Raw genomic sequence first — 70537 nt, forward strand, 5'->3', positions numbered from 1 at the left:
CAAACCAACAACATCATCGGATAGGGGCAACTATCACCTTTCCGAAAGTGGTATTGGTTTGCGTGGGCGTAATTTGGTTCACGTGTAGAGGGCCTTAGAAAGTTTGTTTACAAATGCTTTTGTGCCGTTATCAAATGTTATGCCTGATATAATACTATAGAAACCCAAGTAACCAAAAGTTCTGATAAATGGCTATTTGTGGCTTAAGTAGCTTGAGACCACCTTCAACGGTCTATAGAATTCTAAGCAGCCTCATTTTTAAGTCGTTATAAGAACCTGAAAGTTCCGGTACCATAAATGAAGAGCATTCTAAGTGATTCATCATGTTTACAAGCATCAGAAGATTTGGCGCTATCTGCGTTGTTTGATTTTTTCTCCCGGACCAGAAATTTGTAGCATCGCGAGTGATAATTTTAATTTCAGTTCATGATGTTGGTTCGTTCGCAACTATTTTTGAAGTGTTTTTGACCGAAAGTATCCAAAAGTGCCTTTGAACGTGTTTCGCAGTTGGGTGTGGTGAAATTCGTCCATTCCCGGTTTATTTTCAGTGGAAATTCCGTATCACAAAATTGCCCACCGATTCCTTTTTTTGCCGCTCGACGATGACGGGTGTGCTTACGCGAGAGTGACGTTTATTGGATCCGTTTCATTGAACGGCTGGATTTTTTTCGTAACCAGTGGTTGTAACTGTGCCTGCGAATTGCATTGCCTCCTTGGAGGCCGGTTCACCGTGTTCGGATGTCACGCTGTCATCATAGAGGTAACTCTAAGACTAGTAGGTCCCAAAGAAACGTGCTCAACTTTTTGGCTCAGCTCTGGTACTATCTTTGGTCCCAAGCTAATCGATGCACCCCTCGAACCATAGGAAAATCCACTAACCCCTCATTTTATCTGTCAAACTTCCATAGCGAATCAAAACAAACATTGTGTAGTACTAGAATTTTGAATAGAATGGGGTACGTTAATCGATTTGCTTGGGACCAATAGGCTAGTCAAGTAGTGAGCCAATTTCAAATCAATAGTTTCGTATTGATTGTTGCTTCCATCGTGTAGTTCTATCGAGAGTCTTTCAAAGACGATAGTTTTTGTTTAACTGCAGAAGGATATAAATCGTCCTCTAATCTAAGCTCTTCAAAATCACCGTGAATTCATGGATTCCTTTGTAACATATCGGGTGAGATCTTAACATTCATTCCATTATTATATGACACATTATATGCTGGGTATGGGACGGTCCAACCAGGGCACCCGATTGAAGCGATTTGGATGGGGAGAGTGAAATTGCCAAAGGCGGGCTCTTCTTCCCCACTCATTGGGACATCCCCTAGTGCGATGGCTTGTACATTACCGGGTTGTAGGATTTTATTGTTGGAAGGAGATTTTCTTTGATCCCGCGGACTAAGCGTAAGTGTCTCTACAGGTTCGCCCTCCGTTTTTGGTCCTTCATACAATGGTAAATTGAATACAATCAGGTGTTGTACTTGATCAAGTCGTACGAGGTGCACCGTTTGAAAAATTCATGTAAATTTCTGCGAGATATAGCGCACATAAAATTAACGCTAGATTTGGCATAAATTTACGCGATATCTTGAGTAAATTTAAGCGCAATATGGCATAAATTAGCAATATTGTATGCAAGCTTGTAAAGCATTTCACTGTTTATGCCAAGTATAGCTCAAAATTAAACGCGATAGTTAATATTCAGAATTTTTTTTGTGTGCACAGTCCACTGTCTAATGGTTGTGCCTGCAACAATGAGTGGTTACCTCTAGATACATACGTACATACATACATAAATGAAGAGCATTCTAAGCAGCTTCTGGCGGAACTTGAACGGAACTTTTAGAAAATAAGTTAAAAAAGGTGATCGTGCACGTTGTGTTGATACGGATAGAAATTTAAATAAAAGCACACAAATTGTTCGGCCGTCCTGCCTTGGCGGAGGCATGCGAGATACTATTTATTGGTTTTGTAGACTGTAGTATCGATACAGTGGGTAAGGTAAATGTACACATAATGTTGATAGAGCTGGAATTAGGGCGTAACAGCTTTTGTAAACAATGACTTCTTTCGATGATTTCTAGAAAGTCAAGGCTATAGCCAACGCAAATCTACATCACCAACGGGTAGAGGAAGACTTCCCCTATCCGATGGTTATGTCGGTTTTCATGGTTGTGCCTTGAATTCCTATAAATCATCGAGAGAAGTCATTGTTTACAAAAGCTGTTACGCCCTAATTCCAGCTCTATCTAGATATATGACGTTGTACAAACAAAAGGTTTTTGTCCTCTACACCAATTTTATATTTAGTTCGCACTTTTATGAAAGTTAATTCTAAAGTCAGGTCTTTATGCAAGTTATTTCTAAAGGCAGGTATGAACGTGTATTGACTTAACAGCATTAGTAGTCGTATTGGAGCTATTTGAAGAATCAAACCCAGGCCTTCTGCTGGAGAGCCTCAGCACGAAACGCTACGTCATATGAGATTTATTAAAATGAGATGTTGTACCGCCTGCTGTTGAAGTTTTCAGTGCCAGCTGACTAACTTTAATACGAACACAACACCTTGATCAATTTTAAGTTTGCCCGCATGGTATTCCAATACACTTGTGACGCAGAGGTTAGCGTTCATAGATCGCATGCCCGAATACACGGGTTTGAATCCAGGAAATTGCTCTTTATTTTTTTATGTTTGGATGAAATATTGATGCACTGCATAACTATAAGAATTATGATTTATTTGAACCAATGATCATTTCAAATTAACGAACATAAATTTGCGGATTGCTTCAAGCAGCAAACTTTTAAGATACTTTATAGTTGAAGTTCCTAAGAAGTGTTAAGGTGATACTCTAAGGAAGCCTTAGCGTGAAACTTTAAAGGCACAAATCTCAGCTTCCATAAAACATACAAATTTGAAATTGCTACTCCTTGTTTGCTGTGCTACTACAAACAGAGAGTAGCAAATTTGTATGTTTTGTGAAGCTGACATTTGTGCCTTTGAAGTTTCACGCTAAGGCTTCCTTAGAGTATCCTTAAGGGATGCTTTTTGGAACTTTTTTGAACTTCAAGTTACTAGGAGTACGTATTGGAACTTTTTGGAGCCTGAAGTTCATCGTGTGCTTTCTATAACTTTTAAAGTAGCCATTATATCATAGGGGAATTTACGTATTCTCGGCAACCTAAGCAGCAACCTTCTTTCTATAGCCTTTTTCTCTATGGAACGCACACATATGCAGTATTGGTTTGTTTATAATCTTTTGCTGCCAGCTGCTCTAACAATTTCAGTCGAAAGAATTGTCAAAAACTGTTTTGAAACGCTTTTACAAAGCTCCAATCTTCTCTAGTGAGAGCGAGTATTGTCGGCAACCAGTTTTTCTTCGGCAACCGTTCCATTTGAACTGCATGTAAATCTGCTGTTCTATTATCGGCAACTCGAAATCAGCTACAATTTGTAGTGCGTGTGTTTCATTTCAAGAAAACCCTGCTAGATTGCTTTTTCTCAGTGGTAAAAATATAGTCAAATTGAAGCTGAAAGCATAAAGAATCGTTTGCATGCATTCAGCGAAGTGTTATCGTAAGAAAATCCAGTTGAAATAGCGTTTCCATTTGGGTTGCCGAAAATAGTCTGTCATGCCGAAGCCGTCATTTCCCCTACATCAGCTTGAATTACATTGATCGATATTACATTTTTTTTTTGCTGTGTACGAGACTCGGCTCATCGGATGCCACAAGTATGGTTTAAAACCCTCAGAACTTCCGATTCAGCTTCCATCAGCTTAATTGTCGGCAGTTAAATTATCACACGATCAACATCCTAGTGAACGAGAACTGGTCGAAAGGTTTCATTGTCCATCAGCCAGAATAAAGCCAGTGAAAGGAAGGAAACCCGTGGGAAACATAGTGGCCATGCTGCATTTTACACGGCGTTTAATACGGTACAGTCGACCAAGGACGATGTTGACTGGATTTTTGATTCCGGAGCTACAACACATCTGTGCCGGACCAATCTAAAAGCTGCAGAGGATGTGTCAGCAAGCATCAACGTTCCGAATGGCACCGCAGCTGCTGTTGTTGCCAAGGGCGCCGTCAATTTGGAAGCAGACATTGGAGGTACGTCTTGTGAAATCACCATTAGTAATCTTCTGTGCGTTCCAGATTTGGTGTTAAATTTGTTATCCGTGAGCCAGATGTACCAGAACGGGTATCAGGTCATGTTCGACAAAGACTCTTCTAAAGTTGTCAGCACTATGAACGAAGTTGTGGCGATCGGACAGCATATTGATGGACTCTACAAGTTGGCGTTGGCTAAAAGTTCATCAGTTAACTTGGCTCGAGGGCAGAACAGCTTCCAATTATGGCATCAGCGGATGGGGCACCTACCGGCTGGCTGCATGACGAGACTCAGAAGTTTGAGGATACAAATTCCTTTCAATGTGTGCCTTCTATCCAAGGCTAGCACCAACGACAGCCGTTTAAGGCAAAGGGTCACAGGACTGAACGTTTGCTTAAGCTGATCCATTCTGATCTCTGTGGGCCGATGGAGACAACGTCGATAGGAGGACGTCGATATTTCCTAACGTTTATCGACGATGCTAGCACGAAGGCGTTCGTCTATTTCCTGAAATCAAAAGCAGATGTGTAAGAAGCGTTCGAAGATCAAGCGTATCAGAACGGACAATGGCAAGAAGTACGTCAATCGGGATATGCGCCGTTACCTTCGGCGAGCTGGCATTCACCACGAAACCACGGTTCCGTACAATCCGGAGCAGAGCGGATGAACCACACGTTAGTGGAGCGAGCAAGAAGCATGTTATGCGATGCTGAACTAGAGAAGCGATTCTGGGCGGAAGAAGCAGTAGCCACTGCTTCTTACGTGGTCAACCGATCATCGACAAAAGGCCTGTCGGTCACTCCAGAGGAAAGGTTTGCACCGTCGTGTGTTTGGAAGCGAGGTAATGGTGCACGTTCCCAAAGAGAAGCGACGGAAGTGGGATGCGATGTCTTAGCGGTGTATATTCATGGGGTACAGCGAGAACTCGAAAGCGTACAGGGTATACAGTTTTAAAGCACAGAACTGTAACCGTTCTGTTACAAAGGTTCAATACAATATTTTAAATATGCACCATGTGATCGAGCATTCAAATAAACTTGTGTAACACTTGCGGTGAAACCCACTGGGCAGACGACACGGCCATGCTTAACGGCCGACTGCTGAATAAGGCGCGCATGGCCGCGGCAAAATGGTGACACGGAGTCACGGGTGATGAGCTGAAGGGTTCTGCGATGCTTAGAGAACGGCCATCGTTCACTTTATCTCAGGCGAGCGTGTAGACCAGAAGTGTCTGTGGAATACATGTTAACAGAAAACAATGCGAGTAGTGAATCAAGGTGCAGTGGAAATCACCAATTCAGCTGATTCAGGACCTTTCTTTTCAACCAATCAAATGGTTTTCTGGTTGGCGAGTCAAGGACCGCCATTGCACGCTACGGTCTAGGTGACATTGAGTTACCTTGACCTAACCGTAAAGGACATCGTTCTCGGGCTGAAGGCCCTAAACGCCAAGGAGAATTTCCCTTCCCGGTTCGACAGAGGGCGGCCTTGCCGTCGTCGACCGGCTTCGTCAGAAGGAAGCGCCTGTGCATCGGAACCATCTCCACAAACCGCTATACCAGCCCGGTAAAACGGGTAAAACCAACCCGCCATCGCACTACGGCCGACGTTCGGTCAGCCTCGCTTCGTCCGCCATTGTCGGAATTGTACCGCAATTTCACCGAACGGTGGTACCGCCATCTTGCCGACAAGATCGGCCTTTAAGGATCTTTCCGGAACCACAGCGAGCGCTCGCTGGTCTGCAGTCGTCGTAGTCGCCATCGTCATCAAGGGTATGTGCCAATAAAATCGAACATAACACCACACAATCCACACTATCGGTAATTGGAGAAATACAGTGATTAAATTGATCCGCGTTGTGTTTCAGTTTAGTTGAAAGCTTGAGTGCCTTTTCATCCGCGTAGCCCCTCCAGTTTGCCCAGTAGTGCGCCGACTCTGAGACACAGTTCAAGGAGTCTCGTGCCGCTGAGTTGTTGTCGGGCAGAACATTAGTTTCAGAACGTAGTAGTTATTGATCCTTTCGCACAGGCAACTCTTATCGAAATAGTTGTGCGGAACGAACAAGAGGATGCTGAGGAACAGGGCGTTGACGAAGGTGATCACGAATCACTAACGGATGAGGACGAGCTCAGTGACAGCAAAAAATCCGAGAATGGCGACAACGATGATACTTTGATTGATGCGGATCAACAACCTGCTGCGCTCCCTCCACAAACAGAGGACCCACAACAGTTGGTGCAGTGCGAGGGAGCGCTTCCTGTGCTTCCATTTATTAACGTCCTTTTAAACGAACCACCTTGAAGAGGTGGAAAAAGTTCATTCAGGACGGCCAAGTCGTAACCAGACCCAGCCGGTTAGCATCCCCAGGTAGCGATAATCACAGGCTACTTAGAGTTGGCTATAACCTTTTTGCTCTGTCATCGTCATCACGGGCACTACCGATTTATTGACAATAGTGCATTAGTGACAACGATGATCCCCCGTTCTTGTTCGCATTACTGACGGCAAATATCACCGCCAGCAACCCCACCGGGCACCGCGTGGAGGTAAGAATCGGAGTTCAGGTCCACAGAGGTCGCAAATCGCCGGTCAGGGCAAAACCCAACAACCATTGATAGGCGTTCTTATGCACCTGCTTTACCCGGCGCGAGGGAGCGCGTAACTCCAGGAAAGTACCAAGATTTTCATTTTGGTTTCGGTATTCTTCCTCAAGAAACTTCCCAAATTTCCCAGTTACCCGAGGTCCCGGACAATTTGAATGTCGAGCCACAGACGTTCCAAGAAGCGATTACGAGCGTTGAAAGCAACCGTTGGAAGAACGCAATGGTTGAGGAGTATCGAGCGTTGCTGAAAAATCAAACCTGGAAGCTCACCGATTTGCCAGAGGGAAGAAAGGCACTCCGCTGCAAATGGGTGTTCAAGATCAAGGCGAACCCCGACGGATCCACAGATACAAAGATCACTTGGTAACTGTGAGGTAGGATCGTAAATACACAGACGTACTTGACTCGATAATCACCGATTCTATATATTTCCACTTCTCCGCATCCTCACTCTCTAACATCAATGGTCACAGATATTGAACAGACCCATTACCACAGTAATCAAGGGCTATTCTCAAGTCAAGGGCATCGATTACGAAGAGACTTACTCACCCGTGGTCCGGTATGCTACCATCCGGTACTTGATGTCGTTAGCTGCCAGAATGGATCTCAAGATACATCAGATGGATACAGTCACAGCATTTCTGCAAGGTGAGCTGGAAGAGGAAGACATATCAGGCATAGGTGATAGTTGCCCCTATCCGATGATGTTGTTGGTTTGCGTGGGCGTACTTTGGTTCACGTGTAAAGAGCCTTAGAATGTTTGTTTACAAATGCTTTTGTGCCGTTATCAAATGTTATGCCTGATATATATGGAGCAGCCGGAAGGATTTACCACCAACGGAAGTCCGAAGAAGGTTTGCAAGCTGAAGAAAGCGCTGTACGGACTGAAACAAGCCAGTAGAGTATGGAACCAGAAGCTGGATGGTGAACTCAAGCGCTTTGGGCTCACGCGGTCAAAGTTTGACACTTGATTCTCATTGTGGCGGTATACGTCGACGACCTACTGGTGTTTTCCAACAATCAGCGGTGGGCGAATGCTTTGAAGAAGCAGCTCACAACGAAGTTTTTGATGAAGGATCTCGGACTGGCCAACAAAGTCCTTGGAATCCGAGTCGGGCGAGAAGACGGAACTGTGTGTTTGGACCAGGAGCAGTACATTCAACAGCTGCTGGAACGATTCGGCATGAGTGACCGTGATACAGTAGCAACATAGAGGTAACTCTAAGACTAGAAGGTTCCGAAGAAATGTGCTCAACTTTTTGGTTCAGCTCTGGTACTCTCTTCAGTCCCAAGCTAATCGATGCACCCCTCGAAACAGAGGAAATTCCACGAACCCCTCATTTTATCTGTCAAACTTTCATAGCGAATCAAAACAAACATAGTGTAGTACTAGAATGTTGACTGGAATGGGGTACGTTAATCGATTTGCTTGGGACCAATAGGCTAGGCAAGTAGTGAGCCAATTTAAATTCGTTAGTTTCCACCGGCAGATCACAATCAAAAACTATCGAAGCAGATGGGCCCTAGAACTGAAGAAGAACGGAAGCAGATGCAGAAAGTTCCATTCCGGGAGCTAGTAGGAGGTCTCCAGTTCCTAGCGCAATGTACCCGACCGGACATCAGCTTCGCCGTTAACGCAGTCAGTCATTTCTGCAGCAACCCCGGTATAAGCCACACTGGATAGCAGCAAAACGTATTATGCGGTATCTGAAAGGGACGAAGGATATGAAGCTTACCTACCGCAAGCAAGCAGATAACGGTTTCGTTGGATTCAGCGACTCAGATTGGGGAAACGACATCGCGACGCGACGCTCTATCATCGGGTACGTCTTCATGCAGTCAGGTGGACCGATTTCGTGGAACTGTCGTAAGCAATCAACCGTGGCCTTATCAACAACGAAGGCTGAATACATGGCGGTATCAGCGGCAGCACAAGCAGCCATCTACGGCAGGAACTATCAGGGCAAGACGGAACGATAACCATCTTTTGCGACAACCGACAAGTGCGATTCACCTTGCTGAAAGAGGAGTCGGATATTCACCACGTTCGTGAGACACTGGAAGAGAAGATTATCAAGTTGGAGCACGTTGGCAGTCATCTTCAAACAGCAGATCTTCTAACAAAGGCGGTGCCGGTCCCTAAACTTGAAGCTGGACGACGAACAATAGGGATTGGTAGAATTCTCGGTTAAGAGGGGATGATGGAGAAGTAACCGATGAATTAGCTACAAGCTGTAGCATGCCATGATAATATGTAATAACCAGTGGCGTCGCCCTAACCTCAATCTACCTGTTCAACAACTCTCCAAACATAAACTAACAAAACAATATTGGTTCAAATGGATACAAATCAGTCAAACTAGAAGACCCTGAAACCCTTTGAAACTGATTGGAATGTAGACATGACCCTAAATAACGTTTTCAAACTTGTTGAACAGGTCAAAAGTGAGGTTACGCGACGCCACTGGTAGTAACGAATAAATTTAGTTTCAATTCAGCAGACCCATTCACTCAATTCTAGATAAACATTTCAAAAAGTCCTATCTGCATTGAACGATTCTCTTCATCGACTTTCTCTTCCATTAATAACTCAACTTCAAAAGCGTTCTAAGCACAAGATAGGAACTTCTGTTATCAAACTGTGTGGCTAAATAGCACCAAATGCATTTGCGTAGGCATGGTTATCAAAAGAGAAAGTCGATGAAGAGAATCGATCAAAGCAGATAGGAGCATTTGAAATGTTCATCGAGAATTGTCCCATTACTTTTGAACCACTGCACAGTGGGCAAAAATTGACAAAATCGCGACTAAATTGAATATCTCGACTGCCAAACGGTTTCAGTCAACATGTTATACATATTCTCAAAAGAAAAACTCTGCTGATTCGATTGGTGGTGGTCTCATTGGCCGGAGACTTTCGCGTACCGAGATAGAGGGCCGGGTTCAACCCGACTTCCAGGTAAAGTAGGAAATGCCACTATCTATCGACATAATTTTACACTTTACTTAACGTATATTACTGGAAATTGATGGTACTAACTAAATATGGTGTAAAGACATCATATACGCCCTCAAGGAAACTCTGCTGGCCTAAAGGAGGATCCGGAACGACCGATAAAGTAGCCACATTATAGAAATGTCCTAGAATCTTGTGAATTTTTCTATGTTGTTCAGAATCAAGAGATCAAAGTGTATTTAATATGTAAACTATATTTTGAAGTATAGTGGCTCTCCGGATAATCTGGATTGACCGATAAAGCGGCCACATTATAAAAATTGTCCTAGAACCTTGCGATTTTTTCTATGTTTGTTCAGAATGATGAGTTCACAGCGAACTTAATAAAAAAAATTGGGGTAAAATGGCCATATCCTGGTTCTCCGGATAATCTGATAAAGTTGCCAACGGTATTAGCATGGTCCGATCCGAAGCTATCGTATCTAACATACCACAATGAAGGTTCGAAAGTAGCATTTGGTAGTAAGGATGTGAAATACATGGAGGAAGTGGCACAATATTATATGGATAGCGGTGTAGAAGATGAAGGGGAAATGAATGACGAGCAAGATTGCGACGACATGGAATACGACAGCACGAGTTTGTGTGATTCTGATATTTACAGTGACGAAGAAGGCAAGGTATAAATACCGTTTTATTAGAGGCCCAGATGAGCCTAGATAAGTCTTTTAATTTTAACACATTTAATATTTCTCTCCACAAAACATAGTCACTAAAACACTACCGCCATCTGTCGAGTATCACGTGATGGATAGTACGCTTAACAGATGGTGCTAGTGTGCAGACGTCAAACGCAAGGGAACCGACCGTACGCGCCACAGGTGGCAGCACCGCCAACCAAAAACACTCCAATTGACCGTCAAATGCGTATTCGATGAACAACCTGCGAGTGTTATGTCTGTTTATCTGTGATAGATGGGTTATTAGGAAAGTACAACCAACAATCAATACGAAACTAACGATTTTAAATTGGCTCACCACTTTAGTAGCCTATTGGTCCCAAGCAAACGATTAACGTACCCTATTCTAGTTGAAATTATATTACTACACTATGTTTGTTTTGATTCGCTATGAAAGTTTGACAGATAACATCAGGGGTGTGTGGATTCATGCAGAACATGCAGGGGTGAGTGAAATAGCTTGGGACTGCTTGGGACCGTTGTTCTGGTACTGAGTGAGCCAAAAATAATTATGATTTTCTTCGGGACCCAGTGGTCTTAGAGTTACCTCTATGGTACAACTACATTATAACTATTAGTGCAATGGATGAACGTTAGTTTCGGGGTCATGTTAGTGTTAAGAGTTTTGTTAGTATTGACCCTTATTCAGCCCTGTCGGCCCCTCGAACACTAGTCGCAGGCAGTTGTTGTTAGGACATGCGACACTGTCACTGCTACTATGTTAGAGGTATGACCCGTCAAGTTTCGAAGTCCAAAAAAACTGTTAGAACTTTCTTATAAATTAACTTTACACTCAAAGCAAACTATTTACCTTAGCATTACAAAAGCGAATTAAAAATTACTATTTTATTTTATGCTAATATTAAAATTATTATAAAACTACAATTTACGGCTCCGTGAAATTAACTCGCTTGAACCGTTCAAATCAATGAACTTTAAGTTTATTAAAAAAAATCATAGCGACACTTGACAAATCATCATCAAGCCCCTCATCCTTGGACAGGGATATCACAATACCTAAATTGAAATTTTTTCTCAACTTGTGCGGTAAAAAAATGCTGAACAGTTTATATTTTTTGACCTACTTTATCGGTCATTTAATCCCAAACTATAAATTCCATATTAAATAATTAATTAATTAATTTATCTTTATTAGGGAGGCTTTCAGCCTGAGGCTGGTTCGCCTCCATATTAAATACGCTTTCATCTCGTGATTCTGATCAAACAACAGTTCCAGAACAAATTTTATAATGTGGCTACCTTATCGGTCAATCCATATTATCCGGAGAACCAGGATACGGCCACTTTACCCCAAAATTTAAATTATTAATTAAATTCGCTTTGATCTCATAATTCTGAACAAACATAGAAAAAATCGCAAGGTTCTAGGATCATTTTTATAATGTGGCCACTTTATCGGTCGTTCCGGATCCTCCTTTAGGCCAGTAGAGTTTTTCTGAGGGCGTATATGATGTCTTTACACCATATATACTTAGTACTTTCAATTTCCAGTAATATACGTTAAGTAAGTGTTAAATTATGGTTGCATTTCCTACTTTACCTGGAGCTCGGGTTGAACCCGGCCCTCCATCTCAGTACGCAAAAGTTCCGGCCAATGAAACTACCACCAATCGATTCAGCAGAGTTTTTCGTTTGAGAATATGTACAACATGTTGACTGAAACCGTTTGGCAGCCGAGATTTTCAATTTAGTCGCGGTTTTGTCAATTTTGCCCACTGTGCACTGTGCCAATTTCAAAGATCAAAGATTGAAAAACATTGATTGTATTGGTTTTGTTTTTTATTGTGGTTTTCGTGGTTTGTAGACAGAGGGCGCAATGTTTTTATATTTTTCCTTGAAAATGTAGGCTTGTTAAAAAATTCAGCGGTTTTTTGTCGCTATAAATCAGTTGTCAGGTTGTCAGGTGGATTAATCAAGGTTTTTAATAAATTTATTAACGATTATTTTTGTGACATTTACTTTTACAATATGATCAATTTGCCGGTACTTCCGATGTGCTAATACCACTGCAGTTTCGCACACATTGCTTATGTTTCGATCAACATAGTTAGCTAGTCAATTGAAGGTACCCCTCGCTCTAAGACAAGCCAAGACAAATTACCCGAATCGCCCGACAATGTGCGTTCAATGAATTCAATAGAATTTCGCGTTTATTTATAAAAAGTCAAAAGGAATATGTACCATCCGCTTGTCGTCGTCGTCGTCATCGTGGAGGGTATCGAACGACACAACGTCGACTAAGGCAGCGAAAAATAGACTGAATTGTCAAACGGCAGCTGCGGCCATTCATGATGATGATGAGACTTGCAGCACAGCAGCGCACACATGTGCGTAAACAAGCCCTAATAATGATGACGACGACGACGGCGATTCCCGAAAATTCACACCGCGTGAGATCGGTGATGTCTTTTCGGTAAAGGTAGCAGCTATATGAACTTCACTCCTCAGGGGATATTGCCACCGCGTGGCGCTCCAATGTGGCATCATCACAGGAGCAACGTGATATACTTCCCAAAAATAGAAAGGTGCATCGCGGCATTGGACTGCAACGGCAGACGCCACATGCTCGATAGATCTCCTCGTCCTACTCGAAGGTACGGCGTACGGATGCTTGCTGTGCAATGAGAATGTCTTTCTTCTTGCTATTAATAATCCTGAAAATGTCTCCAGTAGCAATCGCAGCGAAGACCGAGGAGATCCGAGTTCTCGCGCTTTTGGTGAACACGTGCAGCATCTCTTGCGGCTTGCCACAAATAGCGCTGTGCTTGAACCATGCTTCTTCCATACCCGTATATCGAGATCTATTGGCACCGGGTTCATATTGGCTCAATGAATGACATAACTCACGCGAGGTGAACTGATTTAGGCCTCACCCTGAGACGAATGTGTGTTTTTTTTTAAAGGTTGGATGCTGCTGCGTGAGAGGCACATTTTTTTTTTATTTGTTCTATTGAGGTGAGACCTTTGAACGAATTCCAATTGGCTGCTTGCGCTCGCGCCACACCTTTACCACGGTTACCTCGTGAGATGGTCTTTAGAACGCGCCAAATCCAAATCTAATGACTTTCAATCCTTTCCGAACAGCTGCAAACAGTTCAAAAAGAACAAGAAGGAAACGAAATCCCAATATTTACAGACACCCGGTCTGAAATCCACAATGAAGTGATTTAACCCGCGTTTGATTGCGACGACCACGACACGACGGCGCGCAAACGGCGTGAACAACACCAGAAGGGCAGCTTCTCACACTCGATTTACTTCCGTCCAGCTGGACACAGCCAAACGAGCCACCCGTTGGCGTCTGATCATCTGCAGCAGCATCGAACAATCAAAATGTTTGACATAACTCTCGTACTTATGCCTATGCCTGGCAATTCCTATACTAGCTGTTATTGGATGATGATGATGATGACGACGACGACGACGACGGTGAGTGGTTATATGGTTGCTGGTCGGTTGAGTCATTCAAATATATGTATACGAGCACTTATTGGGCCTGATGGCGCTGTTGACCGGCAGCAGCTGAAACAGCAAATGTAACGCAACGCAAATCATACCTGGCCCTCTCACAAGAGGAGATCGTACGTGCTCGGGAGCCGGCAAACACAGCATAATCCGATTGAACACGTGCGTCAATTGGTATCAGCCGAAAATTAAAATCGATCCTTTCATTCCTTGACGTTGGTGGGTAATTTCATCCTCAGTACAAAGTCGAATAATAATTATTATGCATGCACTGATAATAAGGGAGCAAGGGGATTTTCCTTTTCTTGTGAAGAAGGTTTTAAGTACGATTTACCTAGGGGAGCAGCTATATTGGACATGCTCCTGTTTTGACCACGTTTTGGCGTCGTTCACTGAAGTTTTTTAGATGTGCTTAAAGATGTGTATAAAGAGAGAACGAAAGAGAGAGAAAAGGATTAGTAATTTTCATTTAATTCCACTACCTTACTTGCTTATTCTTAACAGATACGCGTATTTCGTCTACAATGTGTAGACTTCTTCAGTATCTTGTACTAATAGGTACTCGATGTATTATATACAATTACATTTTAAGTTTGAGGTTTTGAGTTCTGTTGAGATTGTTGTTTCAAATCATATTTATCGGGGTACACATACATATCACCGACAAACCGCACGAAGATTGTGATTCAATCGTTTTTTTTCTGAAATGTGTGTATTGCGAATATTTTCTAAAAATTTTCTTTCATCGGATTAGTTGTGCGCCTGGCAGTTACGCGCAGCCCTGTTCAGGTTGTGCGCAGCCAATAAGAAAAGAATTCCAACGTCAAAATAATCATCAGCTGATCGTACTGGTTGTTTATTTTGGAAGCAGCAAAAATAAATTCTCCTCAAATTTTTCATCTTTTTATTTGATTAGCGGTAAGTTCCATGTTGTTTTGCTTAATAATCAAAGTGAGTTAAACATTCACTGATTTTAGATGCACCAGATTCAGCAAGCTGTGTTTAAGCGGCATGCTTCTGCCAACACGAAATATCACGCCCTGTACGGATTCTTTTTTCTGCGTTTATCCAAACCTCAACTAGCGGAAATTTATGGGAAGACTCCAGTTATCATTGGCAACTGGATCCGGCAGTCTCAGGACAGCGACTTAATGACTCGGAAGGAGAGAACAAAAGTCTACCTGCAGTTTAATGACGAGAAACGCCACAGTGGCTTGGTTTTTCGGCATCCAGAAGTTAACTCGCTGTGGATACTAGACGGTGCACGAATCCATTGCGACCGTCGCATAACCGAATATCTACGATCACTTGGCATTTACATCGTATTCCTCCCCCCGTACACACCATTCTTTAACCCTATAGAGTTTATTTGCGTTTATTGTAAAAAGAAATTGCAGAGAAATTACGTAGAAAACAGTCGTCAAACCTTAACCACAATTTCCGCGACATTGAATTCCTTCGGTCATTTTGATTGTTTTGGGTTTTTCGTAAATGTGGATATTTACCTGGGAGGAAATTTAATCCCGCCATTGGTTTGAATCAAAGTTTCCAGTCCATGGGGTTTGATCATCCGAATAATATGTAAAACAAATTTATAAAACAAGAGTTAATACCGTTTTAATTGATCCAGCACATATACTCACTCGTTAAAAGAAGATTTGCAGTTACGGTTACAGTTAAAAGAACGAAGGCTTCCTATAGGTGGTCCACGTCCAAACAATCAGTTACTTGATTGGCCAGTTCCTCTCCGAAGACATCCTCGCTTGTTTCCATGCTTACAGAGACATCGAATAGAATGGAATCATTTGTAGCTTGCATCGTGCGCAGTGTAGTTAAGCGAAGTTTCATTGCATTAACAAGAACGCAAACCTGATCCAACTTTTTCCACAACGTATCTAATTCCTCCTTAAATCCAGTATTCACGTGTTGAGCGATCCTAATGTCATTTCGCGTGCTTGACAAAACTTGCTGACTAGCAGAAGGTACCGTTTTGAACAGATGGATCAAGTGATGAGGAGGGCCTTGAAGTTTCAATCCATCCCGTTCCAGTGCATCCTTGGTAAAAAGGAACGAAGCCCACACTGCCCAGTTCACGTCTTGAGAGACATAGGGTCCCTTGTGCAAGTTTTTCAGCTCTGCAACCAGCACAGACACTGCTTGATTTGAAGCAGCGCCAGCTCTGTCCCTTTCCTCTGGCTTCAAGAGTTGAATCTTGAGGGTGTCGTACATGTTTGCCGAAGTAACTGACTCAGAGAAAACATAAACAAACGCGTTTATCTCCTTGTCCAAAAACTTTTGCATCTTTTCCGGCTTTTCGATAAACTGTGACGGCTTATATGTCCTCTTTGAAATTTTGTCCTGAAATGTGACGAATTTGTCGATTTCTTCGATAGATGGAGCCGTTGTCTCGGCCCAACGTGCGATCCTGGTCATCACCAACCCCAGCAGCTGCATCAAAGATCACTTCCCTTCTTATGTGATCTTCGCAAGAGTTCCATAGAAGTTCCATAACGTCTTGCACTGACTCACAGTTAATGTTTATTCAGCCTACCGATGGACCTTTCTTGTGCCCTTTGAAGTTCTTCGTTAAAATTTGAACGGTGAAACGGAACAGTTTTTTATCTTCCTTTTCCTCATCCTCGGAAACATCGAGAAATTCCCCCTCCTCATCGGCGAAATCGTGGTTCTCAAGTTCATCTATATCATAATCGATGGCCAACGGAACAAGCTTCGGTGATCCTGACGGTTCCACGTCGTCCATCGTAGGGAGCTGAATATTTTGATACGTGATGTTATCGTGCTATAAATCGCAATATGAAAAGTTAATTTAAATACCTGATCAGTAAAACAGCAGAAAAATAGAACAGAACACTTCAAAAAGGCAAACCAAACACAATTCTTTTACGCTTTTCTTCACACTAAACGAAAACAAGAATCAATCTTTACGTTTTTCCGTTGAAAGCGCTGACCCCAATGTCATATAAAACAGGTCCGGCAATGCAAATCAGTCATCTCTTCCATTGTTCCATTGATTTATGTAACAACAAGTGTGACGTTACACTAGTCGTTGTCGTTGCATTACCGGACCTGTTCTCTATTCGCGTTGACGGCACCGTCGAAAAATTTTCTCTTCCAGCAAATATAGACAGTTTCTTATGAGAATTTTCGGTGGAGTGAATGGATAGTACAAAGTTCGCCATGTTTCACGCACAGTCTGACGTTTGCTTATGGATTTTCTCATAGGAGTAAAGAGTTACAGAGTCGCCGTCAACGCCAATGGCACTAAAGTTGACATTTGCGCACAAGTGAATGACAGATTCGTGAAAAAGGGACAGATTTCTCGGGAAGCACAATATATTTACAATCTAACTCCCACTGACTGGCAGTGGCATTATGGATAGAATCCTCCTACAACCATCTTAGTTAGAAGGCGACAGCTCTATCGCAACTCCAAAAGCCCATTTCAAGAACGCAAGTATTCCGAAGCTATTTTCGTATACGATAAGCCCCGCTCCAATACATTTCAATGTGGGAATCATTAATAATGTACTGGAACTTTCAATCAAGCTGTATTGCTTGATTGACACGTATTTAATGAGTTGGAAATGTTTGTAGTATCACTAGTAAGTATGAAAATATTATAAAGGACAAAATGGAACGAACTCACCAAATCTGGCCTGATGTGTTAAAGTTCTGTCCAGTTAGAATCCGGAATCACTTATTGTGTTGCATCGACCCGGAAAGTGACCGCTGCAAGAATTATTTTACAGCGGTTTGTTTACCTAGGCGCCCATTTTCTGTGGTATAAATTTCACGGTGTTTCGTGCAGTGAGTCAAAAATTATTAAAGATGGAAGAGAGAAAAAATTCTGCACACCCACGTTGATAATCCAACGTGGTCCGCAATAAAAATCACAAAAACGTTGAAAATCGCCAAATCAACCGTGTATGATGTGCTGAACCGTTTCAGGGAGCGAAAGAGCGTGGATCGAGTGCCTCAAGGTAAGCGTCGTTGTGGAACATATGACCGCAAGCTGAACCAGAAGGTGTTGAGAACCGGCAGAGCAAACCCTGGACTATCAGATAATGAAATCGCACAAAAATACGCTGCTGCTCGCAGTACCGTTCGAAGAATTCGTTTGCGAACAGGATATCGTTCTTATCAAGCCAGCAAGCAACCAAACAGAACGTTGAAGCAAAGTTTCGTCACCAAAACTCGAGCTCGGAAATTTTACCAGCAGGTTTTGACGAAGTACCAAGCTCATCGACGATGAAACCTACGTCAAAATGGATTTCGGACAGCTTCCTGGCCAAAAATTCTACATGGCGACGGCACGAGGAGATGGACAAATTTGCAAAAAACTGATGATTTGGCAAGGGATATGCAGCTGCGGAGCAAAGACCATTAAAGTGTTCGTGACGAATAAGACGATGGACTCGAAGCTGTACAAGGAATAATGCCTCAAAAACCGCGTTCTACCTTTCACTAAAGCCCATAAAGGTCCCGTGAAGTTTTGGCCAGATTTGGCGAGTTGCCACTACAGCCGGGAAGTCATCCAGTGGTACCGCGATAATAACGTAGACTTCATCGATAAAAACATAAATCCACCCAACTGCCCGCAGTTCCGGCCCATCGAGAGATTTTGGGCAATAATGAAGCGGAAGCTTAAGAAAAGTGGAAAAACGGCTCGGGACGCGATTCAGATGACCAAAATGTGGAACAAATGTGCCGGAAGTTGACTCCGGAGGTGTGCAGCGTTTGATGGGAGGAATAAAGAATTTTCATTAGAAACGAAGAGAAATGATTTGTATCAATGTTTTTTCCTAAAAGTACAGTGAATTACCTTTGTTTTGATGTATTAACCTTATTTGTACGTCAACCCGTTACCGAGATACAGATGATTTTATTATTCCGGATGCTAAATGGACATAGCTTTAGAGGGGTAGTCGCAATTGTAGGCGGTTCGCTTCACGGGGTAATCCGGTTTATGGTAGAGCTTGCACGGAATGAACCGAATGTAGTCTTGAAACACCTCTTGGCCGTCCGACACAATCCGCACACTGTGGAACTTGAATCAGGAAGTTCAAGTATCCGTCCGTCACCTTTACAGATAAGAAAAAATCCGGAACTACTCAAAACCCAAAAATTTGACGGAAGGGATATTTTTTCGCTTCCATCTACAAGCACGACAAGCACAGCACTCTTCGATCTCTCATTCAATCGTTTTTCTGAGGTATGGCCAACATAAGAAACTATGGCCAATACTGGTGCACTTACCCTATAATACATAAATCAAACTTAACTTAAAAACTTCTTCATGACTTCATGAAAAAAAAACTCCGGCTACTCCCGGACTACTACTTCCACCGGATGATTTTTGCCAACTTCTCCTGGAAGTTTATTTCGACTTTCCACAGAAGTGCATCTTTTTTCCTTGATTTGTTCTTGATCGACCCATCATCTCATGGACCGGGGACCAACAGCTTTGCTTCCCTTCCGAAGGAGGGCGTGATCAGAGATTCTATGCCTCAGAAAATCCCGACGGCGCGCCGACTGGGATTGAACCTGCTGCATGGCAAAGGTTTTCGAGCGGATGGTCAACCGACGACTGAAGCAGTTTCTCGAGTCTGGCGGCTTTCTAGACCATCGCCAACACGCATTCCGGCAAGGCCACGGTACATGCGTGTTAGGAGAGCTCCTCAAGGATGCTAAGGCTAATGGTCTCCATACGGAGTTGGTTTCCCTGGACATTGCGAAAGCCTTCAACCATACATGGACGCCCGCGGTACTGACGCAACTCGTCAGCTGGGACCTTAGCGGCCATATCATCAATTTCGTCCAATATTTCCTGACTGGCAGATCCTTCCGAGTCTCGGTAGGTAATACCAAATCCCGCACTTTCTGCGAGGAAACCGGCGTTCCCCAAGGTTCTGTGATCGCTGTCACTTTGTTCCTGGTAGCCATGAACGGTTATCAGCGAACATCTACATTTTCGTGTACGCAGACGACGTGCTAATCGTAGCCACAGGTCAAACCCAAGCAGGGGTTTCCGCCGTAGCCAGATGGGCCGCTTCGAAAGGTTTTCAGCTGTCTGCTGGAAAGAGCGCTAGGTGCCACGTTTGCCAGTATCGACATCGGGTCTGCGGACCTCCCATAAAGATCGGTAATCAAGCTATCCCATTGAAGAAAACGGTGAAACTGCTGGAGGTTGTCATTGACCGGTCGCTGAGTTTTGACCAGCATCTTCAAGGGGTCTAGGCCAGCTGTCGCAGCAGGATCAACCTCATCCGCACGATCTCTCGTCTCCACCGGTCCAACAACAGAGAAGTACATTTCCGTGTTGCCCGGGCCATCGTAGACAGCCGGCTGATGTATGGACTGGAGCTGACCTGCATCGCTGCCGAAAAAGCAATACAAATACTCGCTCCGGTGTACAATAGCTACACGCGCATCATCTCCGGTCTCCTACCCTCGACGCCAGCCGATGCCAGCTGTGTCGAAGCCGGAACTCACCCTTTCCGGTACCGCATCTACGCAGCCATTGCCAACAAAGCCGCTGCATTTTCAGCAAGGGGGACAGAGTTCTCCGTACAATCGCCAACGCAGAGCTCCCCCCAGTGGCCAAGATTCACTGATACGGAGATAAGAGTTGGCAATCAGAAGTTCAGAGCCGGGGACAATTCCGTAGCCCTTAGGAGATCGGCAGCAGAGCTGACCGGTTTGTACCCAAACTACATGCATCGTTACACGGACGGGTCAAGATCTAGAGCTGGAGTCGGAATGGGAATCGCTGGTGACATTTCCCCAACGAGTAGAAGTCTGCCAAAACAATGTTCGATGTTCTCGGCAGAAGCAGCGGCTATTCTTCATGCCGTCACGGTTCATGCGGATCGCCCAATCCTGATCCTGTCGGACTCCCACAGTGCTATTCAGGCCCTTTCGTCGGAGGACCCGGTCCACCCCTGGATCCAGGGCATCTTGAAGATTGCGCCACCAAACACTACATACGCATGGATTCCCGGACACTGCGGGATCCCAGGGAACATCGAGGCGGACAACCTATCCGGGTCAGGCCCATCGGGTTCTCGATACTCGCACAAGGTACCGTTGCAGGACGTAAAGAGATGGATCACTTGCACAGAGCGGACAGCGTGGGCAACGGAATGGTTCAGTGCCAGACTTCCGTTTATTAGAAAAATTAAAGGTGACATCGGAAAGTGGACGGACCTTGCAAACCTGCGAGATCAGAGGATTTTTACAGACTCCGGACAGGGAACTCCCTAATCTCACAAGATTTCAGCGGAGGACCTTTCAGGAAGACCTGTGAGTTCTGCCATACAACTCAAGAAGCTGTACTGCGTTTTTTGAAGGCGGCGAAGCTATACTCAGGGCTGGTAGCGATCACTGCTGTCAAAAATAGTGATTTTAGTGACCAGTTGACCAGTTGATTTTAGTGACTTATAGTTGTAAAAATAGTGACTAAAAAGTGACCTAAGAGAAAATAAATGTTCGTTGTTTATGACTTATGCAATAAGTATCTCATAAACACTTATGTACGATATGAACCTTGAAAGCGAAATATTCAATAGACTGCAAAAACCTGGAAAACCGGGAATTTTATTTTTCTTAAACTATTGGCTTACTAAGTATATTTTAAAGAAAAAAAAAATGAATTTTAAAATACAAGCATTTAATTTTACTCGTTATTTTCTTTCACACTTTGAACTTTATATTTCCACTGTGGACTAATCTTTAGTAACAAATAAATTCAAAAAAACAAAGGCTTGAAATGTTTTTTTTTAACATGGATATTTCCTAGAAATTTCAAATTTGAACTCGGTCTGGACTTAAAAGCTATAATACATCAAGAAATTTTCAAGAACCTGGTTTGAAAATCCATGCACAGTTTTAAAAGCTCGTGGAATTTGAATATAATTTCTAAATACCTCATTTCAAGAAAGTTCTGGGGAAAAAAATCTTTCAGAAAAAACATCAAATGCAATCTGCTTTTAAGGTAGTTCTGAGGAATTTTAGATTTCTTGTGAAGCCTGATAGTTTTGAGTAGAATTCCAAGAAACCCTGACTTGAATTAACAGCAAAGTTTAATGTAAACTCTGAAAATTTCTGAGGAGCATAACTCCTTCAGAGCAAAATTCCAAGGGCCTTCTGAGGATAATTTTGTGTTTGTTGGATAAAACGAATCTAGAGTATAAGTCCTTGGAATCTTTTTTGAAAATACTAAAATGAGGATTGCAATTAAATCTGAGAATAACTCCAGAACATCTTCAAAGGAATTCGGAAAATAAATTCAGAAGAGTTCGCCAAACAAATTATGAGAAGAAATCGAGGGAATTTGTGAGGAGAAATGCCAATGAATTCTTAGGAGATTTACAATGTGAGTAGAATTCCAACGGAAGGAGTGAGATTCAAAAGGAAATCTGAAATGAATTCAAGGAAAACTAAAAGAAAATTGAATTTGGAGGATAGCTTTATTGAAATGTTGCGGAATATTTCAATGGAAATCAGAATGGACTTTTCGGAGGTCGTCTGAACTACTTGAAAGTGCCCATTTTTTTCCTGAAGTTAATGAAACTGCCTTGGAGTTCTTTTGTAGTTTGCTCCTTTAAACGTTCAACAATTAGCTGAGGTTATCTAAACTTCTTTAAAATTTATGTGACTTCTCTAATGTTAACGGAACTGCTCTGAGGTTCTTTGTTCTTTTCTGAAATTCTCAAAACTTCTCTAAAGTTTTTGCAGTTCTTATGAACCTTGTTGTACTGCGCTGAATTTAATTGAACCACCCTAACAAATTTAAGCTTCAGTGAACTTCTGGACGTATGCGAAGACCTCAATTAATTTTTAAACGTCTCTGAAGTTATCTGAAAATCTGGGATTTGCTATAAATTTCCCACTAATTTCTGAAACTAATGGAACTGGCCTCCCCAATTTTTGAAGCTTACTAAACTTCTTTAAAATACTGCCGCATTTTACTAATGTTCAAAAAAATTCCTGAAGTTCGCGGATCTCTCCTTAAGCTCCATAGATTTCTCCACTGTCCTTCTGTGAAGTTTTCGAAATTTTTCGAAATTTCTGGAATTTTTGTGCTCCCGCAATGTTTATGGAATTAGAACGAAATAATTAATATAATTCTATGATTTTCACTGAAGTTCTCAAGATTTTTTTTGAAGTTCATGAAACTTACCTTAAATTATCGATACTAATTTAAAACTTTTCAAAAGTCTAGACGTCTAGACTGTTCTGCCTAAACGATTATTAAATTTCCGTAAAGTTCTCTAAACTGCCCTGAATTTTTAGTATTTTTTAAGAATCCGCAATTTTACTGAAATTAAATGATTTGCCTTGAAGATTCGACCATTTCACTCAAGTATTTTTTTTTTTTTTTTTTTTTTTTATTGGTATCAAGCTGGAGCTGCGTGACAGCTTAATTTTCAAGACTTGACCCATTTGAATAAATTTTGCTTCTATCTTTGACAATACAGCAGAAGGACTAGCCTATGTTGGCCGCTTGAACACTGGATTCCGTATGTATTGTTTCAAGATAGTTATAGAAAAAATGCTGTGACGTGTGCGCGTAGATACATCCGCGTAGTAAACCGATTGAATAAGTAAATCCGTTTCGAACGAAATATCTAAATTATGTAAGTTACGAAAACCGCGCGAATTCCGAAAGCCGTGCGAGACAACCGAAGCGAGAAAAAAAAGGCTTATTATCATTTAAAGAGTGCCACCAAAATAAATGTGATAGCCTATGTTGGCAAGTTGATTAATTTTGGTTTCCTCCTTAGATATTCTACTTATTTACTACTGAGCTTTGTATCAAATTAGTTAATTTAAAGAACGTATCAATCATTTCAAGATTTCGCGACCGCACCGAACAAATTCTATAAGCTCAAAAGCGTTTGACAAGCTCTACCGAATTGCGTATCACTTCTGCGTAAGCTCCGTAGACGTAGGCGCGTTGAATCCGACAGTCGGCAAAGGTTTAACCTGTACCAACACCGCTTAAGGAACGACCTCGAGTCAGTGAAACCGTTTATAGTTAAACATCTAAATTACGTAAGATACGAAAATCGCGCAAATTGTGAACGCCACGCGAAACAACCGTAGAGAAAAAAAACAACTTATTATCACTTAAAGAGTGCCACCAAAATAAATGTGATAGCCTATGTTGGCAAGTTGATAAATTTTGGTTTCCTCCCTAAATATTCTACTTATTTTACTGTTGAGCTTTGTTTCAATTTAGTTATTTTACCGCACGTATCAATCATTTCAAGATTTCGCGACCGTACCGAACAAATTCTATACTACAGAAGCTCAAAAAAAAAAAAAAAAAACTTTTGGTGAGCTCTACCGCATTGCAAATCACTTCTGCGTAAGCTCCGTAGACGTAGGCGCGTTGATTCCGAAAGCCGCGAAAAGTTAAACATGCATCAGTACCACATAAGATCGATTTTACGTATGGTTTAGTTCATAGATTAACATTGATTGCTGTTTACAAATGTAAGTACTTGAACACTAAGAAATAAGTTAACTCAAATGCTTTAATCGCATATATAAGAGATTTCGCGTATTGAGAGAATTATATAGTAATCGAGTACAACAAACTCAGGGGAATACAATACCTCCAAAAGTTTAAAAGCTAATAACTGTCACATAACTCTACTTTTACTTTTTTCCTAAACTATTCCTTTCCTTGTTAATCTGCTAAATGCTATTGGTCTGCCTGCGTTTTCTTTTTTTTTAATTCAATACTAAATAAGAAGATTTATTCTACAACTATAAAGGTTAGTTGCCTCCCTAAGCGGACCCCCCGCATCCTAATTCTTTTGTTAATCTACTTAATGTCATTAGACTTTCTGAAGTTTCTTATTTAAGTTCATTTGATGATTATGATATCTCATTAGTCTAATTTAATAAATTATTAAAAGCTCTAATTCACCTAATCAAGCATAACCCATGCTTTATTAAGTACCTGCACTTGTGCTTGTAATCTAAAATTAAACGTGTTTCAAGTACTTTTGATTTTGACCTATACCTATTTATTATATCTTAGTTCGACCCAGGTGACACCCTCAAGTGACTAAAATGCTTCATTTTGAAGTTAGTTTCCTAGCTGATTTTAAATTATATAGGGTATATGCTCCAACTACGCTCACACGTTTCCACTATGTCGTCCCACAAAATTACGTATGGATATATCACAATAGAAGCACGCAACAGTGGAAATCCCGAGCCATAGTTCAAACATTTATCCCAAATCAAAATGAAGCACATATAAGATTAGTTACAACACCATGTACAAAAATGATGTTTAAAATTGTTCCCTGAGTAATACTTCAATGAAAACAACAATGAAAGCTTGTCACGCAAGTAGAAGGAGTACCGTTGGGCACTTTCTGAAATATTTCAATAGTATAATTCCCTTGCAAACCCAAATAAATCTATCTGCGTAAAAATAAATAAAATAAGAGTGATTTGCGGCAAAACCCGCCAGTATCACACCCAACGTCAGTGCCTATACGTAAGCGTACCACGACGCGGCTCTCAATAAAAGGAGTAACAAGTGTGATACTATCACTGCTGGACTAGATCTTTTGTTCTCTCATGCAGTGGTTTATCAGAGAGGGGAAGCTCAGTAATCCTCATTGCCTGCCCATGGCGCCATTCTATCGCGGCATGAGCCAGCAACGTCGGCCACAAACCCACCGTCTCCAACACTCCACTAGCATGAAATTAAGCCCGCCCACCAACAGCAAGGTGCAAAAACTAGCCAAGGGGAGGGGACCATTTCACTCAAGTATTATAACCAATATAAATGCTCACTAATTTTCCCTGAATTTATCTATGGTTACCTGAAGTTCCCTAAATTTGTTTAATAATCCGGCAATTTTCTTATACATATTCGTAATTCCCTGACGCTTCTGACGTTTTTGGATCAATCATAGAATTCATGGAATACTTCATCTTTCCACGGAACTTCTTGTAAGTCTCTGCAAATTTGCTTAAATTAATGGGATTATTCTGAAGCTATCTGATCGTCCTTGAAGTACACTGGAGTCGCTTTTTACGCGGGTGATACGTCCCGCGTAAATTCCGGAATCCGCGTAAATTCCGAAATCCGCGTAAAAAAACCGCGTTAAAAAAGACCGTGTAAAAAAAAACCGCGTAAAAAGCGACTCTAGTGTATAACGATATACCGCGTTAATTCTGAAATCCGCGTAAAAAAACCGTGTAAATTCCGAAATCCGCGTAAAAAAAAACCGCGTAAAAAAACCGTGTAAAAAAACACCGCGTAAAAAGCGACTCCAGTGTACTCAGAACTTCGCTAAATATCATGAAACTATCTAAAAGTATCTAAATCTACAAGATGTTCCTTGGAATTTCTTGAAGATATCACTGCTTGCTAAAAGTTGTCGGATTTTTTTTTTAATTAATGGAATTTCGTTGATTTTCTTTAATAAATTTAGCTAAATTTTCGCAATTATTTACGTTCTTGAAATCTCCATGATATAACACGCTTAAAATACTCTCACGATTTCACGTTTTATCACGTTCCAGAAATTCTCTCACAGCTATGCTGAAGATCCCGCTGAGTTTCTCGCAACTTCTTTAAGGTTTTTACAATTACCCTGAAATTATTTCAACTGCCCTTTGATTCTCTATTCTGTCTTGATGTTCTCGAATTTTCCCTAAAGCTCTCAATTCTATTGAAGATCTAGGATCTGCAGCTAGGAAATATATGGAATTCCCGTAAACACCTTAAAATTTCCCTGAAATTCTCTGGACGTCTGTAAAGTTTCTGAAATATTTCTGAAGTTTTCATAAATTTTCTGAAGAGCTCTGTACTTCCTTGAAATTATCGGATCATCTTAGGGGTTCTCGATTTTTTTTCAGCACATCATAGAACTATCTCGAGTTTTTTTTTTCAAATTTAACGATTATAGATCTTTAAACTGCTCCAAAAGTCTGGACTAAAGCTACGGAAACTGCTCTTAAGATCTGAAATTGCCCAAAAATCTCTAGATCTAGCTTTTCTGAGGAAATTAGAACTTCTTAAAAATTTGCACAATACCCCTCATGTTTTCTATATTTCTCAAGTTCGGGAACTTTTATGAAGTTCCTAGAACTTCACAGTTGTCAAGTTCTCTGAAATTCTAGGAACTTCATAAAAGTTCCCGAAAATTTTCAGATGCTAAAAGAACCGATTTGAGGTTATTAAAGCGTCCAATAAGTTCCCCGTATTTTCAGCTTGGCCTTATTCTAACTCAGTATTTTTTTTTTCAACTTTATGAAGTGAGAAATTAAGTAAGTGTTAAACTGCAACATTCAATGGATTTGATTGTAAAGCTGTTTCTTTAAAACTGATTCCTATGTCTTAAAAACGTTTGGGTAAATTGCTGTTGTTTTTGATCTGAAAAAAGCATATTATTAACGCATTTTAAAAATAGCTTTTTTTATAATAAACCTGGAAGTTATCCGTTGAAGAACTTTAAAAACCTGGAAAACTCAGGTAATTTTATTTAGAACAATGAGTAGACACCCTGTAGATAGAGAAATATGATTAAACGCCACAAAGCAAATAATGATCAATCTTGAAATAAATTCACGCTAAAAAAGTTGAAAATAGTGACTATTTGCAAGAAAAAGTAACTTTGGTGACTTGGCCTTAAAAAAAGAGACTTTTTTGTGACTGGCTTGAAAAAAGTGACCAAGTCACTAAAAAGTGACTCGCTACCTGAGTGCTGCGGACTCACTCAAGGTGCTTGTCACTTGGGAGCCAGTGTGAACTGTCAAGCGGGAGCCAAACATTCAGAAGCAGCAAATGCAGTTACTGTTCTTATCTACTGTCAAGCATTGTTATATCATAAAAATGATCTATACTTTTTCATAAAATATTCTTAATTTTAAGCTGAAAGATAAAAACCAACAGGCTTAGTGATGAAAGTATAAAAACCAGCATAGTTTCTATGAGGCAGCTAAGTTTTCAATTACAGTCCCCCTTATTCTGCGAGTCACGTGACTCTCTCTTACCGGTGAGGTGACAATTGTCACCTCACCGGTGAGAGAGAGTCACGTGACTCGCAGAATAGGGGGGAGTAAAACATACCTTGGCGAAACATGTATGTAAACAAACTTTGATAGAATCATGGGGGCTCGAGCACTCCTGGCTCGTCAGAGCTTTTGGCGAGAATCAACTGAAAAAGAGCAAACCAGTTTCAAACTTGAGAAAATTTTCAAGCAGTTTTTCATTGGTTTGCAAAATAAAATTGATCGACTCCACAGTACCCAGCTCGCTACCAGCCCTGTATACTGCAGGATTTAGCACCATCGATTCTTTCGGCCGTCCGGACATCCCTCCACTGGATGGGGCCCCCAAGGACCTCCTACAGTGGACCTCCCCCTTATTCTGCGAGTCACGTGACTCTCTGTCACCGGTGAGGTGACAATTGTCACCTCACCGGTGAGAGAGAGTCACGTGACTCGCAGAATAGGGGGGACTGACTTCATTTGTGACGTCACGCTGCAGAACCTCCCCCTTATTCTGCGAGTCACGTGACTCTCTCTCACCGGTGAGGTGACTCTCCATTTGATTTGCATGGAGAGTCACCTCACACGAGGTGACAATTGTCACCTCACCGGTGAGAGAGAGTCACGTGACTCGCAGAATAAGGGGGCCTATGTTTTGTTATTGGTTTCGTTTTGTTCATTTTATATTTTGTTCTTCTTTTTTTTTGTATCCTTTTAGTCTGTCTTTTTCGTATGCTGTTTACTGTGTTATTGTACTAGCTGTTTAAATGTTTTAGCTAAGTAGATTATCAAAGGTTAAAGTAGCATGATACTCCCCCTTATTCTGCGAGTCACGGGACTCTCTCTCACCGGTGAGGTGACTCTCCATGCAAATCAAATGGAGAGTCACCTCACCGGTGAGAGAGAGTCACGTGACTCGCAGAATAGGGGGGACTCAAGCAATGTGGCTGGGGGACCTCTTTCTAACGCTTCCCAGCCTTTACGGAGATGGAACTAGCCTACGGCTAAAAATCTCCTAAATAAAGGAAGAAAAAAAAATGTAGGTAAATTTGGTTCATCATGTTGCAAATTTTAAGTTGTTTGAAAATTTTAGCTTGAACGTAAGTTAAAGTTTTAAAAACCAAGTCGACGATAAACGATAACATCCGTTTTGATAAAATTTAATGCTATTATTAGTTTCCTGGTAGATTCGAATATCAAATTCCCGGGGTTTTGACGAAATTCGGGGTGGGAGGCCACCCTGCAGTTATGTGAAATTATTGAAAGATAAAAGTCTGATGCGCGAGGGGTTGACAAAATCGGATCATTACTGTAATCTGTAATACCATTAATTCTAACCAAACCGACCAAACCGCACGGAGGAACAGCAGATCTGACGATGAGATTTTGCTAATACTTTACACTATTTCTTAACCCCTCTTCTCATTTTCCCTATGCTGCTGAACAACAATCGGTGGGTTGTATTCAGAAAATGCGAGAATCTCAACCTATTTCCCTTTCCCCATCTCCATCGTCGCCGATCCACATCCAGAAGTTCCGCAACAAATGATCGTATTTATTGAGAGGAGCACCGAAAAGCGGCAGAAAACTTAACTGCGAAAAGGGGAAATACTTGTAAACACACACTGGTGCTACTTACCTAGGGAAACTAACGGCTTCGATACTGCTTTACCTATCATCGTCAGGGGGTTCCAGAGCATCGTTTTGCAAAAAATATCAACACTTTGTAAGACTTCATTTACCCTTCTGACGATGATAGGTAAAGCAGAACCGAAGTTTTTTTAGTGCGGCCGACACCTGGGCCCGGTGACGAAGAAACGACCTTTTTGGGAAAGATCAAAAACGCACGAGAAAGTGAAAAAGGGGGCCGAAACCGGCGCTTGTAAGTACCGGTGTGTACGAGCGAGCGAGCGGACCAAGGCTGTCATCTTCTTGAGATTTTTTGAGATTCGCGTGAGAAATTTTTTCGCTACCATTTTCAAGGGTTGTTTTGTTGTTTATTGACTTTTTGTTTTCCTTTTAGGTACGGATGTTGCGTGTGTCCGTTTCACTGTTATTATTGAAGACAGTCACTGCCGTGCAAGTTAAACTGGGAATATGATTATAATCCAGTGTTGATGATTACATGGGTTTAAAATGTAAGCTTCACTACAACGTGAAAGAAAGTATGTACTTAACTAGTAACACTACCGGGAAAGAAATAAATAAGTATTAATACCACTCCGCTGTTGCGGCAAGTGTCCTGCTGTTTGTGTGTTGACGATGATTTATGGGTTCTGGAAGAGGAAAGGGAGAAATATTGCCATTAAAATAAATGCAATGCGACGCTAACGATGGAAACGATTGGATGGGAATTGCGCGATTGTCAGTGAAACAAAACGAATCATTATGAAAATTCATAAGTCCGAACTTATATATTTTTTTGTTCATCATTAAGAAGATGCTTTTGGTCATGCTTTATGATTTAACTCATATTTTGAAATTTGTACAGGTAACTTACCATGGGATTTGGATGGTTGCAAGATTCATCAAACGAGTTTCAATCTAAAAAAATGGGAATAAACAAAAAGTTAAGATGAGTCCATGAAATCACACTGTCTGAAGTACATTAGTTGAAGAGGTGAAGAAGTCAGAAATAATAGATAATCATTCTTCTGCCCAGAGCATTAGGGCCGTAATAGCGTATATTAAGAGTAACATCATTTTAGGAATGGATTAGGACGAACTGGAGAATTGAAATAGACAAACTTACCTATTGATAACTGCTAAACTAGGAATCTCGTAAGAACTTCTGAAAAGGAAAAGAGAAACATTTTTTCGTTAAAACCTGCCTCGTTTAGGTTTAAAAGCACTTACAAGACGAACATAATCAGTTATTGAAGTTTTAATCAATGAAGTTCTTTAGTCTATCTTGCGTGATGAGTATTTCATCATTGTAGTTGTTAAAGTAGGAAGGAAAATAACGTCAACTAAAAGATACATTCTTACCTGCAAATGAGGGCAGCATGTTTCCACACAGATTCAACACCGATTTTGATAGAATTCTGAAAGTAAAGAAGAAATACGTTTCGATTAGATGACAGATGGTAAAATGATTTTACTATTCTGGAACAGCTCATGGATCAGGTAACAGTGTTTTAATCAATGTTGTTCTTTAGTCTATCTTGCGTTAAATGGTATTTCATCATGTTGTATGAGGATGGGTTGAATTGGGGACTTAGCATATCTCAAATAATTAAAGATAATTCAGAGCCAACATTTCAAAGGGGCGTAATTGCTTTTGTAAACAATGGTTTTAGACGTAGATTTCTCACAAATGAAAACACACCCCTTCAAATTACAAATGCTAGCTAATACAGGAAACATTCCTCTGTGTGCTGGTGTCATTCATTTTCATGAGTGTGCTTTCATTCGCGAGAAATCGACGACTAAAGCCATTGTTTACAAAAGCAATTACGCACTGAATTGACTTTCCCTCGTGATCCACTACGCACAGAAAGCCCGCAGTATTGCCGTTGAGTTGGACAAACTTTTGAGGTTTGATGTTTTAGATTCCAGTGAATGCAATTGAAGAAGCAAGATCCGAAAACGGAAAACTTCTTTACGACCGTACTATAAGAACTCGGTAACTAGAAAACTTTGAGATATGCAACCACCCACTCACTTTCGTCTTACCCAAACTGTCGAACTTACCTTATAGATTAATGATGGATTACCGCGTCCACTGTTGAGATGGGTTGTTGTTGATCACAAAATCAACTTGGACTAATCCAAATTACGTAATTTTTCTCGAAGATATGCGGGTGACAAATTCTGCGGTCTGCAACAAAAAGAGAGAAACCGTTAAATTATCTATGCTCAATCGTTAGGAAGCACTTTGGCCAAGTTGCATATGATCAGAAGGGTTAAGTTATAATCAACAAAATTCAGTTGAAACACGGTAAACCGACAAGCGGTTACACATCATGGAAAAACGATCGGAAATGCGTTAACCGAATTAAACAGAAAATTGAACTCACCTTAAACAGCTAATAGGTTGGTTGATTCCTCAACATCGTTTTGACAGATATTCTGTAAAAGAAAGAACTTATTATTAACTTGGAAGTTTCCACAACCGGCTTCAACGATTCAATGATGAATAGACTTGCATCAGTGCTTTCTAACGTAGTTCTAATCAATGCTGTTCGTTAGGTGTCCAAAGGTCTTGTTTAAGCAATTCATCATGAATAAATTGAGTTACTCTAACATTCGACTGACTGCATTTGCAATCTGAAACTTACCTAGCATTTATCAGTGTTGTTCTTGTTGCATTAGCAGTCAGTATTCTGAAATAGGAAAAGAGATCATAAACATCATTAGCAAACAGGTTATGAAGCTTCGAGGTGCGAGATTTTCCTTTTCCAACAGGCATCAGTGCTATTTAACGTAGTTTTAATCAATGCATTTTCTTTAGGTGTCCAAAGGTCTTTTTTAGCAATTCATCATAAGGAATCACGTTAACGGAATTCAAGTACGAATGTTGAAATTATTCACCTTTCCAAAAGTCCTCGACACACGCCAGCGGACACTTATCCCACGCAAATCTGCAAACAGAACAAAAATCCAGGTTTCATTCGGTCCGATAGTTAAGCATTCTTAATTCGATGAAAAAATAAATCAGTCAACTACTTAACGTAGGGTCGTAAACATTGGAAATTCTTAAGTGTCCAAAGGTCATAAATTTAAGTCATCACGAAAAACGACTCTTGTCAAACAAACTGAAAGATCACCTTCGACTCACCTTTCACTCGCTTAGAACGCATATCGCGTTCGGATGTCTTCCAGCTTCTTCGCGACCTCATTTGGCGTACGACCCAAATCCGATGCGATGCTCTTCTGCTTGGCCGGATCCATCGAAGTGAACTGCTCGCACAGATCGCCATCCATCACGTGCTTCACCGGGTAGTAGTAACTCCGGTAGCTCAGATGGTCCCTTCCGCAGAGCGGTGTATTCTCGTTGCGCATGTGCATCTCCAGATGTTGGAAGAAGTCGTAATCTTCCCGACTGGTGAACGGTACCAGTGCCCCTACCGTTCCGCTCATCGTTGCATAGATCAGTGACTCGGAACCACCCGGAATAAGGGTAGCCTTCTGCAGGGACATGATCGTTTCGCCCAGATGGAATGTACAGATATTCTCCGCCTTTTGTGAAGCACCATTCAGCAGACCTCGATCCCACAGGGCTTTGTTTCCGGTTGGATCTTCGTCGACGTCATCCGAAACGGAGTGCGGCAAGCGAAGGACGGCTATGTTCCCGAATTTGTCAGCCGTTGCAACCGTGTCATAGTCCAACAACGTGGACGTCGTAATCCACCGAGGATGGGTATCGTCGGCAAATATAATCAACTGATTCTCGGCTCGCTTGTACTTGATGCAGTAGATCGACTCCTGAACATCGGAAACGAATACCCTCGATCCCATGGCTTGGATGTTGACAATCTGGTTGGGAATGTGTTTGTTCTCGCACTTCCTCAGAAGTTTCTTCTTGCCAAGATCGTAGATCCTCAGCACACGACCAACGCCGACCAGTACTCGACCTTGGAAACCGCAAAGCGCTCCAGGAGCCTCGTCGATCTCTGTCCTGTGATAATGTTCCAGCTGGTGCGTATGCACGTCATATTTGTACACATCGATGAACCCACCATTCGCTACCTTCGGGTTCATCTGCAGATCTTTCGCAAGTCCAGCCACAACGTACCACTTCTGATCAACAATGAATCTCACCAAGGCCATCGACATGACCGATTCGTTCTGGGCCAACTGTACCTTCGAGTAGGTATGACCGTTGACAGGATCCATCACCCTTATCTGGGACGCCCACATTCCCGTGCCGGCCTTCGGAGCCGAGAAGATGTCCTCCGGAAGCACCTCATTGATGAAGGCATCCGCCATCTCATTGGCCAATTCCTGTTCGTCTTCCCCAGCTGCCTCCCTCATCTCGTCCGCCATCTGCTTCTTCCGGATGGTTTTCGTCTCCTCCGTGTAAGCATTGTGATCCGTCTCACTGATGATCAACTTTCCCGTTTCATTGTGAATCAGGAATCGCTTCGGAGTGTATTCCAAGGGGAAGGTAATCTGATTGAACACCGCTCCCAGTTTCTCCAGAGCCAAAATCCTCAAGGTGTTCGTTGAAATGGCTACGATACCTTCGGAACATTGCTCGCTCGAAAAACCGGACGCATATTCCAACGTTTCATACGACAGCGGGGTCAGGTGGAACCGGTTCTGGAAGTAATAGCTGAGCCACGTTCGACTGGACATGGCTAGGACTGCTTCCGCTCCCTGCATCTTGATGCGGAACAGTTTGACCGGCCGCGATCCAAGATATCTGGTTCGTGTGTCGGCCAAATCTCCCGACACCGGATCCAGCACAGTGCGCAACAGTACACCGTTGGTCAGACCGATGTTCAGGTAGATACATCCGGCGGACGAGGCAACACCTTCCTCATTCGTGTCGCCGGTTCCCATCTCGACGATGCAGAGCGATTCGGCCGCCGATGGCAGGGCCTGCATAGATCGAGGCGACAGACAATCGCTGGGATCGAGCGAAATCACTCGGACCGTATTGTCGGCCAAACCGACGGCCAAGAACCAGGACCGTTGCTCTCCAGCCGGGACCGATCCCAGGGCCATGCACATAACGTCGCTGGGCATTTTCTTACGCTCGGTGTATTCGTTCAGTTGACCGGTCTGGAAAGAGAGGGGGGTAAAGCGAGAGAAAATAATCGTTACTATCGGGGGATGATTTGGGGGTGAATGTTTTGAATAGTGATACTCGGTCAGCACTGCAGGACACCGTTGTACTCTTCAAAACAATTCTGATTCAGGTGTTCATCATGGAAATGTTTCTAATGTGAGAGGAGTTTGTAGCATTGGCGGACTTCTGCGGTAATTTGACTAGAATCTGTAATTTTTTAAATAGGGTTAACTACCCTATTTCCGGTCTATTAAGCATAACCCGCACTTAGTCTTTCTTAATCTAGTTCAGTTTAGTACCAAACGGAGTGTTATTATTACTGATGGCTTCCACATTTATTTACCTTTCCGTACGTACTGTAAGATTTGAAAACGAGAAACCAATCGTTGAGATATTTTCAAAAGTCCAACACTGCTTCTTGACGCCAAACTCGGCCTACGGATTTTGAACTTGGCCTAACGCATTGAAACGCAATTGAAACGCCATAGAATTTACTTCGGCCTATCAGATGAAGATAAAAATTGATTCGGTCGGAACGCTTCTTTTGTTTTTGGGAATAATGGGTGCAAACCTTCATACCACGCGTTCTCATTGACTTCGTTCGGTAGCTTATTAACTAAAGTATCGTACCAAACGCATAATTGACTTGTTTACTCTGAAATCATGGACTTATTTGAAGTTTGCTGCTCGATAGGCCCAAAATGGCCGATTAGGCCGAAGTAGTTCTCTACCCTATGCTGTTTTCAAATCCTGCATAAAAGGAATTGAATAGGACCGGTTGAACATCCATTTTGTTCTGCATATTTTCAACGTCTTCGTCAATTTTTTTTATTTTTTTTTAAGGGTTACATGAGAACATTTTATTATATGTTGAGGCTAAGCTAGTTTTTCACATTATTCATACTAGCTCCAACGAAATATAATTCTTAAAAGCTCCAAAATTCTTTGCAGAATTTCAAGCTAGTTTGAAGATAGCTTCAAGAATTCCTTAGAGAATGCAGAAGAATTTTGAGGGATTTCCAAAGTGTTCCCGGCAGAACATTTTGAACACACTTCCAACGAAACTCTGAGTAGTATTCCAGGAGATCCTAAAGAATAATTCCCACGGAGTTCAAAGGATAATTTCAAGAAAATTCCTATCAAGGGCATTTTGGAAAATTCCCATGCAATTCTGAGGTGAAATCCATCAGGTGTGAGTGCAATAATGGGGCGAGCTCCTTGAACACCATGACGTATTTCGGCGTAAGGACTGTCTATGGACGTGCATTAGGGTGCCAATGAAATGTATGGGAATTCCGAAAAGAATTGTAAAGGAAAATACAGAAATTCTAAGAAAAGTGTTCGACAATTCCAAGGGTATTCGAGAAAATTTTCTAGAGGGTAAGTAAAGTTAATTTTCAGAAGCGAACTCCGAGATAATTCGGAACAAAGTTGCAAGACATTCTTGAGCTAAATTACCTACTAAAGAAAATTGAAACGAATAGAATCTTGGGGTGAGTTCTAATAATTTTGAGAAGTGTTCTGCAAAGAATCTTAGGACTGATGTAACGAAAATTTCATGGGAATGCTAAATAAAGAATTACTGCATTATATTCGACATGGTGCGACATGCGGCGTTTTCGATACCAATTAAAAATATTGTTCACTATAAAAGAGGAACATGCCAGTAGCCGGCTCACCCACTAATCTACTTACCTTCGCCGGGTCGACTATTTTTGAATGAGCGAAATGGAATCCGTAATCAGTTTTTACTGGTGGCGATTTTAGAATGAGCTTAAAGAGAATTCCAATTTCACCCAATGCTACAAACCCCCCTGCACACAACCCCGTTTCCTACCCCGCCAACGAAACCTACCGGATCCATCTCGAAGTACACCAGCTCCCCACCGGACAGGGCAATCACCACCTGCCGCTGGTTGACGGCACACTTGGTGATAGTCTTCTTGCCTGGTGCCTTCCACTCATTGACACGTTTGTCCGCGCGGATGTGCCGAATGCCGTCCGGATAGACCTGCACCAGCGCGTCGTCCCCCAGCGCCGAACAGCTCAGGGTCGGTGTCGTTCCCAGGAAGCCGCTGTCGGTGACTTCCTCGACTGTGTCGCCAATGCTCAGCACCAGGGTGGCATTCACGAACGACACTATGATGTACGCATCGAACTCCTCTGGAAGAATGAAACAGAGAGAGAAAGGGGAAACGTGATGGTTTCAAATGGTTCACGGAATTCACGTTGATCAGTGGAAAAGTTGCCTAACCAAAAAATATTGACTGTTCTTAATGTGTGTAGTATCGATTTTCTGTTCTAGTTTTCTTGGGCATCGCTTATCTTACCTATTGGCGAAGAACTTTTTAGTGACGGTTCGTAGATCGCCTCCAAAACTCAACTCAACCACGACGGTCTGAAAATGAGAGGAAAAACTGGTGTTTGTGACAATGGTTTCGTGCTTTGGCTTTTTGTCTTTCGTTTTGGGATTCGCAAGGAAGTGTGAATCCAAACACCAGCTTTTGTGATTAATAATTCTGATCTTGATAGTTCCTTAGTTTCGGATCTTGCAGAAGCTGACTGACAATGGTATTTCAAAAAATGTAGCTGATATGGTTTATCTACAGCGATCAGAGCCCAACGGGCAATACGCCAAGGATCAGGAATATATCTACTTTAGTCGACAGCCGATCCCCGAACAGGAATCGGCGGACAATTTGTTCTACGACATTGAGGTACGATGACGCATGGAATGTGGCGTCAACAGCCCTCGGTTTCGGATGCGCGCCGGCCAGAACCCCGAAGGGAACCAGCCACGGATCCAGGTGATGTCGAATAATGGTGCTTCATTTGTCAGTCAGCTGTTGGACTTTACTTAAAACTAATGAAAATTCGAAATAGATTGAGACTCACCATCAATGCGCTTCTTGACGGTCCAGACGGCGTTCGGATTACCGGGCAGCTCCGAAACGGCCATCTCCGAGACTTCCAGTCCATGGCGGAGTACTCGGATCGAAGACCGTGGTCCTCGACCGCAGGCAAGATAGAGCTGTGGCGTATCCTCATTGGCCAAATCTGCCACTTGACAGCCCAGAATCGGAGCGTACGAATGGATTTCATCGACATTGACTAAATTCTTCAGCGGTCGAGGAGCGAAGAAGAAAGTGTCCCCTTCTTCCAACGGCATTGCCGAACTGAACTCCGGTTCATCGTCATCATCTCCGAGGTGAGCGATCTGATAGAGATAGTGATTGCCAAACTCACATGCCACGAAGAGGAAACCTGTTTTCAGCACGCACATGGCCGTAGCGGGGGGGACCGTGTCGAAGTATTTTAGTTTGATCTCCGATACGACATCGTCGTCGGTTTCCAATGTGACTTTGAATATGTCTCCCTGCTCTGTCTGGACCAGGAAAAAGTACATCGACTTGGTCCTATGCGTTGCCGAGCATATAAAGATCATTCCACGCTCCGGATCATCCAGATCGTTTCGCCGTCTAGGAATTGGACAACGAATATCGTGCTGATCTCCGAGATTCTTATACGTCAAGTAATTTTCCGAGCAAATCAATACACCCGAAGGTCCATCGTTGCCTCCGGGAACAGAGATCAAGAAGTTGGCATGCTCTTCCAACGGTTCCGAATACTTCCGGACCACATGATTCAATCCCAGATCCAACTCGTAAAAAGTCAAGGTCTGTTGCGTCTTGGCGGCGGCTTCTCCGGTGGGGTCCAGATCCGCCTCCTCGTAGTCGATTTCCAAACAGGCAAACATGGGATTTTCGAATCCGACGTCGACTCCAACCATGTGGTAAGTCAACGTACTCGATTTGTGGGCCTCCAGCGGGGATGAAATAGTCAAGCGAGCTTCCGAGTCACGGTTCAAGATGTAAACCAACTTTTGCTTTTCAATCGCTCCAATCATGACGGCACGACCCTTCGGATCGATGGCCAAAAATTGACCCGGCACAATTCGACGACATCCAGATTTACCGAACGTTTCCTGGTGAACCTTTTCCAACTGATTCTTGGTCGGGTTGTATTCCAGAATGACAATTCGTCCCGAATCCGAACCGACGACGGCATAATCTGCAAGGAAAAAAATCATCAAGGTTAAAACATTTCAAATTACAATCTCGTGTCAGGAACATCTTTCAAGAATATCTATCCCACCGAGTCGTGTGTTCAAGTCTACAACAGACAAAAACACGCCTATAAATCGATGGAATTGCTGTCCCTTGAATTATGACATCTAACCCCATGGCAAAGAAGCCGGGTGATAAACGTTAACCTATCCAAGGTTATCGGAAGATTTTCCCCAAAATGTTTCGTTATAGAAATGTCCTCTCAAGTTTCAATTCGCAGCGCGCTTGGGTCACGCTGCAAAAGCGACATGTGAGCTTTCTCTCTAGGCAACTATATGAGTTTTCACCCGTGATCCGGAATATGGTTTCGCTCACGGGTGAAGCAAGATTTGCCTGATTCGTCCTCTCAAAATTAAAATCTACTTCCACAAGCAACAACGCACCTTTTGTTCCACCGGTCAACCGGAAGGACATCAACGACCGGATCACCCCGAAGATCTCCGTCTGCAGCAACGTGTGCACCTTCCCCGTGTTGGGATCCGGTCGGACCAGCTCCAGGCTCTTGCCCTTGGACAGCAGGATCTCCTGCTGTTTGGTGCCGGCGAAGCAGCCATGTACCGCGTGGGTTATGCCGGTGGCGCGCTGTAGGATAAAGTTGTATAAATACATTGCGCTTTCTCTGCCGCTTGGCGATGATGTTTACACTTTACGAATTCAAACAAATGCAGCGAACGGTTTCCGTTCGCCTTTCCTTGCGTTCTTCTTCTTACTTATCAGTCATTTCCGTTGCAGTCATCTCTCATCTGGAAGCGGAGGAAACAAAATGTCGGATTTGAGGTTAAGTTACAGTGGCTTTTAAAATTCAACTTTTATACCCCCAATTTAGCCCCAACATGCGAAAAATGCAACGAAATTAGTCTCATTTAATCAAAATTATCGATTTACATAATAAATTTATCTAAAACTTAAGAACTAAGCACAAAAAAAGCAATTTATAATATCGTCATGTTGGCACTTCACGAGGCGTGGGTAAAACAAATTAGAGCAATTTTCAGCACATCTTAATAAAATGTTCAGGAAAATTTTAAAACAATTACCTGATTCCATCAGATTCGGTACCATTTAGCACATTTTCAATGGTAAAACCACTTAAATTCAACTATTTTCACTCAACAGAATATAATTCCAACCGCACTTGCCGATGACTGATGAGGAAATGAACGAGAACGAGCGAAATTGGGCCGGAATCGGAAAACATACCGAGGAAGAAAGGAAAGACGAAACCATGGGTTCGGCTTATTTGCGCTACCATGAATGTTGGGTCAACGTAAAGTTGTGCATAGAATTCAAGCTGAACATTGCAAAAGGTCCAATTTACAACTCAGCAATAGGATTGGCGTTGATGACGATGTGAAAGGCGAAGAGAAGTGAAAATCTCAGGTGGTAAGTCACTCTGCCACCTTGTGTTAACACCCACAAAAACACACTCCGACACACTCCAAACACCTTGCCACCCAGGCAGTCTCCCCATAACAGATAGTTTTTCATCAATCCTGGCACCACTTCTAAGAATGTTTACATCTCATGTTGTTTATAATAGACCAATCCATGATCTGATTTTATCATTCATTTTTGACAGTATGATCTGCTTTTTATTGATCTGAACCTCTCAAATGAGTAAACAAACCAAACTAACCTGCCAAATTATTTAGAACGCTTGGTTTATATATGTGACCCAGGATAACAGCGATTTTTTTGCTGTAGGTTTTTATCTCGGTTTTTATATAGCTTATTACCCTACTTACCGTATATTTTAATCGGTATTCTGCGGTAATTTCCTGGGTTGTTTTTAAAATTTGTAAATTTATTTTCGCGATATTATTACAGTTCATCATGGACGAAGTAAGTTTTTATTTAGCATTTTTACCTGCATTTTTAATTGTTTAGTTAACACCGAATTTTATTGCAGGATTACTTCTGGCAAAAACTGGAAGGAATGTATGGAAGCATTCATACTCATATAAAAACTATATTGAGCATGTCTAACCTATGCAATCAGTCGCTTGGCAGATTGACCAGGAAAGAGATAATGCTTGTTGAACAAGATTTGCCAGAGATGGCAGAGGATGTAATCGCAAAAGGGCATGCTGGTGGTCCCTCGCTTGAAAGCGTGTATGGGCGGTTTGCAGGCCGACCGCATGAATTTAAATTCCTCGAGGGGGAGATTTTATGTCTAATCCCTGATAAAAAAAATACCATAAACGAACGATAACTCAAATGATCGAATTATTCCACAAATGGTTTGGATAATACCCCGAACACGTCGTTAAGCAAAGTAACCATAACAAATTCATTAGGGATGGACTTAGCGAACATCATCCAAACTCATGGGGTCAAGACGTTTATCCGTCCAGTGATGAAAATCGGGAAAAGTTCACATGGACAGTTCAGACACGAGTCCGCTACTGATGAGCTTGACAGACTTCGGCTCAAGATTTCGGCTCATTTTTCTAATCCGTATGTCTTAATCTTAAGTAATCACATTCAATTATGTATTTAATACTATACTATATTGTATGACGTTTCTTGCATTTGTATGATTTTTTCAGAATATATTTATTCTTCATATTTCATTACTTAAAGCTTTTTTACATATTACAAGTTTGAATTTCGTTTTGTTTTTTTAAATACTAATTTATTCTTAGGAAATATCGCCTCAACCTCCAGGAGTTTATGTCCAACTTGGAAATTTCGATCGCCACGGTTTCAAGCTCAGGACAGAGCTGACATAACATGTCCATTGTGCACGTTGCTCGGGCAGACCACAATGCTAACAGCCATCGCCGATGCCTCTGAGAACTGGAACATCTTTAGTTTCACGCGGTATGTTGCTAACCTGCATGATTCACTGACATCAGAAGTCATCAAACGCCTTTCGTCAGATGTCGCTTGCCTAGAAGCTTCACCTCCTCCGAGGAAGCTTTCTCTAATTGAAATGGGCGATATAGAGAACACGATCGGGATCGAGAGCGACCATCAGCAAAATGGTGAAACGACTCATTTCACCGAGACTCAATGTTCATCAACAATACCGTCTCCGTTGGTTGCCAACCTCAAGCTTGAGTCGACAAATGCTACCGAACCTGACGAAGATGAAGATTTCATGATGATAAATTACAATCAAATTTGTCGATCACCCCTTTCTCTATTCCGTTGTATGGGAAATCCGTTTCGAGAGACTCGTGCCCGTAGAGAACTACCAGTCTTATACACTTAGTACGGGGCGAAGTTTACCAGCTGTGAGCTTTCATTCGCGAGTAATCGACGTCTAAAGCCATTGTTTACAAAAGCAATTCGGCCCTTTTGAAATGTTCACACCGCATTACTCAATCACGAATGTCCGTCATTGCTAAATTTAATGCGGCATGAAATCGCCAATTCAAACTCATCCATCTTCACAAAATAGTTGTTCTCAAGGGAAGCATTGAACCAACTTCCTCCAACCAGTAGGATCCACTTTTTATTCCACTCACGGATTTTCTTTCTCAACGAATCACGAAGAATGTTTACATGGTTTCTTACGGATCTTCATCATTTTTACTCCCTAAAAAAGAGTGGAATTAACAGTACATGAACGGCGGCTCCTGGTTTACTGATAGTAAGTATCCGGTCGGCGGAAAGATAACAGCTTCCTGTAGCGCTTGTGGTGGTTTCTTTGCACCAGCGGGAAGCGGATCTTCGAGTCGTGGAACAGCTTGATGTGAGCACGACGGGTCTTGGAGGCCTCAACTGATTCGACCTTGATGATCTGTTGGGAAAACATTCGCATCAGTGATTCTTTCCGGGTCAATACTACCAAAAAGCAACTCACCTGAATGGAGTGGGCACGGGCACGGTGGCACGAAGCCATATCGCTATAGCACCATAGAGGTAACTCTAAGACCACTGGGTCCCGAAGAAAATCATTATTATTTTTGGCTCACTCAGTACCAGAACAACGGTCCCAAGCAGTCCCAAGCTATTTCACTCACCCCTGCATGTTCTGCATGAATCCACACACCCCTGATGTTATCTGTCAAACTTTCATAGCGAATCAAAACAAACATAGTGTAGTAATAGAATTTCATCTATAATAGGGTACGTTAATCGTTTGCTTGGGACCAATAGACTACTAAAGTGGTGAGCCAATTTAAAATCGTTAGTTTCGTATTGATTGTTGGTAATAGTTTGAACTAGAGAGGGTTTCTAGTTTGCACCGTTTAACTCGATTTGATTACATTTGTTACTTAGGACTTTTTTTAAAAATACTCGAGATTTCTTGCACGCTAAGATCAGTTTACCTAGACGGTACAAAGAGATTACCGAGATTGGCCGTAAATTGCACAAACTCACAAATGGGTAATTTTTTTTAACCCAAATATGGGTTCTTATGAACCATAAATGATTTATTTTTATGCAAATTTGACTTAAATTTACCCATATTTGGGTTAAAAAATTTACCTATATCTGAGTTTGTGCAGCTTACGCCTAATTTGGGTAAAGTAAACCTACATTTGGGTTATCTGATCTTAGCGTGTGGTTCAGTGTAGCGCAAAACGCATTAGGTCAACTCTCCATCATTTTGGCTCATTTGGGCGACGATTGCGCTTTCCTCTTTGCATGTCTTTCATGCATTATTTCTGTTGGCCTGATGATGGCTTCTGTTGTTGCTATTGTTGTTGTTTCTGCAGTTGCTGTAACGAACTTTTATTTCACACAACGGTTTTTTTTTTCTACCGAGCCCCTGTCTGAAGTATAGATTTTAGTGCATTTTCCGTCCCGAAAAACTTAATTTTAGTGTACGATTAATGAAAAACCTTTATTTGATACTGACGAAATACCACAGCTTCGAAAATGAAGACGATGTGTGAACCGGTGTTTGAGGGTGATTTGAAATTTGGGTTAAACTTTCCCTCGGATTCTAGGCGCCAGAAAACTCCCATCAAGGTCCTGCCGAAGGTGACGGCCCTGCAAAGTCGTGGAAATTCTGGCAACAACTTGCAAAGCGATCCGGTGCAGGTATACTGCCGCGTTCGTCCGTTGCCTTGCGAATCCGATCTGTCCTGTTTGCGGGTCACGGCTCACAATACGGTCGTCTTGACACCACCTGAGATTGCGATCAACTACAAGATCACGAGCCTGAAGGAAACGCAGTACATCTTCAAGCATGTGTTCGAGGCTTCCTCTACGCAGCATGAGGCTTACTCGACGGTCGCCCAACCGCTAGTCGAAGGGCTGATTCGGGGAAGGAACGGGTTGCTGTTTACCTACGGGGTAACCGGGAGTGGGAAGACCTACACGATGACTGGGGACATTCACCATCGGGGAATTATGCCGCGGTGCTTGGATGCGCTGTTCCGAACGATTGCGGACTTCCAGGCGAAGAAATTTGTATTCAAGCCGGACCGATTGAATGGGTTCGACATTTTGTCGGAGGCGGATGCCATGTTGGAACGACAGGCGGAACTGCACTCAAAGCTGAACAAGGGAAAGCGAAAGGATCTGGATCCGGAGATTGCTTCGAAAGTGTCGGTGGAACCGTCGGAACTGAGTGGGATTGATGAGGACAATATATATTCCGTTTTTATTACGTACGTTGAGGTGTATAATAATTGCGTTTATGATCTGCTGGAGGAGACGACCATTCAAAAGTGAGTTTTCTGAGGGAGGAAAGATGGTTGGGATTTTGATTTTTGGTTTGGTTTTTAGGACATTGCAAAGCAAGATGGTCCGCGAGGATGCCAATCGCAACATGTTTGTCCACGGAGTGACGGAAGTCGAAGTTAAAACGATGGAAGAAGCGCTGGAAGTGTTCCAGTTTGGTCAAAAGCGTAAGCGCGTTGGTCACACGATTCTGAACGCGGAATCCAGTCGATCGCATTCGGTTTTCACCATCCGATTGGTTCAGGCTCCGGTAGATAATCACGGTGAGCACGCAGTTCAGGATCGGAACGCAGTCACAATCAGTCAGCTTTCGTTGGTGGATTTGGCGGGTAGTGAGAGGACAAGTCGAACCGGGAACACCGGACAGAGGTTGCGCGAAGCCGGAAATATCAATAACAGTTTGATGACACTGCGGACGTGTTTGGAGATTTTGCGGGAGAATCAGATGACCGGAAGTTTGAAAAAGGTACCGTACAGAGATTCGAAGATAACACACCTGTTCAAGAACTATTTCGACGGTGAGGGACAGGTTCGGATGATAGTTTGCGTCAATCCGAGGGCTGAAGATTACGACGAGACGGCTCAGGTGATGAAGTTTGCCGAAATGACGCAGGACGTGCAGATAACTCGGCCAACGCCAGTCAAGGTTGATGTGGGACTGACTCCAGGACGCCGCAAGGCCAATCAACTGTTCAAGATTGCAATGAACGACATCGAAAAGCGACACCAAGAGGGTATCAAAATGGATGTGGATCTGGGATTGGTGTACAGCCTGGGTCCCAACTTCCCGGAACTGAAAATGAACGGTCCGGAAGCGCAGGAAATTATCAGGGAGTTGATCAAACTGTTGGAAATGAGAATCGTCAAACGTCGATCGCTGATCGAAGATTATGATGTGCGACAAGACCGATTCCGAATGAATCTGTTGAAGATTGAGAGAGATAACGTGGCACTGAGGGCGGACAATTCCTCGATCAAGGGAGTGTTGAACCAGAACCGGCAGAAGATCAAGGCAATGGAGAACAAAATTGTGATCTACGAGAGTTCGATTGACGACCTAAACCGACGTAATCGGACGTTGGAGGAAAGGGTGAGGGATCTACAGACACAGTTGAATCAGAAAACAAAGATGCTCAATCAGAATGAGATCGAGAAGGAGCGGCAGCGGAAGAAATTCACCTCGAAGATTGCCGTCGAATCGGAGAAGATGAGCCGTGAGTTGGAAGTGAAGCTGCAAGAGCAGAAGAACAAGCTGCGGGAGGAAATGCGCGAGAAGGACGAGCGATTGAGGCTGGTTTCTGAGATCATCAAGGGCGAGACACCGGTCAAGAAGGTTGCCAGATCGAACAGTGTGGATGAGTTGGCGACGCCGCTTACCAGTCACGTGACGGCGACTTCGAATGGAGCACTGCAAACGCCGCGTTCCAGACGGGTAAGATGTCTTTAAGGGGTAAGATTGTTGGGAGTCCATTGACTGAATCGATTCAATTTTTCCACAGGGAGTCGCAGTGGCCAATCCACGTCATCGTCGTTCGCGTTCGACCGGTGAGCGTTGGCTGGAGCATCGGGCAGCGAACCCCGTACCACTGGGAACGATTTTCCAGCCTTACTACACCGATCGGAAGTCCATCACGAAGCTGACCGATGCTCGGGACGTAACTAGCGCCAAGGCTTCTAAGTACTGTCTTATCTCTCAGGACGCCGATACTGAGGGTGAGGTAGAGACGAAAATCTTCAAAGGGGACGTCATTCCTACGACCGGCGGTGGAGCCCAGGTCATCTTCAACGATGTGGAGTGCCTGAAACAGTATTCCCCATCGAAATCTCCCGGCGGCGGTGGCGGTCGGAAACGTCCCAGTAGCAGCCACCAACTGGCTGCTGTCCCGGTGGCAAGCGCTCCCACTCTGGCGGAAATTCAAATAACAAGTTCCAAGTGTAGTACGGGCATTCAAGGACACTCCGGAGGCGGTGGAAAGAAGCCTAAACATTGATTTTCTATTTCTTGATTTGGATATTCGTTGTAAATACTATTTAACAAGTTTAATTTTATTATCGATAATCTTGAAAATAAAACCCACTTCCACGTTACGGTAAAGAACGTCACTCTGTGATCGAAGCTTCCTCCGATTTGGTCTCTTTATCCTGGGTTTTCTCCGATTTGGTTCCTTCATCCTGGTATGCTTTCTCATCGGATTTCTCCGTGGCATCCTCAGAATCCGGCTTGCTCTTCTCCGCGCTCGGACCTTCTTCCTTTTGGGCACAGATCTCCAGCAAGTTATACTTCCGCAGCTGGAAGTACTCCGGCACGACACTGATCAGGCACAGCCCTTTGATCACTTCCACAATAATGGCCAGGTCTGGGTTTTTCAAATTGGCCTTATTGTTAATGTTCTTCGAAGACACCAGTCCGGCCAACTCTTCGATGACCTTGGTCCTTTCGATGTCATTGTTGAAACGCCGATTGAAGATGATGGCAAACGTCTTCGGTTCCTTCAGGAAATATTTATCGAACAGAGCGCCCGCGGCATCGATAATGTCCTTCAGATTGGCCCTTGTGACCACTTCGATCGGCATTAACCGTAGAATGTTCCGAGTCTTACTCTTCTTAGTTTCGTTCAGATCGCGCAGGATCTTCAAAGCCAATTCCTTGGGATCCTTCAGTGTTGTTGTAATGAAGCAACAGTTCTTCGCGCCGGTTTCCACCGATTTGAAACGAAACTGAGCCCGCTGCTTCTTGACTGCTTCCGCCTCGTTTTGAACTAACACTGAGATGTCCACCTCATCCTCCTCCTCCTTCTCCTCTGTGGATAAATAACAGTAACGATTGTTATAGAATGCAATGTGTTTGATAGCCGTCTCTTAATCATTTAAAATCATTTACCTTCGTCCGATGCTGGCTTCTTCTCAGCTTCGCCCACCTTACCGTACAATTCATCCGCGTACTCATTCAGCAGACGGTAGCCGTCCTGGATGCAGTCCCTTTCGCGAAAATTGCACGTTACCATAAATCCGCACTGGCCCGGTTCCAGGTAGAGTTTCTTCCTCGAGTCACCGAACGATTTGGCGTAATAATTGCGTTTTTCACTTTTCCCTTTCCGGTCAGCCATCCTGGGGCGTTTCGCTTCGGTAGACATCTGAAGTGAGCTGAGTAGTTGCTGAATCCAATCGGAGAACAATAGAACACGAATACTCAAATCTTTTGTTGAGCTGAACTGTAACCCGCGCGTTGAAATGCAGCGTGCCGATTGAGTGTTTACAAAATTTCCAACGCGGATTTCAGCTGGCGGCATTAAAATTTTGACGAAGTTGTCGGAGTCGACGCAGAGCGTTACGAGCGTTATGATTAACAAAAAAAAACAATTTATACGATTCATTCATCTATCAGTATACTATAGTAGAGGAATTGTGGATATTCCAGTTTTGATAGAGATTATTATACCCGTTTATGAATGATCACAAAAAAAATGCAATCTTCAATGTTTTGAATCGGAAAAATTCACCGCCCACGAAAAGCCGAATGAATCGCCTGATCGCTTCCACTGGTTTACTCCAGCGCGCTATAGCACCGAAAAAATCAAGGTCGCTAGTGCACCCCATTCGCCTACTCGCCACAACCGGAACTGGTAACCCGAAACCGCCTGTCCCCGATGCGGACACCATCTTCGACAAGATCATCCGGAAACAAATCCCGGCGGATATCATCTACGAGGATGACAAGTGCCTGGCATTTAACGACGTGTCACCGCAGGGACCGGTACACTTTTTGCTGATTCCGAAGCGACGAATTCCGAAACTAGAAGATGGAACTCCTGCTGATATGGAGCTATTCGGGTACTTGATGTTGATGGCCGGTCAGCTGGGTCAACAGAAGGCGCCGCAAGGATTTCGCTTGGTGGTCAACAACGGCGAACACGGATGTCAATCCGTATTCCATTTGCATCTGCACGTCATCGGTGGACGCCAACTGGGATGGCCTCCGGGATAATTCCAAAGCTCGCTCTATTACGTAACCCTTCAGCTTTTCTTCGCAAATAAATCAGAACCCTTCGCAAGTTTCAGCTCGTTTTATTGTATGTACCTATATAATATTAACATCTTCCGACTAATTTATCTCTCACCGTGCATTTTCCGGATACCTTCGGCAAGTTGTTGCCGTTCGTGAGCCATCTCTCGGTACGCTGCGATCGCCAAGTTCAGCTGCACTTTTTTCGTGCAATGTTCTCCCACAAACTGCTCGATAACCGTCAGATACTTCTCATCTTGCTGCAACTCTTCCAGGCTCTTGTCCTCCGATTCGAACATCGGCGGTTCTGTACTGAGGACGTGCTTCTTGAGTTGTTCGAAGTTTTCCGCCTTCATCTGTAGGCCATCGTGCAAGGAAGCATACAACGCAATCAACTCAACGCCATTCCTCAAGTAGTTCCGTTTGATCACATCCAACAGCAGATTGTCGACCAATCGATGCCACGCCAGGAAGAAGCACATCGGACCAAAGTGTCTGGTCGATCGCAACAAATCAAAAGCTTTGTTCTCGTTTACATGTAAGTACACGGTGGCTGTTATATCATGGTACTCTTTTTCATAGGGCTCAAACTGCACGCAAGCTCTGTCCAACACAAATTCATACTCCTTCGCTTCCAGAATCTTTTTCAGATTGCCCGCCTCGAACATCTGCGGCGTCCGAACGTATCTGCCCTTCAATGGGAAGTAAATCTGATTCAAACGTTTCCTCGTCGCGTATGCAGCTTCCTGCAGCGTTCCATCCGGTAACCGTTCCACAATCGTCCTCTTGCTATTCTTCAAGCCGAATGTGATGTCCGTGAATACCATCTTGACGTCAGAAAATCCCTTCAGCGCTCCATCTTTCGACAGGACCTTGGGATTCTCACGCATCACATCCACCACCGGTGGCATCTGCAGCATTCGGTCTGCCCTTCCGATCGACTGCATCACTTCCTGGCGCAGCTGATCGTTGGTCATGAACTTGTACTCCACCGTGTTATTTTTGACGGAGCGCTTCCGGAATACCCGGTCCAACTCCAAACGTGTCATCGATTTCAACAGCTTTTGCACATCATCTCGCATGAACGCTGGACCTGGATCCTTATCTGTAATTAATAACTACATGGAATTGAGAATTCCGGAACATCAAGCGACGATACTCACCGTATGACAGAAAGGATTTCATGTCGGCACCGGTGGATGAAGATGTGACGCAGTACCATCTTGCCGCTTGGTTTATGGAGGCGGTTTTGACGATCTCCGACAGTAGCCGAGCTCCGGTTGGAATTTTCAACATTTTAAGGCGCAAAATTCACCCAATTTTACTATTTTCTGTGATACTTTTTCAATGTTTAGTTTAGAGATGGATTACAAAACAGGCACGGTCACATTTTCCTTCAAATTTTGCGATTGAAACGAGACGGGAACTGTCAAAACCTTGCGAGTTGAAGGATAACGTTACAGACGTTATCAAATAAAGAAACGGTCATTCCTCCTGGGTGAGCTCCCGGGAAATAGTGAACTTAACGACATTGAGTTCTCCAAACAGAAACGAAAAGTACGCAATATTTATTTTGACCTCATCTCCATATAGGAATTTGACATATTTTTATGGTTTGTCATATCGTGACTGTGGACGGTGAATAAACACCGTTTGGTGAGACCGGTTGGAATTCAACTTTGAAAGAATTTAACTATCATAGCAAAAGTTGCACATTCGTGTCATAAGGTCGTAAATTTAGCAGAAGCGTAGAAATATTTCTGATCGATTGGTGATAAAATTATTGAAATTGGTCCCGGGGCAGCTGAGTTATTAACGTTCAAAATCTTTCATAATTTTGTTACATGTTCCATTTTCGGTTTTCACAAAGTATACCCCCATATAGAAACCACAGACGTAGTCCTACGTCAAAATTCAGTTAACGGTTTGCTGGACACGCAGTAAAGAGCTGTTAAATTGATAACGTCACAGTCACAAGTATTATTATATTCGTACACACCACCGTAGACACTTATTGTTTGCAATTCTCACATGGACTCTTGGACATTTGAAATGCCTTTCTTAAAGTATTAACACTTTTCAATGCACTCTGTTCTCCACGAGCTCTCCATCAGTCTTTCGAAGTTTTCATCGAACATAATTACTCGTCTTGCTCAGCTCTCTCTTATGTCCCAAGCTAATCGATGTACCCCTCGAAACATAGGAAAATCTACGAGCCCCTCATTTTATCTGTCAAACTTTCATAGCGAATCAAACAAACATAGTGTAGTACTAGAATTTCTACTAGAATGGGGTACGCTTATTGATGTACTTTGGACCAATAGGCTAGTCAAGCAGTGAGCCAATTTAAAATTGTTAGTTTCCACCGGTTGGTAAAACGCAGGAGAATGACGGAAGTAAGTTGATTTACTGGTGCGATCAGCTATTTAGGAATTTTGTTTGATGACTGTTCAGTAGAACATAATAAATACTGAAAACTCGGTACATTTTTTACATTTTACTGTGTTTCATTTTCAGTACTTACCCAGGGGTAAGTCACTCTGCCACTTTGTGACTGTGCTGATTGTATTTCTTGTGTGTTTTTGGGTGTTTCAGGGTGTTTCTGTGTCGAATGAGCTGTCAAAACGTCAAGCGGCAACATACAATGTTTACTGGCAACCATGACTTCCACATCGCTGAAAATGACAGATCCCCCTGCGATCGTCGTTGTTTGTTGGCGTTGACGGTGACTCTGTATGCAGTTATAGCTCTTTACTCCTATGGTAAAATCCTGTAAAATCTAATAAGCAAACGACAGTCTGTGCGTGATACATGGCGGAATTGATGCACATCTTCGCACCGGACCAGATCGTGGCCAAGTCCCGTTTCAGGTACTTACTGCGGCAGCTGCGTAAGTTCAAGAAGGCCACCGGTGAGATTGTCTCGGTCAAGCGTATCCTGGAGAAAACTCCGTTGCGCGTGATGAACTTCGGCATCTGGCTGCGCTACGATTCCTGTCCCGTACCCACAACATGTACCGCGAGTATCGTGATCTGACCGTTGGCGGTGCAATAGCGATATGGCTTCGCGCCACCGTGCCCGTGCCCACTCCATTCAGGTGAGTTGCTTTTTGGTAGTATTGACCCGGAAAGAATCACTGATGCGAATGTTTTCCCAACAGATCATCAAGGTCGAATCGGTTGAGGCCTCCAAGACCCGTCGAGCAGTTCCACGACTCGAAGATCCGCTTCTCGCTGGTGCAAAGATACCACCACAAGCGCTACAGGAAGCTGTTATCCGAGCTGTTATCTTTCCGCCGACCGGATACTTACTATCAGTAAACCAGGAGCCACCGTTCATGTACTGTTGATTCCACTCTTTTTTAGGGAGTAAAATGATGAAGATCCGTAAGAAACCATGTGAACATTCTTCGTGATTCGTTGAGAAAGAAAATCCGTGAGTGGGATAAAAGTGGTTAGTGGATCCTAAGGAAGTTGGTTCAATGCTTCCCTTGAGAACAACTATTTTGTGAAGATGGATGAGTTTGAATTGGCGATTTCATGCCGCATTAAATTTAGCAATGACGGACATTCGTGATTGAGTAATGCGGTGTGAACATTTCAAAAGGGCCGAATTGCTTTTGTAAACAATGGCTTAAAACGTTGATTACTCGCGAATGAAAGCTCACAGCTGGTAAACTTCGCCCCGTACTAAGTGTATAAGACTGGTAGTTCTCTACGGGCACGAGTCTCTCGAAACGGATTTCCCATACAACGGAATAGAGAAAGGGGTGATCGACAAATTTGATTGTAATTTATCATCATGAAATCTTCATCTTCGTCAGGGTCGGTAGCATTTGTCAACTCAAGCTTGAGGTTGGCAACCAACAGAGACGGTATTGTTGATGAACATTGAGTCTCGGTGAAATGAGTCGTTTCACCATTTTGCTGATGGTCGCTCTCGATCCCGATCGTGTTCTCTATATCGCCCATTTCAATTAGAGGAAGCTTCCTCAGAGGAGGTGAAGCTTCTAGGCAAGCGACATCTGACGAAAGGCGTTTGATGACTTCTGATGCCAGTGAATCATGCAGCTTAGCAACATACCGCGTGAAACTAAAGATGTTCCAGTTCTCAGAGGCATCGGCGATGGCTGTTAGCTTTGTGGTCTGCCCGACCAACGTGCACAATGGACATGTTATGTCAGCTCTGTCTTGAGCTTGAAACCGTGGCGATCGAAATTTTCAAGTTGGATATAAACTCCTGGAGGTTGAGGCGATATTTCCTAAGAATAAATTAGTATTGAAAAAAAAAACAAAACGAAATTCAATCTTGTAATATGTAAAAAAAAGCTTTAAGTAATGAAATATGAAGAATGAATATATTCTGAAAAAATCATACAAATGCAAGAAACGTCATACAATATAGTATAGTATTAAATACATAATTGAATGTGATTACTTAAGATTAAGACATACGGATTAGAAAAATGAGCCGAAATCTTGAGCCGAAGTCTGTCAAGCTCATCGGTAGCGGACTCGTGTCTGAACTGTCCATGTGAACTTTTCCCGATTTTCATCACCGGATGGATAAACGTCTAGACCCCATGAGTTTGGATGATGTTCGCTAAGTCCATTAGACATAAAATCTCCCCCTCGAGGAATTTAAATTGATGCGGTCGGCCTGCAAACCGCCCATACACGCTTCCAAGCGAGGGACCACCAGCATGCGCTTTTGCGATTACATCCTCTGCCATCTCTCGCAGATCTTGTTCAACAAGCATTATCTCTTTCCTGGTCAATCTGCCAAGCGACTGATTGCATAGGTTAGACATACTCAATATAGTTTTTATATGAGTACATTCCTTCCAGTTTTTGCCAAAAGTAATCCTGCAATAAAATTCGGTGTTAACTAAACAATTAAAAATGCAGGTAAAAATGCTAAATAAAAACTTACCTCGTCCATGATAAATTGTAATAATATCGCGAAAATAAATTTACAAATTTTAAAAACAACCCAGGAAATAACCGCAGAATACAGATTAAAATATACGGTAAGTAGGGTAATAACAACAATCAATACGAAACTAACGATTTTAAATTGGCTCACCACTTTAGTAGCCTATTGGTCCCAAGCAAACGATTAACGTACCCTATTCTAGTTGAAATTCTATTACTACACTATGTTTGTTTTGATTCGCTATGAAAGTTTGACAGATAACATCAGGGGTGTGCGGATTCATGCAGAACATGCAGGGGTGAGTGAAATAGCTTGGGACCGTTGTTCTGGTACTGAGTGAGCCAAAAATAATAATGATTTTCTTCGGGACCCAGTGGTCTTAGAGTTACCTCTATGGTAATAAGCTATATAAAAATCTACAGCAAAAACATCGCTGATATCCTGGGTCACATAAATAAACCAAACGTTCTAAATAATTTGGCAGGTTAGTTTGGTTTGTTTACTCATTTGAGAGGTTCAGATCAATAAAAAGCAGATCATACTGTCAAAAATGAATGATAAAATCAGATCATGGATTGGTCTATTATAAACAACATATGATGTGTTGGGGGCGACCTCGGCTTAGTGGTTAACATCCATAACTCTCACGCCAAAGTCACGAGTTCAAATCTCACCTCCGGACAAGTCACGAATGACCCAAGAGTGTTAAAGTGACTGTAAAAAAAAAAAAAACATATGATGTAAACATTCTTGGAAGTGGTGCCAGGATTGATGAAAAACTATCTGTTATGTGGAGACTGCCTGGGTGGCAAGGTGTTTGGAGTGTGTCGGAGTGTGTTTTTGTGGGTGTTAACACAAGGTGGCAGAGTGACTTACCCCCTGACCATACCTGAACAATAACCCAAAGGAAATCCGTCGTTAAGCAAAATAACCGTACACATTTTATTATAGGGCGTACTCGAGTATCCTCTCTTGCTCTCCACTGTTTACTCCCTGCAGCATCCCCTAATAAACGGGTACCATACACTACCCTAATAAAAAATAACCATAAACGAATGATAACTCAAATCATTGAACTATTCCACAAATGGTTTGGATGATACCCAGAACACTTCGTTAAGCAAATTAACCATACAATTTTTATTAGGGTAACGATATCATAGATGGTACGACCGTACCACATAAAGTTGGGATTATATCCCGAATTGGTGGTTAGGCGCTTCTTATGGTTATTGTTTATGCGGGTCTACTCTACCCCCTCACCATTCCCCTCTTCCTAAAAAGACGAGATTCCAGTTAACTTCGTTTGATTTCCCGGGAGGCAACACCTCTTGAGCCGAACGAAACGTTTGTAACGCCACTCCCTCATACGTCACCAACGAAGCTGCGTATATATAAACAATCGTCATCCGTCAAAAGTTTTCTTTTTCCATCGTTCATTTTTCATTTACGACAGTGTTCTCGCGACGAGCAGCGGTACGAAAATTTCTGTCTGCTGTGAAAGTTTTAAATTTGTGTAAATTTTTCCCCAACTAGGGGCCTGTTCCAAAGATCTTGTAGGTCGTCCGCTCTGGAAATTGTATCAATTTCACTTGTTTTCAAACCAAAGAAGGGGATAGTCCAAGCGAAAAAAATAACTTCTTGCCTATCTGCTAGTGCGTGTGTAATTACTATTATTCGTATTATTTTGCCGTATTAAGCTCATTTAGCTACGGTGCTTCGTGTAACCCTGTCTGATCGCGCGATTGGTAAGACATTATCGGTGTATGCAAAAAAAAAAAACCTGGTTGATGTACAAAAGGCAATAATGAGCAAGCAGTTCTGAAGTGCGGCATCGTCATAAATCCAGCAACTTCGTCGACGATTGACCTCTGATCGTTGTTGGGTAAAAAAAGAAGAGGAGTAATTTTGTTGCTTTGGTCATCGTCAATAGGGGGCAAACAGCATAAGAGAAGGACAAACCCAGCCGGAAGCATTATGGCTCAATCGAAACCACTGACGGAGGTTTTCAGCTACCTGTCCTGGGTGCACGCCGTGTCCGGCGCTACGGTAATTAATACGGCACGGGGGTTTGTGTTGTTTTTTAATCGGTTTTTCTTTCTAAACAGGGCAGCGTTATTGCCATGTCTGCGTTCTATCCACTGGACACGGTGCGTTCTCGACTTCAATGTGAGTATCTATTTTGCATAGCACCTACTAAGTCTTGTGTTCATGTGTACGAACAGATCAGAATGACATCATTTGGCTATGGTTGTTTTAAGATTGTTTACTTTGGTCACACGCTATTTTAAGTGCTGTTTATCTCGATTTTGTGTAAAGCCAGACTGCTGTAAATGGTAGTTATAGGCTGTTATATGCGAAAAGTTGGTTGGAAGCAATAAATAGATTAATATGTTCATGTTTTAGTCTCGTTACAATACTGATACCATCAAGTAATAATTCCCATGTAGATAGCGCGTGGGTGAATGTCATTCGTTATCAGAAAAGCTCAGGAGATATGGATGCTTACTCTAGAGCTCTGATTAAGACCTTGAACGTAATTAAATTCAACATGCGCTGTGTGTCTCTCATTTCAGTGGAAGAACCAGAACGTCGCAAGGCGCTGAGCACGTGGGCCATCCTCAAACAGCTGGTAGCGGAGGAGGGCTTCGGCACGCTCTACCGAGGCATGGTGCCAGTTCTTGAAAGCCTGTGCATCTCCAACTTTGTCTACTTCTACACATTCCACAGCCTGAAAGCCCTCCGTGGATCCATCACCGGGGGCAGTCAATCGGCGCTGGCGGATCTCCTGCTAGGATCGTTGGCCGGCATTGTGAATGTCTTCTCAACCACACCGTGCTGGGTTGTCAACACCCGCCTGAAGATGAAAGGCCTGGGTCATCGAGTCAAGGATAACACTATGCACTATGATAACCTGCTGGATGGGCTGATCCACATTGGACGAACGGAAGGTGCCAAAGGCCTCTGGGCTGGAGCCGTGCCTTCTCTCATCCTAGTAATCAACCCAGCCATCCAGTTCATGGTGTACGAATCGCTCAAAAGGCGCATGATATCCGATCCGAATCATGCTTCTTCGGCGGCCTTCTTTGCCATCGGAGCCATCGCCAAGGCAATAGCCACGGTGCTCACCTATCCTCTGCAGCTGATCCAGACCAAGCTGCGGCACGGCAATTTAGACAAAAACCTGGACCTGCCTCCCGACACCGACATGGTGCAGATGTTGCTGATCATCCTGAAAAAACAAGGTGCGGTCGGGTTGTTCCGAGGGCTGGAAGCCAAACTGCTCCAAACGGTGCTCACGGCGGCACTGATGTTCATGACATACGAGAAGATAGCTCGGTTTGTTACGACCGTGCTGATTCGAGGAAAGAAGTGATAATTATCATCGCATGTTATTCGAATTCTAATTTAAACACACGTGTATTTACGGTGGATTAGGGTATGTTTGATCGTTGGTCTCGGTTTCTTTCCATGGCATTTATAGGCACATTTGAGCACCTCCAATCTAGTCCTACACATTCCAGTTCATAAAACTGATCACATTCTCGTTTATTGGTTCTTCTATTTATCTAAGCCGTGTTCTCTTCAAAGATTGACTCTCTTGGCGAAGAAAAAAAAAGGGGTGATGAGTTGAGCACGCAGATCCCCGTTGTACCTCAAAGGCCAAAAATGGGTAGGTTATTGAAATTTGTATTATTGGTATGGTTTTTTTTTTTTCTAATTTAAAACATTGACGTAGTACCTTCAAAATAGCTTCATGTTAAGTGCGTAGTCAAAGGTGAGATAATGGATTGTGTCAATCGACGAATATGACTATTACATGTCAGTTGATTAATGAAATAGTAAAAAAAATAATACTAATGTATAGAAAGTGGTTTACTACGCTCATATCCGAAAACCATCGAGTTGTTTTTCATTCTATTTGATACATGCTTGGTCACCGAATTTTTCGTCTCTTTCATTCTCCTGCCGTTCTTAGGTTTGATGGATGTTGACCATGTACAACACAACGTTTAATATAATTTAAGTTAGCTGCACCGTCAAAAATCGTCTCTCCTAGCAATGATCAACAGTTTCTTATAAGAATTTTCGGTGGAGTGGAAGGATAGTACAAAGTCCGCCATGTTTCACGCACAATCTGACGTTTGCTTGAATTTTACCATAGGAGTAAAGAGCTACAGAGTCGCCATCAAGGCCAATAATTGTGCTCCACCATGATCATATGCTTCGAACATTTTTGCTCATTTGGTAGTGCTGTCCTTTTGTAGAGTCGGTGTATAATGAGTCACGCCAAGAGAAAAACAGTGGAACTCGCATCACGGTTTTCGAAGGATTCCCTTTCTTTTCACTTGGCAACAGAGGACTTCTACATCAACTTCAAATGACTTCTAGCGAGAACAAAAAAAAAAGCGGCTGTAGTGAATCGTTATGGGGGCCTCATAGCCTAGTCAGTAAAGGCACGGTATTACCAAGCCGGAGGCGGCGGGTTCGATTCCCGGTTCGGTCGAGGGAATCTTTCGGGTTGGAAATTTTCTCGACTTCCCTGGACATAGAGTATCATCAACAATCAATACGAAACTAACGATTTTAAATTGGCTCACTACTTGACTAGCCTATTGGTCCCAAGCAAACGATTAACGTATCCCATTCTAGTAGAAATTCTACTACTACACTATGTTTGTTCTGATTCGCTATGAAAGTTTGACAGATAAAATGAGAGGTTATTGGATTTTCCTATGTTTCGAGGGGTGAATCGATTAGCTTGGAACCGAAGAGAGTACCAGAGCTGAGCCAAAAAGTTGAGCACGTTTCTTCGGTACCTTCTTGTCTTAGAGTTACCTCTATGGTACCAGCACAAACGAAGTGACAGACGACTAACTGGCGAAGAAATCAATTAAAATAATGTGGTTCGCTGTAATAGAATTTTCTTAGAAGCTTGTGCCATCATCCACCAGATGGGATAGTATTTTTGTTTTGGTTTTGCACAAAGTTGATTTTGTATACAATGATTCTTTGACAGTGTGCAAAGAGTGTATCATTTTGTCATTTTTTTATGCATTTCAGTTTTGAGTAGAGTGAAAGAGATAGAACCAAAACATTCCAGTACATTTGGTGAAAATGCTAGTTCAATCCAGTAGTAGCACAAACGAAGTGACAGACGGAGTGGCTCGAAAACTTTGGTGACTAACCTGCTATTGCAATTTTTCAGTGTACCACATGGCAACACCACTACTACTGGATTGTACCATATGGCAACACTACTACCAACAATCAATACGAAACTAACGATTTTAAATTGGCTCACCACTTTAGTAGCCTATTGGTCCCAAGCAAACGATTAACGTACCCTATTCTAGTTGAAATTCTATTACTACACTATGTTTGTTTTGATTCGCTATGAAAGTTTGACAGATAACATCAGGGGTGTGTGGATTCATGCTATGGTACTACCATAGAGGTAACTCTAAGACCACTGGGTCCCGAAGAAAATCATTATTATTTTTGGCTCACTCAGTACCAGAACAACGGTCCCAAGCAGTCCCAAGCTATTTCACTCACCCCTGCATGTTCTGCATGAATCCACACACCCCTGATGTTATCTGTCAAACTTTCATAGCGAACCAAAACAAACATAGTGTAGTAATAGAATTTAAACTAGAATAGGGTACGTTAATCGTTTGCTTGGGACCAATAGGCTACTAAAGTGGTGAGCCAATTTTAAATCGTTAGTTTCGTATTGATTGTTGGTACTACCCACCACAGTGTACTCAACAGATGGCGGTTGTGTTTTAGCAACAATTTTTTAAAGTGAGAAATATTCGATGGCTGTTTGTCTGTGGTTAGAATATGGTTTTTGATTCCAAAAACTAGTTAAATGTGAGAAGCACACGAAACATGCAATAATACCATAGAGGTAACTCTAAGACCACTGGGTCCCGAAGAAAATCATTATTATTTTTGGCTCACTCAGTACCAGAACAACGGTCCCAAGCAGTCCCAAGCTATTTCACTCACCCCTGCATGTTCTGCATGAATCCACACACCCCTGATGTTATCTGTCAAACTTTCATAGCGAATCAAAACAAACATAGTGTAGTAATAGAATTTCAACTAGAATAGGGTACGTTAATCGTTTGCTTGGGACCAATAGGCTACTAAAGTGGTGAGCCAATTTAAAATCGTTAGTTTCGTATTGATTGTTGATAATACCCTATAATACTCTCAAATTTGATCTAGTAAAAATTAGAAATACTCAGAGGGAGAGATGGGCGAAGAAAACAAAATACAATTCGGCAGCAGGAATTTGTATCTAAATTATCTTGCAACCCTTGCTAAAACTTAGCATTTCACATGACTTTTACTTTTGATTCGATTTACGTGTAAATTAATAATTGATTGCATCGTAATATCTTGCTCATTTTTTGGTGCCATTAATTAACCAACTAAGATCAATTAATCAATAGAGCTAGAATATTGCTTTTGATTCCAAAAACTACTTAGTTGAATTTGAGAAGCACACGAAACATAAAGGTGATTGAATTTCTGTTCGATTGCAATACTCTCAAATTTAATCTAGTAAGAATAAGAAATCCTCGGAAAAAATCTAATGGGAATGTACGTTTGGCTCAGATTTTGACAGTTCATTTGGCTCAAAACATTCTCTCCGCCCATCTCTCCTTCTAGTATTTCTATTAAAAATGAGAAATCCTCAAAAAAAATCTAAAGATTTTGACAGTTCATTTGCCTTACTTTCTCTCAGCCCATCTCTGAGTATTTCTAGTTTGAATTTAGTTAAAATCACAAATAATTGGTACTCATTAAAAATACTCTGAGTATTTCTAGTTCTCATGTACATAATTTTTGCAGAACACAATAAAAAAACATAAACAAACAACAATACGCCTTTTTAATAGAAACTAAGTGATCGATTCAGCCTCTGATGGTGAATAAGAGAACTTCAAAAAGAGTGTTGTGAGCAGAAATTTCTGTCGTGAGACATTGGAAACGGAACACTTTTTCCAGTGGCGTTTCCTTAACCTCAATCTACCTGGGCACCAACTCTCCTAATATAAACAATTATCAAAATATTGCTTGCAATGGATAGATATCGTGTAAACTAGAAGAATAATTCAAAATTCCAGGATTCCAAAGGAATTTACAAGATTTTCTGGGGCAGTCGAAAGAAAGTTTATGGATAAGTCGGAAGAGTCTTTCGGGGGAAGTCAAATGGCCTAAAATATGAAACAATTGACACTGCTGTATGCGTCCAGTGGATTTTGGAAGATACTTCAGGAGATTGTTTATAGAAACTTATTATTATTATTATTTAGCTTTATTTAGGAGGCTTTCAGCCTTAGGCTGGTTCGCCTCCATTTATAGAAACTTCTGAAGAACATTGAAAGAATCTTTTAGGGCCCCATTAACTTTTTTGAGAATTGACTACTGTCGGATTTCTCAAAATTTTCACTTCTGCACTCGCGAGATACAACAATTCATTTTTACATCCGTCTAAAAACTGAAGCTCTCTCCGTGATCAGGAGACGCGGAGACTCAACCCATTGCTGATTCGTTCTATTCCCAATCTGTCCGAGTCCAACATGCTCACCGAACGCTCCATGCGTCCATTTGTCTTGCTCTCGCAAGAACGCACGTGCCGATGCGCTCAATAGAAAAACCGAACAGATCAATTGAACACTTTGTCAAGCAGTTTTGGCGTGACTTTCTACCAGTGATTTCACAAAACTGGACCAACTAATTTCTATTTTTTTTCTATGAAACGCAAAAATGTTGGCTTCTTTTCTCGAGGTTCTAAAAGAAAAAATCTCAAAATAATGTTTTATTTCAAAGTTCGGGTGGTAGTAAACGTCATTTTAACTGCTCGAATGAAGTAGTTAAATAGACGAGTGCACGGATGGATTTGAGTTCAATCACAGGTATAAAAATGAAACTACAATGTGTTGAATCGGGACCTACCTAACTAATAAAAACCAAAGATTTAAGTAAACTAAAGGAGAAAAATCTATTGAACTCTCTAATAAGGAAAATCCCAAAGGCTTGGTAGCCATCATAATGAAGTAATGAAATTGAGTTGTTAGCGCAATGCTTAAATAAAACAGCACAAAAAGGTTATCTTCCATTTAATTCCACTTAATTAATTTTAATATCCATGACAGATACGTATTTCGACTACAATGTGCAGTCTTCATCAGTGTCATTCCCACTAAAGAACTTATCTAAATCTAACTCCCTTAAGTACTAGAAATACTCAGAGAGAGAGATGGGCGGAGAGAATGTTTTGAGCCAAATGAACTGTCAAAATCTGAGCCAATCGAACATCCAGTTATAATTTTTCCGAGGATTTCTTATTCTTACTCGAGTTCTTACTAGTATAAATTTGAGAGTATTGCAATCGAACAGAAATTCAATCACCTTTATGTTTTGTATGCTTCTCAAATGCAACTAGTTTTTGAAACCAAAAACAATATTCTAACTCTATTGATTAATTGATCTTCGTTGGTTAATGAATGGCACCAAGAAATGTGCAAAATATTGCGATGCAATCAATTATTATTTTGCACGTAAATCGAATAAAAAATAAAAGTCATTTGAAATGCTAGCTTCTAGCAAGGGTTGCCAGATAATTTAGGAACAAATCCCTGCTGCCGAATTGTATTTTGTTTCCATTCGACAGCCATTACTCGTATTCATCGGACGTGTTCTCTTTCTGCTCTGCTTAACTTGGTGAAATATTGTAGCGAAAATGAGTGTAGTTCGTAAAAACACACTTGTTGTTGACTTCAGTGTCCTTCCAGTTCGTCCCAATGCGGGAAAAGTGCAAAAATTCTTCGAGAACAATATTAAGCTTCAATATTCGGACGTTAGATGCATTCAGTTTCATAACGTCCGAAATTGTGTTTTTATTGAGATGATAGACAATGAAGTTGCCTTGCGCTATGAAAAGGCGCACAACTATAAACACGCGATTCTCTGTGCGAAGAGTGAGTTCAAAATCCCGGTATATGTGGATTGTGAAGCAGTGATCGTTCGAGTGCATGATCTTCCTCTGGCATGGCCACAAGCCACTGTTATGAACCACATGGCAAAGTACGGGACAGTGATTTCCAGTCGACATGAGAAATGGAAGCACTACTTCCCAGGATTCATGAGCGGTGTTCGAGTTTTGCGAATGCGACTCGAAAGCGCCATTCCATCGTACATCACGGTCGACAACGAAACAACGTTGGTAACGTATGACAAGCAACCAAAAACGTGCCGCCATTGTGGCCGAGCAGCACATCCCAAACTCCACCAACCGAGGGGGTATTCAGTCTCGATGATTTCCCGTCGATTGATATCGAACAAAACCAGCCAACGACATCGGGTCAATCATCTCCTGCTTTCACCGGGTTCTCAGCAGAAGAACAACAGCGAAACACCGACAATCAAACCGAGGATCATCACACTTCAAGCAACGACGAAAACTCTAGCACCAGCTCATCAAACGCAACAAAGGATTTCAATGAAAATACCAACAAACGCCGGCTGTCGAAACACAAGGAGAACGAAAAAAAGAAAGTTCGTGCTGATCAGTGCACCCAGAAGACTGGTCAGCAAATAGATCGTTTAGATGAAAATAATGCAACTTATCAAATAGGGGATAAAACGTTTCATTTGAAAAATAAAAGCGGGAAGGGATCTCATTGTAAATAATGGTCATCGGCCCAAGCAATGCCTAATAGGCGAGGGGGGCTTATAAATAAACGCAATAAAAAAAAAAAAGAATTGTATTTTGTTTTCTCCGCCTATCTCTCCCTCTGAGTATTTCTATTAAGTACACCGAAAAAAGTTTGCATGTAGCTTCCATTGGAAATGCACATGATTTTCATCCATAATCAAAATCAATGGAATTCATCTGAATTTCACATACCTAGAGATGAACTAGCCTAAGGCTAAAAATCTCTTAAATAAAGAATTAAAAAAAAAAAATGAATTTCACATAACATTTATGCGATCCCATTAAATATATGTGATTTTGCAAATGAACTTCATCGGCTTCATAATATTCATGTGATTTTGTGGTGGGATTTGCTGCTATATGATCACTGGAATGTTATGTGAAATTCACATGGATTTCATCCATTAGATATGTGATAAATGTTTTGAGTGTACTCATCCCCTAGGTATGAAAGTCAAGATTAGACCTATATGTGGCTACCTTGTACTTCGTGTGAATTCAGAAATATTTCAAAACAATCGCAAAAGAAGCTGCATGATTTAGTTCAGTGTTTTTAGCTACCGCATGTGCAAAACGTCAGAGAACGCAAACTTTAAAAATAACGGACGAAAAAGTATGTCTGTTCTTACGACTGCAAAAGCAGCGTTAGGATCATCGCAACAGACACGGTTAACCTAACGGGAAATTTTAAATTTGTAGTGCGTGCCGAGCTGACGCGTCAGTAAACTATTTTCGTCTGTCTCTTTCAAATTCGAATATCGGTAAATGGTGCAATTTTGTTTGGTTTAAAAAATAATAAAAATCCGCGTAAAATGTTTTCCAAATTGTTCGGATGCTTCAAGAGAGACAAATCGTTTAAATTTCCGGAAATAGATGATGAAGACGAGTCAAGACCGATGGCTGGTCAATCGTCACCGACCCAGGAAAACCAACTGGAAGCTGAGGAACCAAGGTAGGTGTCCGATGCTTTGTAAGATTAAAAAAAAATAACCAAACGGGGATATTTTAGGACAGGAGTCTTCCGACAAATCTTTAAGCTTCGTCGTCGCACCAAGGATGAGGAAATCCTGCTTTACGAGAAGCGATATCTCAAAAAGTACCTTCGCCACCACAACGTATACGTCAGCGGGATGACCATGCTGGAGATGCGGAGGGCAAAGCTACTCCTGCTGGAACCGGAAAATCCTAAGAGTTTCTGTTTGTATTGCTGCCACTGCTTCGACTACCGTTGTGGTGCTCCGAAAAATGCAACGGGTGATAACAATATCAAACAAGTTAAGTTTGAAGAGACGGTCCAGACGGCTGGGGAGTCCAAGCAAAGCGAGGGAGGCGAATGTAGCTATGCAACGACGGCGACAAAGACCAGTGCGGCCTATGAAGATCAGGGGGTAATGGTGAAGGAACTAGACAGTGATGAGTCGGCACTGGATTCGAAGGAAGAAGAGGGAAGTACGATGACAATGACCAGTGTGGTCTGTGATGATCAGATGATTACGGTGACGGAGGAGTCAATTGGAACTGAAAGTGGTGAAGGGGAATGTACTGGTGCGACGGCGGCCACTGCGATCTGTAGTGATTCGCAATCACCGGCGAACGGCAAAATTAAAACTGCTGAGAACACTTCGGTGCTGAAGTCGACAGAAGGAGAGGGAGGCGATTGCACCACCGCGACGATGACCAGGGTAGACTGTGATAGCAAAGAAACTACGGCGAAGAAGGACTGTGAGCTGCAATCTTTGGAAGCTAAGCAAACCACTGCGTCCAGTGATGATCTGGAACCACTTGCGAAGGAGAATATTCAGTCGCAATCTGTTGAGGAACCGTTGAAGGAGACGAACGAACATGAACTCATTATTGCTACGACGGCCAGTATCGTCTGTGAGAGCCAAGAAATTACGGCGAAGCAAGACTGGGAGCAGCAATCTTTGGAGGAACCATTGAAGCCAACGACTGGTGGTAATAGCAAGGGAGCAGAGAACAGCGAAGCAAAGCAAACCACTGTGTCCAGCGAGGATTCGGAGCCTCTGGTGAAGGAAAAGGTTCAGTCGGAATCTGCTGAGGAACCGTTGAAGGGAACGATCAAAGGTGAATGCAGCATTACGACGACGGCCAATGTAGCCTGTGGCATTCAAAGAATTACGGCGAATGAGGACTGTGAGCTGCAATTTTCGGAGGAACCGTTAAAGCCATCGATTGGTGATGCAAGCAAGGGAGGAGAGAATAGCGAAGCAAACCAAACCACTGTCTCCAGCGAGGATCCAGAGCCACAGGGGAAGGAGAAGGTTCAGTCGAAGGAGATGAATAGAGGTGAATGCAGCATTTCAACGACGACCAGTGAAGCCTGTGATAGCCAAGAAATCACGACAAAGGAGGAATGTAAAATCAATGATAAGATTCTGCTGAAATCTTTGGAGGAACCGTTAAAGCAATCGACTGGGTATGGAGGGGAAGGAGGAGAATGTAGCGAAGCAAAGAAATCCCCTGTGTCCTGCAATGATTTGGAAAAGGTTGGACTCGACGAGAAGATTCTGGCACTATTAGTTGAAGAACCGTCAAAGGAGACAAACGGAGGTGAAAGCGGCGAAGGGAAATTGATTATTGACAAAACGGGGAAAATGACGCAGGAGGAGATTAAAAGGAACAACGAGCTTCATGCTGTTGTGCTTAAATGGTTTGAGTCGCAGGAGGATATTCTATCTTTTATTGGTTATAGCGATGATGGTCCTACATACGTTTCCATTAATCAACCTGAGCCTTAGTTGGGGGGTAAGTGTTGGGAATTTATTAATTTACTTTTATTTACTATTACCAAGCGTAAATATCAACAGAGGTTAAATGTAACTAAGCAAAAAGTAAGAATAAATAGTAGAAAAATACATATTTTTGAGTCACAGCAGGACGGTCGTGGATAATGTAAAGAGAATGTGAATGTGACTTGTGATAAAATAGTTGCATAAAAAGGGATTTACGGGTTATCCATAACCTATGGGAAGGAACGGGGGTAATAATGAGCATACGGGTTGATTAAAATATTCTATCGGGGAAATTAAATTATTCAATTTTATCAAAATTTACCATACAAATTTTACGAGGCAGTTCTACCACCGGTTATAAACTAACGATTTAAAATTGGCTCATTACTTGACTACCCGCATAAGCGCGAACCATAAATTTACCTTACCTAAAATGGTTAAAATTGTTTATAATCCCTGCTAAACTTCAACTGAAATGGTTATGGAACTTTACATGAACGTTTAATGATAAAGTTTTAACCTTAAGTATTATAGTTTTTTGGAAGTGGACCTTACAAATAATGGGTTGTTAAGAACCATTACCATTCAAAATTCTTGTTTTCTCCATACATTTTCGGAAAGAAAACTATACTGAAACCTTCTAACTTATGGTTTGAAAACATTAATGGTAATGGTTATGGTAACCAGTAAGGTCCATGAATGGTTTTGTAACATCGATCAACTTTATGTGGAATATATCGCGAATTGGTTGCCTGTAAATTACTGATTACCAATTCACATAACCATAACCATTAATGTTCTCAAACCATAAGTAAAAACGTTCTAATATAGTTCTCTTTCCGAAAATGTATGGAGAAAACAAGAATTTGGAATGGTAATGGTTCTTAACAACCCATTATTTGTAAGGTCCGCTTCCAAAAAACCATAATACATAAGGTTAAAACTTTATCACACAAACGTTCATGTAAAGTTCCATAACCATTTCAGTTGAAGTTTAGCAGGGATTATAAACAATTTATAACCATTATCGGTAAGGTCATGTGATGGTTCGCGTTTATGCGGGTAGACTATATTGGTCCCAAGCAAATCGATTAACGTAACCCATTCTAGTTGAAATTCTAGTACTACACTATGAAGTACTACACTATGTTTTTTTTTATTCGGTATGAAAGTTTGACAGATAAAATCAGTGCTAACATTTGAAAACGGCGCAAAAGCCATTTGTAAACAAATGGTTTGTGGGCCCTTTACTCGCTACCCGAAGAACGCCCACGCAAACCAACAGCATCGTCAGGAAGGGGAAAATTTCCCCTACCCGATGTTGCTGTTGTGTCGCTTGGGTGTACTTCAAGTAGTGAGTAAAGGGCCCACAAACCATTTGTTTACAAATGGCTTTTGTGCCGTTTTCAAATGTTAGCACTGAAATGAGGGGTGCATCGATTTGCTTGGGACCGAAGAGAGTACCAGAGCTGAGCCAAAGAGTTGAGCTCGTTTCTTCGGACCTTCTGGTCTTAGAGTTACCTCTATGGTTCTACCACAGACAAACAGACGTAACTCTTCATTGTGTATCTTCGTTCATGCATTTAACGGTTGATTTGAATATTATCAGTTCCGCGAACTACTCGCCGCAGCGCTGGCATCGGATCACTTTGACGTTTCTATATATTCTATAGAAATTTTATGCAATATTGTTTACGAGTTAGCGAGCAAGCTTGTTTTCCGCGAGAAGCCAGATAGATGTCGTTACTGAGGTTATATGTTTTGAGATACTATGTTTTCAAGAACAAGTTTTTCAAAGAGTTACGTCTGTTTGTCTGTGGTTCTACCATGCGTCTCCATTGATTTATAGTGACAGTAACATAGTCAGTTACTTGATCTCTTAAGTAAAGAAAACCAACCAAAACTTGATAACTTCGAAACAATACAACTCAAATACGAAAAAAAAATACATCGCCTTTTTTATATGTTGTGTAAAAAAGCCTAAATTCTCAAGGAAAAATATAAAACATATTGCGCCCTCTTTCTACAAACCATGAAAACCTTAAAAACAAATACAATCAATGTTTTTCAATACTAACTCCCAAATTTAAATAAAAAAAAAAAAAATTAAGATTACCTCAACATGGAAATGGCCACTCTAATGACAAAATAAAAAAAATATACGGCTCGAATATTTTGCGATAAGGAACAACCCTGGGCATTGCCATAACCTTGATGATTGCTTAACCCAGGTCCCAGGGTTTGTCTGTATCTTTACATTTTGAAAGATGTACGCTAGTGATGCCAGTTGTGTTGTAGCGGATCAAAAGTTTGTTGGAATTTAACTAATAGCGAAGACAACAAATCAAGAAGACTGGCAACTCTTCCATTTTCTCATACGAACCCTATGAGGCAGGTACAATCGCGTCATCTGCCGCTCAAAGGTAAATGCTCCGAACGAATTTGATAGCAAAGATTACATCCTCAGAATAAGGGTTTGTGTATTTGCTCATTTTTCTATGCGTTGCTTCCACCTTCACTCAAGCGCAGCGCCATTGTATCTGTCGCTTGGATTCTGGCAAAGTTGCCAGTCTTCTTGTTTTGTTGTCTTCGGTAATAGCCAAAATTGATCGAGTGGCGATTTTATTTTATTTTCTTTAGATCAAGACGATGAAGTTTTGAAAACGACAACGATATTAACTATCTGCACGCTGGATCAACATATCAGGCATAACATTTGATAAAGGCACAAAAGCATTTGTAAACAAACTTTCTAAGGCCCTTTACACGTGAACCAAAGTACGCCCACGCAAACCAACAACATCATCGGATAGGGGCAACTATTACCTTTCCGAAAGTGGTATTAGTTTGCGTGGGCGTACTTTGGTTCGCGTGTAAAGGGCCTTAGAATGTTTGTTTACAAATGCTTTTATGCCGTTATCAAATGTTATGCCTGATATAGCCATGCTAGAGGGATAGAACATCATTTTACTGTCATAAAAACAGAACCAGTATAACAGAGTATCAGGAAAGCCCTTTGGGATATGGGATCTCGGAAAAGAAGAAAATTGGAAGACCTTGTCACGTTCTGGAACAATTATCGCGAAGAGTCAAGTTGCTTTTTCGCGAGATCGCGAGTGATTAATAGATTGTTTATCCCTTCAGTGAGTGCGAATAGCTTGAGAAATCGACAGGAAGTCGTCTCACAGTAAGGGTTTACCCCGATAAAACCATCCCGGCGAGTAAAATTGAAATAAATAGTGAACCATTATCATCGGACAAGCGTATAGAGTCGCAACAGTGGCGACAGCCATTGCTGTCCATTGATCCATATCAGGTGATGTCGAGAAACTTGCATGCAAGTTCTCATATAATCACAAGAAGATTGTGTCGTGATTTTAACTGACGGTTGATAACATTTGATTAATTGGTCGCGAGTTATTTTCTCTGTGTGGCGCTAGTGGAAGACAACAAATTTCGAGCAAGTGTTTCTCTCGATTTTAGCTTAATTTTCTCTTGAGTTTCATCGAAAAAGCGGTTCTGGCAAATAATTTCCGTCACCGATTCTCTCCAGCCATGTCGCTGGCGTAGGACTTTCCCTCTCCCAGACTCCGGAGAAGGGCAAGTAACACAATCTATGGATCACATACGGGTGCGACACTTCCTGCCTACATGGACCCACAAGGTTTGCACGGTGAAATTGTGGTGTTAAGGATGGAATCCCATACCGAATCCGGAAAACTACCAGAGCATCCTTTCTTGATTCGCTCGTCTATCGAGAAGTGGATAAAAGGAAAAATTGATGGTGCTTTCCCTGAATCTAGAGGTAAAACATACGCACTCTAAGTCCGTTCGCTTGATGAATGAAACGCCTCCTCACCATGGATCAGCTCTCCGATGGAACCAAGATCAGGATCATCAAGCATGCCAGCCTCAATACCGTCCGTTGCTTAATAAATGGCCCATAGCGAAGGTAACCGATACCGAAATTCTGTCGTATTTCAAGGATCAGAAAGTCACACAAATTCGCCGGATTGCAAGGAAAGCAAGAACCGGGACCGAAAGAGAGAATACAGCTATCCTGACAATCGATGCAACCCGCATTTCATAACACGTTGACGTTGGGTATCTATTACCCAGGACCTATGCTTTGTTTCCAATGCTTCGCTTTCGGGCACACAAGCAAACGATGTCAGTAAGCAGATAAGACATGTGGCCAATGCGCTACAAAACACATTACTGTTCAGGGAGAAAGCTGTTCAGTCTCTTGTTCTGTCCCAGATGTAACACGAATGATCATTCCATAGCTAGTCGGAACTCCCCGGTGTATAAGACGGAAGACGCACTCAGTTCGAAAAAGTAGTGTAAATTTCTGTTCATATGATGCAAATAAATGGAGCGTCACGTATCATATAAGTTTACATTATACATCATGTAAAGTTCTGAGACATTTCATGCAATGTAGCAAATATTGCATACAAAAGCCCATTGTTGTAAACAACATTGTTTAAAAGTTGCTCGGTTGCGTGAAATGAAATACAAGTTTACGTAAATTAATGTTACTATTAAAATTCAAAATTTGTATCTGTGCAATACAACGTATCCGTGTTTACAAGGGAATCCCATACCCAGCACCCAAAAGGATTTTCGGGGTGGCCACCGGAGAGAAATCTT

At 42.1% G+C, this 70537-nt stretch overlaps 6 protein-coding genes, 1 long non-coding RNA gene and 2 pseudogenes across 9 annotated transcripts; 4 read left to right on the plus strand and 5 right to left on the minus strand.

Annotated features, from left to right (window-relative positions):
* Window positions 1–15597: 15597 nt before the first annotated feature.
* On the minus strand, window positions 15598–16663 carry LOC135706498 (uncharacterized; annotated as a pseudogene).
* A 13288-nt stretch (window positions 16664–29951) lies between these two features.
* Sf3b3 (splicing factor 3b subunit 3) lies at window positions 29952–39963 on the minus strand. Of its 3 annotated transcripts, XM_065228412.1 has the most exons (14): window positions 39852–39962; window positions 39458–39557; window positions 39198–39396; window positions 37583–38758; window positions 36543–36850; window positions 32732–34680; window positions 32485–32534; window positions 32232–32276; window positions 31971–32022; window positions 31645–31771; window positions 30940–30995; window positions 30704–30742; window positions 30452–30495; window positions 29952–30227 (listed from the first exon to the last, which is right to left on the minus strand). In XM_065228412.1, the coding sequence occupies exons 3-6, from the start codon at window positions 39226–39228 to the stop codon at window positions 32743–32745; spliced, it is 3453 nt and encodes a 1150-aa protein (XP_065084484.1). In that variant the 5' UTR covers window positions 39229–39396; window positions 39458–39557; window positions 39852–39962; the 3' UTR covers window positions 29952–30227; window positions 30452–30495; window positions 30704–30742; window positions 30940–30995; window positions 31645–31771; window positions 31971–32022; window positions 32232–32276; window positions 32485–32534; window positions 32732–32742. The 3 variants fall into 3 exon arrangements, with proteins under 3 accessions (XP_065084484.1, XP_065084480.1, XP_065084490.1); XM_065228408.1 differs by having other exon boundaries at window positions 39198–39557; window positions 39852–39963; XM_065228418.1 differs by lacking the exons at window positions 29952–30227; window positions 30452–30495; window positions 30704–30742; ... (4 more) ...; window positions 32485–32534; window positions 32732–34680 and adding an exon at window positions 37018–37085 and having other exon boundaries at window positions 36740–36850; window positions 39198–39557; window positions 39852–39963.
* Window positions 39964–42319: 2356 nt separating this feature from the next.
* On the minus strand, window positions 42320–42677 carry LOC135706408 (uncharacterized). The gene is made up of 2 exons (XR_010518166.1): window positions 42626–42677; window positions 42320–42562 (listed from the first exon to the last, which is right to left on the minus strand). It is a non-coding gene; the product is annotated as an uncharacterized LOC135706408 (long non-coding RNA).
* Window positions 42678–43547: 870 nt separating this feature from the next.
* Window positions 43548–46571, plus strand: pav (pavarotti). Its single transcript, XM_065228570.1, has 4 exons — window positions 43548–43658; window positions 43719–44444; window positions 44503–45889; window positions 45957–46571. Exons 1-4 carry the CDS (start codon window positions 43648–43650, stop codon window positions 46446–46448), a joined length of 2616 nt encoding a protein of 871 aa, XP_065084642.1. The 5' UTR covers window positions 43548–43647; the 3' UTR covers window positions 46449–46571.
* On the minus strand, window positions 46472–47686 carry LOC135707007 (THUMP domain-containing protein 1 homolog). The gene is made up of 2 exons (XM_065228728.1): window positions 47339–47686; window positions 46472–47258 (listed from the first exon to the last, which is right to left on the minus strand). Exons 1-2 carry the CDS (start codon window positions 47589–47591, stop codon window positions 46558–46560), a joined length of 954 nt encoding a protein of 317 aa, XP_065084800.1. The 5' UTR covers window positions 47592–47686; the 3' UTR covers window positions 46472–46557.
* Window positions 47687–47943: 257 nt separating this feature from the next.
* LOC135706426 (uncharacterized HIT-like protein slr1234) lies at window positions 47944–48503 on the plus strand. Its single transcript, XM_065228037.1, has one exon. It carries the CDS (start codon window positions 47975–47977, stop codon window positions 48440–48442), a length of 468 nt encoding a protein of 155 aa, XP_065084109.1. The 5' UTR covers window positions 47944–47974; the 3' UTR covers window positions 48443–48503.
* On the minus strand, window positions 48489–49842 carry mRpS22 (mitochondrial ribosomal protein S22). Its single transcript, XM_065228025.1, has 2 exons — window positions 49624–49842; window positions 48489–49565 (listed from the first exon to the last, which is right to left on the minus strand). Exons 1-2 carry the CDS (start codon window positions 49754–49756, stop codon window positions 48565–48567), a joined length of 1134 nt encoding a protein of 377 aa, XP_065084097.1. The 5' UTR covers window positions 49757–49842; the 3' UTR covers window positions 48489–48564.
* Window positions 49843–51271: 1429 nt separating this feature from the next.
* Window positions 51272–51854, plus strand: LOC135706568 (large ribosomal subunit protein eL20-like; annotated as a pseudogene).
* Window positions 51855–54841: 2987 nt separating this feature from the next.
* Window positions 54842–57237, plus strand: PMP34 (Peroxisomal Membrane Protein 34). The gene is made up of 3 exons (XM_065228048.1): window positions 54842–55444; window positions 55504–55564; window positions 55972–57237. Exons 1-3 carry the CDS (start codon window positions 55373–55375, stop codon window positions 56769–56771), a joined length of 933 nt encoding a protein of 310 aa, XP_065084120.1. The 5' UTR covers window positions 54842–55372; the 3' UTR covers window positions 56772–57237.
* Window positions 57238–70537: the final 13300 nt, after the last annotated feature.

The sequence above is a fragment of the Ochlerotatus camptorhynchus genome, unplaced genomic scaffold, assembly GCF_037179485.1.
Source record: "Ochlerotatus camptorhynchus isolate MF236.1 unplaced genomic scaffold, CSIRO-AGI_Acam_v1.1 ptg000023l, whole genome shotgun sequence".
NCBI lineage: Eukaryota > Metazoa > Arthropoda > Insecta > Diptera > Culicidae > Ochlerotatus > Ochlerotatus camptorhynchus.

Coding starts and splice junctions, on each gene's coding strand:
- LOC135707007 (XM_065228728.1), bottom strand. CDS start 47,591: ATGTCTACCGAAGCGAAACGCCCCAGGATGGCTGACCGGAAAGGGAAA. Junction 47,259..47,338: donor GAAGCCAGCATCGGACGAAG/GTAAATGATTTT, acceptor ATTTATCCACAG/AGGAGAAGGAGGAGGAGGAT.
- LOC135706426 (XM_065228037.1), top strand. CDS start 47,975: ATGAATCGCCTGATCGCTTCCACTGGTTTACTCCAGCGCGCTATAGCA.
- PMP34 (XM_065228048.1), top strand. CDS start 55,373: ATGGCTCAATCGAAACCACTGACGGAGGTTTTCAGCTACCTGTCCTGG. Junction 55,445..55,503: donor ACGCCGTGTCCGGCGCTACG/GTAATTAATACG, acceptor CTTTCTAAACAG/GGCAGCGTTATTGCCATGTC. Junction 55,565..55,971: donor GGTGCGTTCTCGACTTCAAT/GTGAGTATCTAT, acceptor CTCTCATTTCAG/TGGAAGAACCAGAACGTCGC.
- Sf3b3 (XM_065228408.1), bottom strand. CDS start 39,423: ATGTATTTATACAACTTTATCCTACAGCGCGCCACCGGCATAACCCAC. Junction 36,851..37,582: donor CGTCAAGAAGCGCATTGATG/GTGAGTCTCAAT, acceptor TCATTCTTCCAG/AGGAGTTCGATGCGTACATC. Junction 34,681..36,542: donor TGTACTTCGAGATGGATCCG/GTAGGTTTCGTT, acceptor CTCTCTTTCCAG/ACCGGTCAACTGAACGAATA.
- pav (XM_065228570.1), top strand. Junction 44,445..44,502: donor GAGGAGACGACCATTCAAAA/GTGAGTTTTCTG, acceptor TTTGGTTTTTAG/GACATTGCAAAGCAAGATGG. Junction 45,890..45,956: donor AAACGCCGCGTTCCAGACGG/GTAAGATGTCTT, acceptor ATTTTTCCACAG/GGAGTCGCAGTGGCCAATCC.
- mRpS22 (XM_065228025.1), bottom strand. CDS start 49,756: ATGTTGAAAATTCCAACCGGAGCTCGGCTACTGTCGGAGATCGTCAAA. Junction 49,566..49,623: donor GAAATCCTTTCTGTCATACG/GTGAGTATCGTC, acceptor TATTAATTACAG/ATAAGGATCCAGGTCCAGCG.